The sequence below is a fragment of the Rhinoderma darwinii genome, chromosome 12 (genome assembly GCF_050947455.1).
Source record: "Rhinoderma darwinii isolate aRhiDar2 chromosome 12, aRhiDar2.hap1, whole genome shotgun sequence".
Classification (NCBI taxonomy): domain Eukaryota; kingdom Metazoa; phylum Chordata; class Amphibia; order Anura; family Rhinodermatidae; genus Rhinoderma; species Rhinoderma darwinii.
Window position 1 is genome coordinate 2213687 of NC_134698.1, and position 72089 is coordinate 2285775.

Sequence of the window (72089 nt, forward strand, 5' to 3'; positions counted from 1 at the left end):
AGTGTCAGCGTATCATTATCCTGTACCCCGAGTGTCAGCGTGTCGTTATCCTGTACCCCGAGTGTCAGCGTATCATTATCCTGTACCCCGAGTGTCAGCGTATCGTTATCCTGTACCCCGAGTGTCAGTGTGTTGTTATCCTGTACCCCAAGTGTGAGCGTATCATTATCCTGTACCCCAAGTGTCAGCGTATCATTATCCTGTACCCCGAGTGTCAGCGTATCATTATCCTGTACCCCGAGTGTCAGCGTATCATTATCCTGTACCCCGAGTGTCAGCGTATCATTATCCTGTACCCCAAGTGTCAGTGTCATTATCCTGTAACCCGAGTGTCAGCGTATCATCCTGTACCCCGAGTGTCAGTGTCATTATCCTGTACCCCGAGTGTCAGCATATCATTATCCCGTACCCCAAGTGTCAGCGTGTCGTTATCCCGTACCCCAAGTGTCAGCGTGTCGTTATCCCGTACCCCGAGTGTCAGCGTGTCATTATCCTGTACCCCGAGTGTCAGCGTGTCATTATCCTGTCCCCCGAGTGTCAGCGTGTCATTATCCTGTACCCCGAGTGTCAGCGTGTCATTATCCTGTACCCCGAGTGTCAGCGTATCGTTATCCTGTACCCCGAGTGTCAGCGTATCGTTATCCTGTACCCCGAGTGTCAGCGTGTCGTTATCCTGTACCCCGAGTGTCAGCGTATCATTATCCTGTACCCCGAGTGTCAGCGTATCGTTATCCTGTACCCCAAGTGTCAGCGCGTCATTATCCTGTACCCCAAGTGTCAGTGTATCATTATCCTGTACCCCAAGTGTCAGCGTATCATTATCCTGTACCCCAAGTGTCAATGTATCATTATCCTGTACCCCGAGTGTCAGCGTATCATTATCCTGTACCCCGAGTGTCAGCGTATCATTATCCTGTACCCCAAGTGTCAGTGTCATTATCCTGTACCCCAAGTGTCACGTATCATTATCCTGTACCCCAAGTGTCAGCGTCATTATCCTGTACCCCAAGTGTCAGCGTATCATTATCCTGTACCCCAAGTGTCAGCGTATCATTATCCTGTACCCCAAGTGTCAGCGTATCATTATCCTGTATCCCAAGTGTCAGCGCGTCATTATCCTGTACCCCAAGTGCCAGTGTCATTATCCTGTACCCCAAGTGCCAGTGTCATTCTCCTGTACCCCAAGTGTCAGTGTCATTATCCTGTACCCCAAGTGTCAGTGTCATTTTCCTGTACCCCAAGTGTCAGTGTCATTTTCCTGTACCCCAAGTGTCAGTGTCATTATCCTGTACCCCAAGTGTCAGTGTCATTATCCTGTACCCCAAGTGTCAGCGTATCATTATCCTGTACCCCGAGTGTCGGCGTATCATTATCCTGTACCCCAAGTGTCGGTGTATCATTATCCTGTACCCCAAGTGTCAGCGTCATTTTCCTGTACCCCAAGTGTCAGCGTATCATTATCCTGTACCCCAAGTGTCAGCGTCATTATCCTGTACCCCAAGTGTCAGCGTATCATTATCCTGTACCCCAAGTGTCAGCGTATCATTATCCTGTACCCCAAGTGTCAGCGTGTCATTATCCTGTACCCCAAGTGTCAGTATCCTGTACCCCAAGTGTCAGCGTCATTATCCTGTACCCCGAGTGTCAGCGTATCATTATCCTGTACCCCAAGTGTCAGTGTCATTATCCTGTACCCCAAGTGTGTGTCATTTTCCTGTACCCCAAGTGTCAGTGTCATTTTCCTGTACCCCAAGTGTCAGTGTCATTTTCCTGTACCCCAAGTGTCAGTGTCATTTTCCTGTACCCCAAGTGTCAGTGTCATTATCCTGTACCCCAAGTGTCAGTGTCATTATCCTGTACCCCAAGTGTCAGCGTATCATTATCCTGTACCCCGAGTGTCGGCGTATCATTATCCTGTACCCCAAGTGTCGGTGTATCATTATCCTGTACCCCAAGTGTCAGCGTCATTTTCCTGTACCCCAAGTGTCAGCGTATCATTATCCTGTACCCCAAGTGTCAGCGTCATTATCCTGTACCCCAAGTGTCAGCGTATCATTATCCTGTACCCCAAGTGTCAGCGTATCATTATCCTGTCCCCCAAGTGTCAGCGTATCATTATCCTGTACCCCAAGTGTCAGTATCCTGTACCCCAAGTGTCAGCGTCATTATCCTGTACCCCGAGTGTCAGCGTATCATTATCCTGTACCCCAAGTGTCAGTGTCATTATCCTGTACCCCGAGTGTCAGTGTATCATTATCCTGTACCCCAAGTTTCAGTGTATCATTATCCTGTCCCCCAAGTGTCAGCGTGTCATTATCCTGTACCCCGAGTGTCAGCGTGTCATTATCCTGTACCCCGAGTGTCAGTGTCATTATCCTGTACCCCGAGTGTCAGTGTATCATTATCCTGTACCCCAAGTGTCAGTGTATCATTATCCTGTACCCCAAGTGTCAGTGTATCATTATCCTGTACCCCGAGTGTCAGCGTATCATTATCCTGTACCCCGAGTGTCAGTGTGTCGTTATCCTGTACCCCAAGTGTCAGCGTATCATTATCCTGTACCCCGAGTGTCAGCGTATCGTTATCCTGTACCCCGAGTGTCAGTGTGTTGTTATCCTGTACCCCAAGTGTGAGCGTATCATTATCCTGTACCCCAAGTGTCAGCGTATCATTATCCTGTACCCCGAGTGTCAGCGTATCATTATCCTGTACCCCGAGTGTCAGCGTATCATTATCCTGTACCCCAAGTGTCAGTGTATCATTATCCTGTACCCCAAGTGTCAGCGTCATTATCCTGTAACCCGAGTGTCAGTGTATCATTATCCTGTACCCCAAGTGTCAGTGTCATTATCCTGTACCCCAAGTGTCAGTGTATCATTATCCTGTACCCCAAGTGTCAGCGTGTCGTTATCCCGTACCCCAAGTGTCAGCGTGTCGTTATCCCGTACCCCAAGTGTCAGCGTGTCATTATCCTGTACCCCGAGTGTCAGCGTGTCATTATCCTGTCCCCCGAGTGTCAGCGTGTCATTATCCTGTACCCCGAGTGTCAGCGTGTCATTATCCTGTACCCCGAGTGTCAGCGTATCATTATCCTGTACCCCGAGTGTCAGCGTATCGTTATCCTGTACCCCGAGTGTCAGCGTGTCGTTATCCTGTACCCCGAGTGTCAGCGTATCGTTATCCTGTACCCCGAGTGTCAGCGTATCGTTATCCTGTACCCCAAGTGTCAGCGCGTCATTATCCTGTACCCCAAGTGTCAGTGTATCATTATCCTGTACCCCAAGTGTCAGCGTATCATTATCCTGTACCCCAAGTGTCAATGTATCATTATCCTGTACCCCGAGTGTCAGCGTATCATTATCCTGTACCCCGAGTGTCAGCGTATCATTATCCTGTACCCCAAGTGTCAGTGTCATTATCCTGTACCCCAAGTGTCACGTATCATTATCCTGTACCCCAAGTGTCAGCGTCATTATCCTGTACCCCAAGTGTCAGCGTATCATTATCCTGTACCCCAAGTGTCAGCGTATCATTATCCTGTACCCCAAGTGTCAGCGTATCATTATCCTGTATCCCAAGTGTCAGCGTCATTATCCTGTACCCCAAGTGTCAGCGCGTCATTATCCTGTATCCCAAGTGCCAGTGTCATTATCCTGTACCCCAAGTGCCAGTGTCATTCTCCTGTACCCCAAGTGTCAGTGTCATTATCCTGTACCCCAAGTGTCAGTGTCATTTTCCTGTACCCCAAGTGTCAGTGTCATTTTCCTGTACCCCAAGTGTCAGTGTCATTATCCTGTACCCCAAGTGTCAGTGTCATTATCCTGTACCCCAAGTGTCAGCGTATCATTATCCTGTACCCCGAGTGTCGGCGTATCATTATCCTGTACCCCAAGTGTCGGTGTATCATTATCCTGTACCCCAAGTGTCAGCGTCATTTTCCTGTACCCCAAGTGTCAGCGTATCATTATCCTGTACCCCAAGTGTCAGCGTCATTATCCTGTACCCCAAGTGTCAGCGTATCATTATCCTGTACCCCAAGTGTCAGCGTATCATTATCCTGTATCCCAAGTGTCAGCGTCATTATCCTGTACCCCAAGTGTCAGCGCGTCATTATCCTGTATCCCAAGTGCCAGTGTCATTATCCTGTACCCCAAGTGCCAGTGTCATTCTCCTGTACCCCAAGTGTCAGTGTCATTATCCTGTACCCCAAGTGTCAGTGTCATTTTCCTGTACCCCAAGTGTCAGTGTCATTTTCCTGTACCCCAAGTGTCAGTGTCATTATCCTGTACCCCAAGTGTCAGTGTCATTATCCTGTACCCCAAGTGTCAGCGTATCATTATCCTGTACCCCGAGTGTCGGCGTATCATTATCCTGTACCCCAAGTGTCGGTGTATCATTATCCTGTACCCCAAGTGTCAGCGTCATTTTCCTGTACCCCAAGTGTCAGCGTATCATTATCCTGTACCCCAAGTGTCAGCGTCATTATCCTGTACCCCAAGTGTCAGCGTATCATTATCCTGTACCCCAAGTGTCAGCGTATCATTATCCTGTACCCCAAGTGTCAGCGTGTCATTATCCTGTACCCCAAGTGTCAGTATCCTGTACCCCAAGTGTCAGCGTCATTATCCTGTACCCCGAGTGTCAGCGTATCATTATCCTGTACCCCAAGTGTCAGCGTGTCATTATCCTGTACCCCAAGTGTCATTATCCTATACCCCAAGTGTCAGTGTCATTATCCTGTACCCCAAGTGTCAGTGTATCATTATCCTGTACCCCAAGTTTCAGTGTATCATTATCCTGTCCCCCAAGTGTCAGCGTGTCATTATCCTGTACCCCGAGTGTCAGCATCATTATCCTGTACCCCAAGTGTCAGTGTATCATTATCCTGTACCCCAAGTTTCAGTGTATCATTATCCTGTCCCCCAAGTGTCAGCGTGTCATTATCCTGTACCCCGAGTGTCAGCGTGTCATTATCCTGTACCCCGAGTGTCAGCGTATCATTATCCTGTACCCCAAGTGTCAGTGTCATTATCCTGTAACCCGAGTGTCAGCGTATCATTATCCTGTACCCCAAGTGTCAGTATCATTATCCCGTACCCCAAGTGTCAGTGTGTCGTTATCCTGTACCCCAAGTGTCAGCGTGTCGTTATCCTGTACCCCAAGTGTCAGCGTGTCATTATCCTGTACCCCGAGTGTCAGCGTGTCATTATCCTGTCCCCCGAGTGTCAGCGTGTCATTATCCTGTACCCCGAGTGTCAGCGTGTCATTATCCTGTACCCCGAGTGTCAGTGTATCATTATCCTGTACCCCGAGTGTCAGTGTGTCGTTATCCTGTACCCCAAGTGTCAGTGTATCATTATCCTGTACCCCGAGTGTCAGCGTATCATTATCCTGTACCCCGAGTGTCAGTGTGTCGTTATCCTGTACCCCAAGTGTCAGTGTATCATTATCCTGTACCCCAAGTGTCAGCGTATCATTATCCTGTACCCCAAGTGTCAATGTATCATTATCCTGTACCCCAAGTGTCAGCGTATCATTATCCTGTACCCCGAGTGTCAGCGTATCATTATCCTGTACCCCGAGTGTCAGCGTATCATTATCCTGTACCCCGAGTGTCAGCGTATCATTATCCTGTACCCCGAGTGTCAGCGTATCATTATCCTGTACCCCGAGTGTCAGTGTCATTATCCTGTACCCCGAGTGTCAGCGTATCATTATCCTGTACCCCGAGTGTCAGTGTCATTATCCTGTAACCCGAGTGTCAGCGTATCATTGTCCTGTACCCCAAGTGTCAGTGTGTCGTTATCCTGTACCCCAAGTGTCAGCGTGTCATTATCCTGTACCCCGAGTGTCAGCGTGTCATTATCCTGTCCCCCGAGTGTCAGCGTATCATTATCCTGTACCCCAAGTGTCAGCGTCATTATCCCATACCCCAAGTGTCAGTGTATCATTATCCTGTACCCCAAGTGTCAGCGTATCATTATCCTGTACCCCAAGTGTCAGTGTATCATTATCCTGTACCCCAAGTGTCAGCGTCATTATCCCGTACCCCAAGTGTCAGCGTCATTATCCTGTACCCCAAGTGTCAGCGTATCATTATCCTGTACCCCAAGTGTCAGTGTATCATTATCCTTTCCCCCAAGTGTCAGCGTATCATTATCCTGCACCCCGAGTGTCAGCGTGTCATTATCCTGTACCCCAAGTGTCAGTGTGTCATTATCCTGTACCCCAAGTGTCAGCGTATCATTATCCTGTAACCCAAGTGTCAGTGTATCATTATCCTGTACCCCAAGTGTCAGTGTGTCATTATCCTGTACCCCAAGTGTCAGCGTATCATTATCCTGTACCCCAAGTGTCAGCGTATCATTATCCTGTACCCCGAGTGTCAGCGTGTCGTTATCCTGTACCCCAAGTGTCAGTGTCATTATCCTGTACCCCAAGTGTCAGTGTATCATTATCCTGTACCCCAAGTGTCAGCGTATCATTATCCTGTACCCCAAGTGTCAGTGTCATTATCCTGTACCCCAAGTGTCAGTGTATCATTATCCTGTACCCCAAGTGTCAGTGTATCATTATCCTGTACCCCAAGTGTCAGCGGGTCCTTATCCTGTACCCCAAGTGTCAGCGTGTCATTATCCTGTACCCCGAGTGTCAGCGTGTCGTTATCCTGTACCCTGAGTGTCAGCTTATCATTATCCTGTACCCCAAGTGTCAGTGTGTCATTATCCTGTACCCCAAGTGTCAGTATCATTATCCTGTACCCCGAGTGTCAGCGTATCATTATCCTGTACCCCAAGTGTCAGTGTATCATTATCCTGTACCCCAAGTGTCAGTGTCATTATCCTGTACCCCGAGTGTCAGCGTATCATTATCCTGTACCCCAAGTGTCAGCGTGTCGTTATCCTGTACCCCAAGTGTCAGTGTATCATTATCCTGTACCCCAAGTGTCAGTGTATCATTATCCTGTACCCCAAGTGTCAGCGTATCATTATCCTGTACCCCAAGTGTCAGTGTATCATTATCCTGTACCCCAAGTGTCAGTGTATCATTATCCTGTACCCCAAGTGTCAGTGTCATTATCCTGTACCCCGAGTGTCAGCGTATCATTATCCTGTACCCCAAGTGTCAGCGTGTCGTTATCCTGTACCCCAAGTGTCATTATCCTGTCCCCCGAGTGTCAGCGTGTCGTTATCCTGTACCCCAAGTGTTCCCAGTTGTTTATAATCTGGGGTGTTCTCATATTATGGGGTACACTGCAGTGATATATGTTGGTATATAGATGTCGCTCCCTCCTCTCTGCACGCAGGTAATGACATCAGACAGGTAGGACCAGCAGGGGGCGCTCTTGTGGCAGTGATTCCAGTAGCTCGTCACTCCCATCACTAATTATACAGCAGGACTTTCCATTATTCTCTTCTCCAGCTCCTGACTGGCACTTTGGGGGCAGTTTTGTGGGTGCATTGTGACCCCGCTGTTATTAGGTCACCCGCCTGTTTCCTGCCTGAAGGAGAGATCCCTGATATAATGACCAGTCGGTGGTAAGCGGTGACTCCGCCCATACATTATATGATATATTTGTTCTCGTTCCTGCCTGGTAACCGCGTGTAATTCTCATTCACCGCAGATCCGGCCGAGTCCCCGAGATTTACCCGGCGGCTGCAGAGGGCGACACGTAGCGGCTGGAAGAGGTCAGTTTATAGAGCACTTCCCCTTTAAATAATCAAAAATGATCCCCCGATTATTAGCAGCCCTTTGGTTCATCCTCTTCCGACCTGTTGTTTAAATATCCGTTCCTGGGAAAGCTGGATGACAACAACATGGCCACCATTACCGCTCCCGCACGTGTTGACATCCAGCTTTTCAGACTCCTGCTCGTTTTGCCATTACAAGGCCAGCAAAGCTGAGTGAGTGCCCCTTTAAGGAGCTGTCACTCAGCTTTCCCAGAATGAAGATCTAGCTAATAGTTGCCATTCAGGAATCTGGGAAAGCTGGGATGTTCTGATTCTGGGAGGATGGGAGACTAAATAGCAGCTCAGCAAACAGGAAAATACTTCCTTATGGCAGAATTAGCCGTTCAGGAGCACGGGAAAGCTGGGTGGAACAATGTCTGTTGATCTCCGCTTTCCATCTTGAAGCTTCTGACTTATCAGAGGGATTTAGTGTCCAAACAAAACAGCGACTGTCGCCTGCGAGGCCTGTATGAAAATAATGTATGTAAATATGAGAGGAGAAGGATCCGGATGTGAGCGGCGCAGTCACCCACCGTACACAACCCCGAGCCAAGAGAGGCGGCAAACTAGCAACTCACTCATACAATGTTATCATCATGTCACCGCTCATCTCTAGTGAATGGACAGGCTGTATTCTCCGTGATGTCACCGCTGCTCTCTAGTGCATGGATAGGCTGTATTCTCAGTGATGTCACCGCTGCTCTCTAGTGAATGGATAGGCTGCATTCTCAGTGATGTCACCGCTGCTCTCTAGTGAATGGATAGGCTGTATTCTCAGTGATGTCACCGCTCATCTCTAGTGAGTGGATAGGCTGCATTCTCAGTGATGTCACCGCTGCTCTCTAGTGAATGGATAGGCTGCATTCTCAGTGATGTCACTGCTGCTCTCTAGTGAATGGACAGGCTGTATTCTCAGTGATGTCACCGCTGCTCTCTAGTGAATGGATAGGCTGCATTCTCAGTGATGTCACCGCTGCTCTCTAGTGAGTGGATAGGCTGTGTTCTCAGTGATGTCACCGCTGCTCTCTAGTGAGTGGATCGGCTGCATTCTCAGTGATGTCACCGCTGCTCTCTAGTGAATGGATAGGCTGCATTCTCAGTGATGTCACCGCTGCTCTCTAGTGAATGGATAGGCTGTATTCTCAGTGATGTCACCGCTGCTCTCTAGTGAGTGGATAGGCTGCATTCTCAGTGATGTCACCGCTGCTCTCTAGTGAATGGATAGGCTGTATTCTCAGTGATGTCACCGCTGCTCTCTAGTGAATGGACAGGCTGTATTCTCAGTGATGTCACCGCTCATCTCTAGTGAATGGATAGGCTGTATTCTCAGTGATGTCACCGCTGCTCTCTAGTGAGTGGATAGGCTGCATTCTCAGGGATGTCACCGCTGCTCTCTAGTGATTGGATCGGCTGCATTCTCAGTGATGTCACCGCTGTTCTCTAGTGAATGGATAGGCTGTATTCTCAGTGATGTCACCGCTGCTCTCTAGTGAATGGATAGGCTGCATTCTCAGTGATGTCACCGCTGCTCTCTAGTGAGTGGATAGGCTGCATTCTCAGTGATGTCACCGCTGCTCTCTAGTGAATGGATAGGCTGCATTCTCAGTGATGTCACCGCTGCTCTCTAGTGAGTGGATCGGGGCTGCATTCTCAGTGATGTCACCGCTGCTCTCTAGTGAGTGGATAGGCTGCACTCTGAGTGATGTCACCGCTGCTCTCTAGTGAGTGGATAGGCTGCATTCTCAGTGATGTCACCGCTGCTCTCTAGTGAATGGATAGGCTGTATTCTCAGTGATGTCACCGCTGCTCTCTAGTGAGTGGATAGGCTGTATTCTCAGTGATGTCACCGCTGCTCTCTAGTGAATGGATAGGCTGTATTCTCAGTGATGTCACCGCTGCTCTCTAGTGAATGGATAGGCTGCATTCTCAGTGATGTCACTGCTGCTCTCTAGTGAATGGACAGGCTGTATTCTCAGTGATGTCACCGCTGCTCTCTAGTGAATGGATAGGCTGCATTCTCAGTGATGTCACCGCTGCTCTCTAGTGAGTGGATAGGCTGTGTTCTCAGTGATGTCACCGCTGCTCTCTAGTGAGTGGATCGGCTGCATTCTCAGTGATGTCACCGCTGCTCTCTAGTGAATGGATAGGCTGCATTCTCAGTGATGTCACCGCTGCTCTCTAGTGAATGGATAGGCTGTATTCTCAGTGATGTCACCGCTGCTCTCTAGTGAGTGGATAGGCTGCATTCTCAGTGATGTCACCGCTGCTCTCTAGTGAATGGATAGGCTGTATGATCAGTGATGTCACCGCTGCTCTCTAGTGAATGGACAGGCTGTATTCTCAGTGATGTCACCGCTCATCTCTAGTGAATGGATAGGCTGTATTCTCAGTGATGTCACCGCTGCTCTCTAGTGAGTGGATAGGCTGCATTCTCAGGGATGTCACCACTGCTCTCTAGTGATTGGATCGGCTGCATTCTCAGTGATGTCACCGCTGTTCTCTAGTGAATGGATAGGCTGTATTCTCAGTGATGTCACCGCTGCTCTCTAGTGAGTGGATAGGCTGCATTCTCAGTGATGTCACCGCTGCTCTCTAGTGAATGGATAGGCTGTATTCTCAGTGATGTCACCGCTGCTCTCTAGTGAGTGGATAGGCTGCATTCTCAGTGATGTCACCGCTGCTCTCTAGTGAATGGATAGGCTGTATTCTCAGTGATGTCACCGCTGCTCTCTAGTGAGTGGATAGGCTGCACTCTCAGTGATGTCACCGCTGCTCTCTAGTGAATGGATAGGCTGCATTCTCAGTGATGTCACCGCTGCTCTCTAGTGAGTGGATAGGCTGCACTCTCAGTGATGTCACCGCTGCTCTCTAGTGAGTGGATAGGCTGCATTCTCAGTGATGTCACCGCTGCTCTCTAGTGAGTGGATAGGCTGCATTCTCAGTCAGGTCACTGCTGCTCTCTAGTGAGTGGATAGGCTGCATTCTCAGTGATGTCACCGCTGCTCTCTAGTGAATGGATAGGCTGCATTCTCGGTGATGTCACCGCTGCTCTCTAGTGAGTGGATCGGCTGCATTCTCAGTGATGTCACCGCTGCTCTCTAGTGAGTGGATAGGCTGCACTCTCAGTGATGTCACTGCTGCTCTCTAGTGACTGGATAGGCTGCATTCTCAGTGACGTCACCGCTGCTCTCTAGTGAGTGGATAGGCTGCACTCTCAGTGATGTCACCGCTGCTCTCTAGTGAGTGGATAGGCTGCATTCTCAGTGATGTCACCGCTGCTCTCTAGTGAATGGATAGGCTGCATTCTCGGTGATGTCACCGCTGCTCTCTAGTGAGTGGATCGGCTGCATTCTCAGTGATGTCACCGCTGCTCTCTAGTGAGTGGATAGGCTGCACTCTCAGTGATGTCACTGCTGCTCTCTAGTGACTGGATAGGCTGCATTCTCAGTGACGTCACCGCTGCTCTCTAGTGAGTGGATAGGCTGCATTCTCAGTGATGTCACCGCTGCTCTCTAGTGAATGGATAGGCTGTGTTCTCAGTGATGTCACCGCTGCTCTCTAGTGAGTGGATCGGCTGCATTCTCAGTGATGTCACCGCTGCTCTCTAGTGAGTGGATAGGCTGCATTCTCAGTGATGTCACCGCTGCTCTCTAGTGAATGGATAGGCTGCATTCTCAGTGATGTCACCGCTGCTCTCTAGTGAGTGGATCGGCTGCATTCTCAGTGATGTCACCGCTGCTCTCTAGTGAGTGGATAGGCTGCACTCTCAGTGATGTCACTGCTGCTCTCTAGTGAATGGATAGGCTGTATTCTCAGTGATGTCACCGCTGCTCTCTAGTGAGTGGATAGGCTGCATTCTCAGTGATGTCACCGCTGCTCTCTAGTGAATGGATAGGCTGTATTCTCAGTGATGTCACCGCTGCTCTCTAGTGAGTGGATAGGCTGCACTCTCAGTGATGTCACCGCTGCTCTCTAGTGAATGGATAGGCTGCATTCTCAGTGATGTCACCGCTGCTCTCTAGTGAGTGGATAGGCTGCACTCTCAGTGATGTCACCGCTGCTCTCTAGTGAATGGATAGGCTGCATTCTCGGTGATGTCACCACTGCTCTCTAGTGAGTGGATCGGCTGCATTCTCAGTGATGTCACCGCTGCTCTCTAGTGAGTGGATAGGCTGCACTCTCAGTGATGTCACTGCTGCTCTCTAGTGACTGGATAGGCTGCATTCTCAGTGACGTCACCGCTGCTCTCTAGTGAGTGGATAGGCTGCATTCTCAGTGATGTCACCGCTGCTCTCTAGTGAATGGATAGGCTGTGTTCTCAGTGATGTCACCGCTGCTCTCTAGTGAGTGGATCGGCTGCATTCTCAGTGATGTCACCGCTGCTCTCTAGTGAGTGGATAGGCTGCATTCTCAGTGATGTCACCGCTGCTCTCTAGTGAATGGATAGGCTGCATTCTCAGTGATGTCACCGCTGCTCTCTAGTGAGTGGATCGGCTGCATTCTCAGTGATGTCACCGCTGCTCTCTAGTGAGTGGATAGGCTGCACTCTCAGTGATGTCACTGCTGCTCTCTAGTGAATGGATAGGCTGTATTCTCAGTGATGTCACCGCTGCTCTCTAGTGAGTGGATAGGCTGCATTCTCAGTGATGTCACCGCTGCTCTCTAGTGAATGGATAGGCTGTATTCTCAGTGATGTCACCGCTGCTCTCTAGTGAGTGGATAGGCTGCATTCTCAGTGATGTCACCGCTGCTCTCTAGTGAGTGGATAGGCTGCACTCTCAGTGATGTCACTGCTGCTCTCTAGTGATTGGATAGGCTGCATTCTATGTGATGTCACCGCTGCTCTCTAGTGAATGGATAGGCTGCGTTCTCAGTGATGTCACCGCTGCTCTCTAGTGAATGGATAGGCTGCATTCTCAGTGATGTCACCGCTGCTCTCTAGTGAGTGGATAGGCTGCATTCTCAGTGATGTCACCGCTGCTCTCTAGTGAGTGGATAGGCTGCATTCTCAGTGACGTCACCGCTGCTCTCGAGTGAGTGGATAGGCTGCATTCTCAGTGATGTCACCGCTGCTCTCTAGTGAATGGATAGGCTGTGTTCTCAGTGATGGCACCGCTGCTCTCTAGTGAGTGGATCGGCTGCATTCTCAGTGATGTCACCGCTGCTCTCTAGTGAGTGGATAGGCTGCATTCTCAGTGATGTCACTGCTGCTCTCTAGTGATTGGATAGGCTGAATTCTATGTGATGTCACCGCTGCTCTCTAGTGAATGGATAGGCTGCGTTCTCAGTGATGTCACCGCTGCTCTCTAGTGAATGGATAGGCTGCATTCTCAGTGATGTCACCGCTGCTCTCTAGTGAGTGGATAGGCTGCATTCTCAGTGATGTCACCGCTGCTCTCTAGTGAGTGGATAGGCTGTATTCTCAGTGATGTCACCGCTGCTCTCTAGTGAGTGGATAGGCTGCATTCTCAGTGACGTCACCGCTGCTCTCTAGTGAATGGATAGGCTGCATTCTCAGTGCTGTCACCGCTGCTCTCTAGTGAATGGATAGGTTGTAGTCTCAGTGATGTCACCGCTGCTCTCTAGTGAATGGATAGGCTGCATTCTCAGTGATGTCACCGCTGCTCTCTAGTGAGTGGATAGGCTGCATTCTCAGTGATGTCACCGCTGCTCTCTAGTGAGTGGATAGGCTGTATTCTCAGTGATGTCACCGCTGCTCTCTAGTGAGTGGATAGGCTGCATTCTCAGTAATGTCACTGCTGCTCTCTAGTGAATGGATAAGCTGCATTCTCAGTGATGACACCGCTGCTCTCTAGTGAGTGGATAGGCTGCATTCTCAGTGACGTCACCGCTGCTCTCTAGTGAGTGGATCGGCTGTATTCTCCGTGATGTCACCGCTGCTCTCTAGTGAGTGGATAGGCTGCGTTCTCAGTGATGTCACTGCTGCTCTCTAGTGAATGGATAAGCTGCGTTCTCAGTGATGTCACTGCTATTCTCTAGTGAGTGGATAGGCTGCATTCTCAGTGATGTCACCGCTGCTCTCTAGTGAGTGGATCGGCTGTATTCTCCGTGATGTCACCGCTGCTCTCTAGTGAGTGGATAGGCTGTATTCTCAGGGATGTCACCGCTGCTCTCTAGTGAGTGGATAGGCTGTATTCTCAGTGATGTCACCGCTGCTCTCTAGTGAGTGGATAGGCTGCATTCTCAGTGATGTCACCGCTGCTCTCTAGTGAATGGATAGGCTGCATTCTCAGTGATGTCACCCACTGCTCTCTAGTGAGTGGATAGGCTGCATTCTCAGTGATGTCACTGCTGCTCTCTAGTGAATGGATAAGCTGCGTACTCAGTGATGTCACCGCTGCTCTCTAGTGAGTGGATAGGCTGCATTCTCAGTGACGTCACCGCTGCTCTCTAGTGAGTGGATCGGCTGTATTCTCCGTGATGTCACCGCTGCTCTCTAGTGAGTGGATCGGCTGTATTCTCAGTGATGTCACCGCTGCTCTCTAGTGAATGGATAGGCTGCGTTCTCAGTGATGTCACCGCTGCTCTCTAGTGACTGGATAGGCTGCATTCTCAGTGATGTCACCGCTGCTCTCTAGTGACTGGATAGGCTGTATTCTCCGTGATGTCACCGCTGCTCTCTAGTGAGTGGATCGGCTGTATTCTCCGTGATGTCACCGCTGCTCTCTAGTGAGTGGATCGGCTGCATTCTCAGTGATGTCACCGCTGCTCTCTAGTGAATGGATAGGCTGCATTCTCAGTGATGTCTCCGCTGCTCTCTAGTGCATGGATAGGCTGTATTCTCAGTGATGTCACCGCTGCTCTCTAGTGAGTGGATCGGCTGTGTTCTCAGTGATGTCACCGCTGCTCTCTAGTGAATGGATAGGCTGCATTCTCAGTGATGTCTCCGCTGCTCTCTAGTGCATGGATAGGCTGTATTCTCAGTGATGTCACCGCTGCTCTCTAGTGAGTGGATCGGCTGTGTTCTCAGTGATGTCACCGCTGCTCTCTAGTGAATGGATAGGCTGCATTCTCAGTGATGTCACAGCTGCTCTCTAGTGAGTGGATAGGCTGCATTCTCAGTGATGTCTCCGCTGCTCTCTAGTGAATGGATAGGCTGCATTCTCAGTGATGTCACCGCTGCTCTCTAGTGAGTGGATAGGCTGCATTCTCAGTGATGTCTCCGCTGCTCTCTAGTGAATGGATAGGCTGCATTCTCAGTGATGTCACCGCTGCTCTCTAGTGAGTGGATCGGCTGTATTCTCAGTGATGTCACCGCTGCTCACATTTCACCCACTGTATGGACTTTGGCGCCTGCACCTGATGATCTGCGGTTTGTTGTTATAGATCGGGACAGATATCAGTAACCGCCGTGTAATGAGATAATTTCCTGGCGACTCGTTCCTGTCCGGGAGTAAATAACTAATAATCTTCTGTTTCTTGAGGAGGAATGAAAGCTCAGACTTCAGGATCCGGGTGGCGCTCAGTGTCCCGCCATTGTATCTTATGTAACGTTCATGCCTCTGATTGCCGCCTATGTGGCGGCTTTCCCTGGTCAGGTGGGATAACGGCCTGGGAGTCCTAATCTCCCCGCTCCCCCTATGACGTACAGTTGGTATGTCCGGGTCATGTAAAGCCAATGGCGTATCTGCATTTGGCACCTGACATTATATAGCCCCTCCCCCACGGAGCTGGGAGACGGGGTTTATATGTGACCAATCAAAGCCACTGTCTCTGGACGGCTGCACTCAAGTGGCCAAACTGGGGACCCGTCTATAAAATCCAGCGCACATCCTGGCATTTTCCACACGACGGATAGTAAACAACCTATATCGATTTAGTCCATCACCTTGGCGCGGTAATGGTGGTCACCAGTGCCCACACCGACCCTATGTGACCACTAAGTTACATAAAGTAGATTTCTGTGTGGATTTATTTGCATACAGCAACCGAAAGGGTTAACCGTTTATTATAGTCTTATGGAGTAACAGTTGCCATGGAAACGTAGCAGCCGTCACATGCTCCTTCCTTCTCTTGACGATCCCTCATTTGCTCGCCGGGCTCATTCTCGCTTTATTTCCCTGCATTCTCCAAATTACGAACACAGAGACAGACGAGAGCCGCCATTTCTGCCTCACTGACCTACACTGATGCATCCTCCATTCACTCCAATGGAACAGCGCCACCTGCAGTCACTTTATCGTGAAGATGTGAAATTTTGATGTAAACTTTTTTCTGTTCTCTTTCTGCTGTTTTAGGAAAATGATGATGTATTGGTCATAGACGGGAAGACCAAGTCCTTGTAGAAAATGTGTTTTTCAACGCTGGTTCTTAAAGGGGCACACACACAAAAAAAAAATGTTGGTTAAGATTGAAATTAATTTCCATGTAGAAAGTTCATTCATTAATCTGCCCGAATTGCCTCCCTTCAGCCAACCACACATCTTCCTCCCCGAGCCTTCCTAGCGACTCAGCAGGACCAAGGGGCGGTCCCAGAAGGGCGGGGCTCTCTTATTCCGGCCTCCTTATTGGCACTTGAAGGCGTCATTTAGAGCAAGTTACAGCGCCCCCTAGTCCAGTTTTTATAGGATCTTGTATAGTTGACCTAAGAGAAGATTTCCCTCCAAAAATGTGAAATAACAGAAGGTTTATTCAATTACAAAATTTTTGTGAAAAATGGGCCCCGCCCCCCGTCCTCCACTAGGGCTTCTAAATTTTTGGGGTTGGACCGATGTACTCAAATTTCTGTCGTATTTATGGCTAAGAGCGTGGAGTTTACATATAGACAATGTTACAGGATCGGCGCTATTCTTTGTAGCAATAAGTGTTTGTCCGTAAACATATCATCGAAAATTTTAGCAATTTTTTTATTATTTTGGGCTAAGAATAGAATTCCGACCATCAGTTACTATGGAATTTACCGTTTATTTTTTTCTATATATATATATTTATACACACGTACTTGGCTCCGCCTACTTCCTTTCTTCGCCTCGGTAACGCCACGGTATTTGTAAATTGACCTGATAACTTAGAGTACGTTCACACCGAGTATTTTGGAGCGGAAACTGGTCGCAATAAGCTCCGAAAGTCGCCTTAAAAAACCGCCTGGAAACAGCTCGCCATCATTGGGCGTGCGAGGCAGAATTTTATGCCGCTGTTTCCAAAAATGAGGCACAGAATTACGCCTGGTAAATGGCGCACGACAATTTTCGAGGCAGATTTTGACAATTTCTCAGGTCTTGTTCACTGGACGTGTTTTTGCAGCGCCGAAAAACGCATGACATTGACATCAAAAACGTATTGTAGTGCACACGACGTAATTTTTTTTTACGGGCGCGTGTTTAAAAAACGCGTCGCGTAAAAAAAGAGGCATCGGGTCCATTCTTGGCGCATAAAACGCACCGAAAACACGCCGAATTCCCATAGTCAATGGGACTCCAAAAACGGCTGTCGTTTAAAAAGCGCTTTGCAAAAACGCTAGCGTTTTTTTCCGTGTTTACGCGTCGTTTTTTTTTTTTTGCGCCGTGTGAACAAGGCCTTATAGACCCTGCCGAAAACACTGGAAAAAAAAAGCCTCAAAAACATTTGCCAAATCCGCCTCCGAAACGCCCGTTTTTCAGAATCCGTTTCTCTCTTTTGATCCACCTCGTATTTCCTGCGTCTAACAGCTGCTGTGTGAACACGCCCGAAACAAGACGTCCAAAAACCTGACCGTCCAGGTGTAAACCAGTCAGGTAAGAGCTCCAGTGTTTGCCAAAAAACAGGGGCGCCTCGTCAGCAGCCTCCGGGGGTTATTGTGGCAACACGGGGATCGGTACATGTAAAAAATGTCTAAAATGTCATAAGAAATGAATGGAAATGTTGGGTTGTGCGGGCGATGCCAGGGCAGTGCAGGCTCTGCAGTTGGCTGGGGGTTTGGTGAAGCTGGGGGAGGTGGAGTAGAGATAGTGGAGGAGGAGGAGCGACTTGGGAATCGGAGAGGAAGGAAGGGAGGACCGTGGGGCCATGACACAGACATTCTGCTGCTTTTTCCAGCCTTATTATCCCACATCTTCCAGCTGAACACCCGCAGAGCGAGGTGAGTGGTTCTGCAGCGGAGCAGGGAGCTCGCCCTCATGTGCAATGCTCTGCTGCCCCCATCATCCTGCAACAATGCCAGCCTGGCTGCACTAGGGCATGGATTGCAAGCTCTTCTGGGCAGCGACGTTGCGGTCTGGATGACTGTGAACCTCGTTGCGGCGTACGTTGGCGGTTTATGGTTGGGATGCGGGAGAACGTTGTAAATTGGCCCCCCAAAAAAATGGAATGATGGTGGTGGTTTTTTACATTTGAAGCAGAATGTTGTGCAATGATGGGGGTTGTATTGCAGGATAATAGGTGGAGTGGTAGCAGCGACCTGACTCGTAGCGGGTGGGAACACATCGGGGTTGGTCGGTGTAAATGCGACGCTGTTTTCAGGTTTTTTTTTTTCCGTTTCTTCTTTGCAGCACAAAATTGACTTTCTGGTTTTTCGTGTTTTTGTTTTTTTTTTATTATCCATTTTTTCTTGATATATTTTCATTTATTTATTTTTTGAAACATATTTTTACAGATATTTTTTCTTTGATTTTTTTTGTACTGGTAAAAAAATTTGACATGTTTTTTTCCAAAATAATTTTTAGTTGTTTTTTTATTGTTTTTACTGATCTATTTTTGCATGTTTTTTTTATTATATTTGAATTTTCTCGGATTTGCTTTTTTTTAATTGGCTTTCATGTAAAATATGGAGTTGCTGGACAGCGAGTCGCGCGGGGGCTGGTCGGTATTTTTTACTATATATTTTTATGTTTTTTTATATTTGATCGTTTTTACGTGTTTCGTGTGCGATTTAATAGCGGCTACAGGTGTTTTTGGACACCGGGATAAATCTATGGCGGCTCCTTAATGTTGGCCATTTTTTTCCTGAATGACCGGTGTACGTTTATGCCGTGCGGTGCGGACATTATCAGATGTTACGCTGGTGCAGTGGACCCTGGTGCAGGACAAGGCCCGGCCTCACGTGACCCGGGTGTGTCGGCAGTTCATGGATGATGAAGTCGCGGATGCCAATGACTGTCCCTCAAGTTCCCCTGAACTGAACCTCTGGGACACTATGAATCGGCGTGTTGGATGCCCCCCACGTAGCGCCACCGACTGTCCAGGAGCGGAGATGCACCAGGAAACCAACCACCGTCTCATCAGGATCGCGCCCAGACGCGGTCGGGAGTTCACACAGGCGCGTGGCGGCCATACACACTACTGAGTCACGTTATGAGGGGTTGTGATGAAATTCACGCAAATTGGATCCGCCGGTGATTTCGTTTTTATTTACTTTTATTTTCCGGTGACTTGAAATTCAGCGATCAATTGGTTGATGATTTTGACAGGAAGTTGCTGCTGCTATGGTGATGGCGGCCATCTTAACCATGCGCCTGTATGTAATATCCGATTTATTATTAGTGTGGTGGTTGGACGGCTCACGAGGGATTGCGCTAAAGATGGAAGATTAACGATCAAAAGACGACAGAACAATCGGATATTAAAATTATTTTTATTAGAGTTCACAGCAGTGACTACATGTCCCACCATACGCAGAACTACTACTCTTAGCATTGCCTGACCACTGCAATATCGCAGAAAAGTACACGCTGGAAGTTGTCATTAGGGGGTGTCACAATCATTTCTGTCCCCTCATCTCCCCATGTATCAGTCATTACTGTCCTCTCATCTCCCCGTGTATCAGTCATTACTGTCCCCTCATCTCCCCGTGTATCAGTCATTACTGTCCTCTCATCTCCCCGTGTATCAGTCATTACTGTCCTCTCATCTCCCCGTGTATCAGTCATTACTGTCCCCTCATCTCCCCGTGTATCAATCATTACTGTCCCCTCATCTCCCCGTGTATCAGTCATTACTGTCCCCTCATCTCCCCGTGTATCAGTCAGTACTGTCCTCTCATCTCCCCGTGTATCAGTCATTACTGTCCCCTCATCTCCCCGTGTATCACAGTCATTACTGTCCCCTCATCTCCCCGTGTATCAGTCATTACTGTCCCCTCATCTCCCCGTGTATCAGTCATTACTGTCCCCTCATCTCCCCGTGTATCAGTCATTACTGTCCTCTCATCTCCCCGTGTATCAGTCGTTACTGTCCCCTCATCTCCCCGTGTATCAGTCATTACTGTCCACTCATCTCCCCGTGTATCAGTCATTACTGTCCCCTCATCTCCCCGTGTATCAGTCATTACTGTCCCCTCATCTCCCCGTGTATCAGTCATTACTGTCCTCTCATCTCCCCGTGTATCAGTCATTACTGTCCCCTCATCTCCCCGTGTATCACAGTCATTACTGTCCCCTCATCTCCCCGTGTATCAGTCATTACTGTCCCCTCATCTCCCCGTGTATCAGTCATTACTGTCCCCTCATCTCCCCGTGTATCAGTCATTACTGTCCTCTCATCTCCCCGTGTATCAGTCATTATTGTCCCCTCATCTCCCCGTGCATCAGTCATTACTGTCCTCTCATCTCCCCGTGTATCAGTCATTACTGTCCCCTCATCTCCCCGTGTATCAGTCATTACTGTCCCCTCATCTCCCCGTGTATCAGTCATTACTGTCCTCTCATCTCCCCGTGTATCAGTCATTATTGTCCCCTCATCTCCCCGTGCATCAGTCATTACTGTCCTCTCATCTCCCCGTGTATCAGTCATTACTGTCCCCTCATCTCCCCGTGTATCAGTCATTACTGTCCCCTCATCTCCCTGTGTATCAGTCATTACTGTCCCCTCATCTCCCCGTGTATCAGTCATTACTGTCCCCTCATCTCCCCGTGTATCAGTCATTACTGTCCTCTCATCTCCCCGTGTATCAGTCATTACTGTCCCCTCATCTCCCCGTGTGTCACAATCATTACTGTCCCCTCATCGCCCCGTGTATCAGTCATTACTGTCCCCTCATCTCCCCGTGTATCAGTCATTACTGTCCCCTCATCTCTCCGTGTATCAGTCATTACTGTCCCCTCATCTCCCCGTGTATCAGTCATTACTGTCCTCTCAACTCCCCGTGTATCAGTTATTACTGTCCTCTCATTTCCCCGTGTATCAGTTATTACTGTCCTCTCATCTCCCCGTGTATCAGTCATTACTGTCCCCTCATCTCCCCGTGTATCAGTCATTACCGTCCCCTCATCTCCCCGTGTATCAGTCATTACCGTCCACTCATCTCCCCGTGTATCAGTCATTACTGTCCCCTCATCTCCTCGTGTATCAGTCATTACCGTCCCCTCATCTCCCCGTGTGTCAGTCATTACCGTCCCCTCATCTCCCCGTGTGTCACAGTCATTACTGTCCCCTCATCTCTCCGTGTATCAGTCACTACTGTCCTCTCATCTCCCCGTGTATCAGTCATTACCGTCCCCTCATCTCCCCGTGTATCAGTCATTACCGTCCCCTCATCTCCCCGTGTGTCAGTCATTACTGTCCCCTCATCTCCCCGTGTATCAGTCATTACTGTCCTCTCATCTCCCCGTGTATCAGTCATTACTGTCCTCTCATCTCCCTGTGTATCAGTCATTACTGTCCCCTCATCTCCCCGTGTATCAGTCATTACTGTCCCCTCATCTCCCCGTGTATCAGTCATTACTGTCCTCTCATCTCCCCGTGTATCAGTCATTACTGTCCCCTCATCTCCCCGTGTATCAGTGATTAATGTCCCCTCATCTCCCCGTGTATCAGTCATTACTGTCCCCTCATCTCCCCGTGTATCAGTCATTACCGTCCCCTCATCTCCCCATGTATCAGTCATTACTGTCCCCTCATCTCCCCGTGTATCAGTCATTACTGTCCTCTCATCTCCCCGTGTATCAGTCATTACCGTCCCCTCATCTCCCTGTGTATCAGTCATTACCGTCTCCTCATCTCCCCGTGTATCAGTCATTACTGTCCCGTCATCTCCCCGTGTATCAGTCATTACTGTCCCCTCATCTCCCCGTGTATCAGTCATTACCGTCCCCTCATCTCCCCGTGTATCAGTCATTACTGTCCCCTCATCTCTCCGTGTATCAGTCATTACTGTCCCCTCATCTCCCCGTGTATCAGTCATTACTGTCCTCTTATCTCCCCGTGTATCAGTTATTACTGTCCTCTCATTTCCCCGTGTATCAGTTATTACTGTCCTCTCATCTCCCCGTGTATCAGTCATTACTGTCCCCTCATCTCCCCGTGTATCAGTCATTACCGTCCCCTCATCTCCCCGTGTATCAGTCATTACCGTCCCCTCATCTCCCCGTGTATCAGTCATTACCGTCCCCTCATCTCCCCGTGTATCAGTCATTACTGTCCCCTCATCTCCTCGTGTATCAGTCATTACCGTCCCCTCATCTCCCCGTGTGTCAGTCATTACCGTCCCCTCATCTCCCCGTGTGTCACAGTCATTACTGTCCCCTCATCTCTCCGTGTATCAGTCACTACTGTCCTCTCATCTCCCCGTGTATCAGTCATTACCGTCCCCTCATCTCCCCGTGTATCAGTCATTACCGTCCCCTCATCTCCCCGTGTATCAGTCATTACTGTCCCCTCATCTCCCCGTGTATCAATCATTACTGTCCTCTCATCTCCCCGTGTATCAGTCATTACTGTCCCCTCATCTCCCCGTGTATCAGTCATTACTGTCCTCTCATCTCCCCGTGTATCAGTCATTACTGTCCCCTCATCTCCCCGTGTATCAGTCATTACTGTCCCCTCATCTCCTCGTGTATCAGTCATTACCGTCCTCTCATCTCCCCGTGTGTCAGTCATTACCGTCCCCTCATCTCCCCGTGTATCAGTCATTACTGTCCCCTCATCTCCCCGTGTATCAGTCATTACTGTCCCCTCATCTCCCCGTGTATCAGTCATTACTGTCCCCTCATCTCCTCGTGTATCAGTCATTACTGTCCCCTCATCTCCCCGTGTATCAGTCATTACTGTCCTCTCATCTCCCCGTGTATCAGTCATTACTGTCCTCTCATCTCCCCGTGTATCAGTCATTACTGTCCCCTCATCTCCCCGTGTATCAGTCATTACTGTCCTCTCATCTCCCCGTGTATCAGTCATTACTGTCCCCTCATCTCCCCGTGTATCAGTCATTACTGTCCCCTCATCTCCTCGTGTATCAGTCATTACCGTCCTCTCATCTCCCCGTGTGTCAGTCATTACCGTCCCCTCATCTCCCCGTGTATCAGTCATTACTGTCCCCTCATCTCCCCGTGTATCAGTCATTACTGTCCCCTCATCTCCCCGTGTATCAGTCATTACTGTCCCCTCATCTCCTCGTGTATCAGTCATTACTGTCCCCTCATCTCCCCGTGTATCAGTCATTACTGTCCTCTCATCTCCCCGTGTATCAGTCATTACTGTCCTCTCATCTCCTCGTGTATCAGTCATTACTGTCCCCTCATCTCCTCGTGTATCAGTCATTACTGTCCCCTCATCTCCCCGTGTATCAGTCATTACTGTCCCCTCATCTCCCCGTGTATCAGTCATTACTGTCCCCTCATCTCCCCGTGTATCAGTCATTACCGTCCCCTCATCTCCCCGTGTATCAGTCATTACTGTCCTCTCATCTCCCCGTGTATCAGTCATTACTGTCCTCTCATCTCCCCGTGTATCAGTCATTACTGTCCCCTCATCTCCCCGTGTATCAGTCATTACTGTCCCCTCATCTCCCCGTGTATCAGTCATTATTGTCCCCTCATCTCCCCGTGTATCAGTCATTACTGTCCCCTCATCTCCCCGTGTATCAGTCATTACTGTCCTCTCATCTCCCCGTGTATCAGTCATTACCGTCCCCTCATCTCCCCGTGTATCAGTCATTACTGTCCTCTCATCTCCCCGTGTATCAGTCATTACTGTCCCCTCATCCCCCCGTGTATCAGTCATTACTGTCCCCTCATCTCCCCGTGTATCAGTCATTACTGTCCTGTCATCTCCCCGTGTATCAGTCATTACTGTCCCCTCATCTCCCCGTGTATCAGTCATTACTGTCCTCTCATCTCCCCGTGTATCAGTCATTACTGTCCTCTCATCTCCTCGTGTATCAGTCATTACTGTCCTCTCATCTCCCCGTGTATCAGTCATTACTGTCCTCTCATCTCCCCGTGTATCAGTCATTACCGTCCCCTCATCTCCCCGTGTATCAGTCATTACTGTCCTCTCATCTCCCCGTGTATCAGTCATTACTGTCCCCTCATCCCCCCGTGTATCAGTCATTACTGTCCCCTCATCTCCCCGTGTATCAGTCATTACTGTCCTGTCATCTCCCCGTGTATCAGTCATTACTGTCCCCTCATCTCCCCGTGTATCAGTCATTACTGTCCTCTCATCTCCTCGTGTATCAGTCATTACTGTCCCCTCATCTCCCCGTGTATCAGTCATTACTGTCCTCTCATCTCCTCGTGTATCAGTCATTACTGTCCCCTCATCTCCCCGTGTATCAGTCATTACTGTCCCTCATCTCCCAGTGTATCAGCCATTACTGTCCCCTCATCCCCCCGTGTATCAGTCATTACTGTCCTCTCATCTCCCCGTGTATCAGTCATTACTGTCCTCTCATCTCCCCGTGTATCAGTCATTACTGTCCCCTCATCCCCCCGTGTATCAGTCATTACTGTCCCCTCATCTCCCCGTGTATCAGTCATTACTGTCCTGTCATCTCCCCGTGTATCAGTCATTACTGTCCCCTCATCTCCCCGTGTATCAGTCATTACTGTCCTCTCATCTCCTCGTGTATCAGTCATTACTGTCCCCTCATCTCCCCGTGTATCAGTCATTACTGTCCTGTCATCTCCCCGTGTATCAGTCATTACTGTCCTCTCATCTCCTCGTGTATCAGTCATTACTGTCCCCTCATCTCCCCGTGTATCAGTCATTACTGTCCTCTCATCTCCCCGTGTATCAGTCATTACCGTCCCCTCATCTCCCCGTGTATCAGTCATTACTGTCCCCTCATCCCCCCGTGTATCAGTCATTACTGTCCCCTCATCTCCCCGTGTATCAGTCATTACTGTCCTGTCATCTCCCCGTGTATCAGTCATTACTGTCCCCTCATCTCCCCGTTTATCAGTCATTACTGTCCCCTCATCTCCCCGTGTATCAGTCATTACTGTCCCCTCATCTCCCCGTGTATCAGTCATTACTGTCCTGTCATCTCCCCGTGTATCAGTCATTACTGTCCCCTCATCTCCCCGTGTATCAGTCATTACTGTCCTCTCATCTCCCCGTGTATCAGTCATTACTGTCCCCTCATCTCCCCGTGTATCAGTCATTACTGTCCTCTCATCTCCCCGTGTATCAGTCATTACTGTCCCCTCATCTCCCCGTGTATCAGTCATTACTGTCCCCTCATCTCCCCGTGTATCAGTCATTACTGTCCCCTCATCTCCCCGTGTATCAGTCATTACTGTCCTCTCATCTCCCCGTGTATCAGTCAGTACTGTCCCCTCATCTCCCCGTGTATCAGTCATTACTGCCCCCTCATCTCCCCGTGTATCAGTCATTACTGTCCTCTCATCTCCCCGTGTATCAGTCATTACCGTCCTCTCATCTCCCCGTGTATCAGTCATTACTGTCCCCTCATCTCCCCGTGTATCAGTCATTACTGTCCTCTCATCTCCCCGTGTATCAGTCATTACTGTCCTCTCATCTCCCCGTGTATCAGTCATTACTGTCCCCTCATCTCCCCGTGTATCAGTCATTACTGTCCCCTCATCTCCCCGTGTATCAGTCATTACTGTCCTCTCATCTCCCCGTGTATCAGTCATTACTGTCCCCTCATCTCCCCGTGTATCAATCATTACTGTCCCCTCATCTCCTCGTGTATCAGTCATTACTGTCCTCTCATCTCCCCGTGTATCAGTCATTACTGTCCTCTCATCTCCCCGTGTATCAGTCATTACTGTCCTCTCATCTCCCCGTGTATCAGTCATTACTGTCCTCTCATCTCCCCGTGTATCAGTCATTACTGTCCTCTCATCTCCCCGTGTATCAGTCATTACTGTCCTCTCATCTCCCCGTGTATCAGTCATTACTGTCCTCTCATCTCCCCGTGTATCAGTCATTACTGTCCCCTCATCTCCCCGTGTATCAGTCATTACTGTCCCCTCATCTCCCCGTGTATCAGTCATTACTGCCCCCTCATCTCCCCGTGTATCAGTCATTACCGTCCCCTCATCTCCCCGTGTATCAGTCATTACTGTCCCCTCATCTCCCTCTTGTGAGGGTTGTAATGGCGGCCCTCCAGTCGTCTGTACCCCTGACCCGCGGTGACGTCTGTGAACACGCGCACGTTCCAGTCCTGTCTCCTTTTCTTCTTTTCTGTTGTGTGATAACAGCGGAGTCTTTGTTAGTGGAATAGAAGACAAATGACACTACCCCAGTATACAGCTTGTCATAGCAACGCATCCCAGCTCTGCTACATCCCAGAGCTACACAATGACTGGACCCCCCGAACGCTACAAGTGTCCAAGAGCACAGCATCCAAATCCAGGGCCTTCTTCCCATATTATAGACCCCAACGCAACACACTGGATATTATATGAAAAGAAAAACATCACAGTGTACACAACCTGCGCAAACCTGTACGAGGGGGGCCCAGCAGCAAACAGTGGCGTGGCTGAGATACACAGCTCTGCAGACAGTATCACACATGAGAGGATTAGATACACAGCTCTGCAGACAGTATCACACATGAGAGGATTAGATACACAGCTCTGCAGACAGTATCACACATGAGAGGATTAGATACACAGCTCAGCACAGTATCACACATGAGAGGATTAGATACAAAGCTCAGCAGACAGTATCACACATGATATGATTAGATACACAGCTCAGCAGACAGTATCACACATGATAGGATTAGATACACAGCAGACAGTATCACACATGATAGGATTAGATACACAGCTCTGCAGACAGTATCACACATGAGAGGATTAGATACACAGCTCTGCAGACAGTATCACACATGAGAGGATTAGATACACAGCTCAGCAGACAGTATCACACATGAGAGGATTAGATACAAAGCTCAGCAGACAGTATCACACATGATATGATTAGATACACAGCTCAGCAGACAGTATCACACATGATAGGATTAGATACACAGCAGACAGTATCACACATGATAGGATTAGATACACAGCTCAGCAGACAGTATCACACATGATAGGATTAGATACACAGCTCAGCAGACAGTATCACACATGAGAGGATTAGATACACAGCTCTGCAGACAGTATCACACATGAGAGGATTAGATACACAGCTCAGCAGACAGTATCACACATGAGAGGATTAGATACAAAGCTCAGCAGACAGTATCACACATGATATGATTAGATACACAGCTCAGCAGACAGTATCACACATGATAGGATTAGATACACAGCAGACAGTATCACACATGATAGGATTAGATACACAGCTCAGCAGACAGTATCACACATAATAGGATTAGATACACAGCTCAGCAGACAGTATCACACATGATAGGATTAGATACACAGCTCAGCAGACAGTATCACACATGACAGGATTAGATACAGCAGCTCAGTAGACAGTATCACACATGATAGGATCAGATACACAGCTCAGCAGACAGTATCACACATGACAGGATTAGATACAGCAGCTCAGTAGACAGTATCACACATGATAGGATTAGATACACGGCTCAGCAGACAGTATCACACATGATAGGATTAGATACACAGCTCAGCAGACAGTATCACACATAATAGGATTAGATACACAGCTCAGCAGACAGTATCACACATGATAGGATTAGATACACAGCTCAGCAGACAGTATCACACATGACAGGATTAGATACAGCAGCTCAGTAGACAGTATCACACATGATAGGATCAGATACACAGCTCAGCAGACAGTATCACACATGACAGGATTAGATACAGCAGCTCAGTAGACAGTATCACACATGATAGGATTAGATACACGGCTCAGCAGACAGTATCACACATGATAGGATTAGATACACAGCTCAGCAGACAGTATCACACATGATAGGATTAGATACACAGCTCAGCAGACAGTACCACACATGATAGGATTAGATACACAGCTCAGCAGACAGTATCACACATGATAGGATTAGATACACAGCTCAGCAGACAGTACCACACATGATAGGATTAGATACACAGCTCAGCAGACAGTATCACACATGATAGGATTAGATACACAGCTCAGCAGACTATCACACATGATAGGATTAGATACACGGCTCAGCAGACAGTATCACACATGGCAGGATTAGATACAGCGGCTCAGCAGACAGTATCACACATGATAGGATTAGATACACAGCTCAGCAGTCAGTATCACACATGACAGGTTTAGATACATAGCTTAGCGGACAGTCGTTTTATGATGTGCAATCTTTATACAGGGGCAACTTAAAATCTTGAATGTCTAAGCTAGTAAGATTGTCTGTAGCGCCTCATCATACATATCTCAGCTGCTGCAGAACCTCACCATTCACTTCATATACCATTCTCCCATCCCCCATATATTACCACACATTAAGATCAGCGGAAAACCTCCAACTCTTCTCTGCAGTTACACAATTCCCGCCCTGAACAATCACACATTACACACGGCCGCCACCTCGTAATGTTTTTACAATCCAGAAAATGTAAGTGTTTATGCAAGTAAAGTCATTAAAGTCAGACATAAAGTCAGCGCTGATACACAGTGACACTCCTGCAGCAGTAATGTTGTCTATGTCTTGCAGTAAAATGATCCGCCGTGTCCTGGAACGACCGTGCACGCTGGCCATGCTGATCGGCTTCCAGTTTGCTTTTATGGTGTATTTCTCATTCGGTGGTCTGCGCAGCCTGGCCTCCATCTTTGGTCGATCTTCAGAGCCAAGCTTTGACTATACCCGTACCCATGATATCTACACCAACCTCACCCGCCTGCAGGCCACGCTCAACCCCAAAACACTAATGGGAGGATTACTGCCATGGTGTCCGGAAAAATCACCATATTTGTGTGAGTAAAGTAATACTGCCCCCTATGTACAAGAATATAACTACTATAATACTGCCCCCTATATACAAGAATATAACTACTATAATACTGCTCCCTATATACAAGAATATAACTACTATAATACTGCCCCTATATACAAGAATATAACTACTATAATGCTTCCCCCTATGTACAAGAATATAACTACTATAATACTGCCCCCTATGTACAAGAATATAACTACTATAATACTGCTCCCTATATACAAGAATATAACTACTATAATACTGCCTCCTATATACAAGAATATAACTACTATAATACTGCCCCCTATATACAAGAATATAACTACTATAATACTGCCCCCTATATACAAGAATATAACTACTATAATACTGTCCCTATATACAAGAATATAACTACTATAATACTGCCCTCTATATACAAGAATATAACTACTATAATACTGCTCCTATATACAAGAATATAACTACTATAATACTGCCCCCTATGTACAAGAATATAACTACTATAATACTGCCCCCTATGTACAAGAATATAACTACTATAATACTGCTCCTATATACAAGAATATAACTACTATAATACTGCCCCTATATACAAGAATATAACTACTATAATACTGCCCCTATATACAAGACTATAACTACTATAATACTGCCCTTATGTACAAGAATATAACTACTATAATACTGCTCCTATATACAAGAATATAACTACTATAATACTGCCCCCTATATACAAGAATATATCTACTATAATACTGCCCCTATATACAAGAATATAACTACTATAATACTGCTCCTATATACAGGAATATAACTACCATAATACTGCTCCTATATACAAGAATATAACTACTATAATACTGCCCCCTATATACAAGAATATAACTACTATAATACTGCCCCCTATATACAAGAATATAACTACTATAATACTGCCCCCTATGTACAAGAATATAACTACTATAATACTGCCCCCTATGTACAAGAATATAACTACTATAATACTGCTCCCTATATACAAGAATATAACTACTATAATACTGCCTCCTATATACAAGAATATAACTACTATAATACTGCCCCCTATATACAAGAATATAACTACTATAATACTGCCCCCTATGTACAAGAATATAACTACTATAATACTGCTCCTATATACAAGAATATAACTACTATAATACTGCCCCTATATACAAGAATATAACTACTATAATACTGCCCCTATATACAAGACTATAACTACTATAATACTGCCCTTATGTACAAGAATATAACTACTATAATACTGCTCCTATATACAAGAATATAACTACTATAATACTGCCCCCTATATACAAGAATATATCTACTATAATACTGCCCCTATATACAAGAATATAACTACTATAATACTGCTCCTATATACAAGAATATAACTACTATAATACTGCTCCCTATATACAAGAATATAACTACTATAATACTGCCCCTATATACAAGACTATAACTACTATAATACTGCTCCTATATACAAGAATATAACTACTATAATACTGCCTCCTATATACAAGAATATAACAACTATAATACTGCCCTATATACAAGAATATAACTACTATAATACTGCCCTATATACAGGAATATAACTACTATAATACTGCTCCTATATACAAGAATATAACTACTATAATACTGCCCCTATATACAAGAATATAACTACTATAATACTGCCCCCTATATACAAGAATATAACTACTATAATACTGCTCCCTATATACAAGAATATAACTACTATAATACTGCCCCTATATACAAGAATATAACTACTATAATACTGCCCCCTATATACAAGAATATAACTACTATAATACTGCTCCCTATATACAAGAATATAACTACTATAATACTGCCCCCTATATACAAGAATATAACTACTATAATACCGCTCCCTATATACAAGAATATAACTACTATAATACTGCTCCTATATACAAGAATATAACTACTATAATACTGCCCCTATATACAGGAATATAACTACTATAATACTGCTCCTATATACAAGAATATAACTACTATAATACTGCTCCTATATACAAGAATATAACTACTATAATACTGCTCCTATATACAAGAATATAACTACTATAATACTACCCTCTATATACAAGAATATAACTACTATAATACTGCCCACTATATACAAGAATATAACTACTATAATACTGCTCCTATATACAAGAATATAACTACTATAATACTGCTCCTATATACAAGAATATAACTATTATAATACTACCCTCTATATACAAGAATATAACTACTATAATACTGCCCACTATATACAAGAATATAACTACTATAATACTGCCCCCTATATACAAGAATATAACTACTATAATACTGCCCCTATATACAAGAATACAACTACTATAATACTGCCCCCTATATACAAGAATATAACTACTATAATACTGCCCCTATATACAAGAATATAACTACTATAATACTGCCCCCTATATACAAGAATATAACTACTATAATACTGCCCCCTATATACAAGAATATAACTATTATAATACTGCCCCCTATATACAAGGATATAACTACTATAATACTGCTCCCTATATACAAGAATATAACTACTATAATACTGCCCCCTATATACAAGAATATAACTACTATAATACTTCCCCTATATACAAGAATATAACTACTATAATACTGCCCCCTATATACAAGAATATAACTACTATAATACTTCCCCTATATACAAGAATATAACTACTATAATACTGCCCCTATATACAAGAATATAACTATTATAATACTGCCCCCTATATACAAGAATATAACTACTATAATACTTCCCCTATATACAAGAATATAACTATTATAATACTGCCCCCTATATACAAGAATATAACTACTATAATACTTCCCCTATATACAAGAATATAACTACTATAATACTGCCCCCTATATACAAGAATATAACTACTATAATACTGCTCCCTATATACAAGAATATAACTACTATAATACTGCCCCTATATACAAGAATATAACTACTATAATACTGCCCCCTATATACAAGAATATAACTACTATAATACTGCTCCTATATACAAGACTATAACTACTATAATACTGCTCCTATATACAAGAATATAACTACTATAATACTGCCCCTATATACAAGAATATAACTACTATAATACTGCTCCTATATACAAGACTATAACTACTATAATACTGCTCCTATATACAAGAATATAACTACTATAATACTGCTCCTATATACAAGAATATAACTACTATAATACGGCCCCCTATATACAAGAATATAACTACTATAATACTGCCCCCTATATACAAGAATATAACTACTATAATACTGCCCCTATATACAAGAATATAACTACTATAATACTGCCCCTATATACAAGAATATATCTACTATAATACTGCTCCTATATACAAGAATATAACTACTATAATACGGCCCCCTATATACAAGAATATAACTACTATAATACTGCCCCCTATATACAAGAATATAACTACTATAATACTGCTTCTATATACAAGAATATAACTACTATAATACTGCCCCTATATACAAGAATATATCTACTATAATACTGCCCCTATATACAAGAATATATCTACTATAATGCTGCCTCCTATATACAAGAATATAACTACTATAATACTGCCCTCTATATACAAGAATATAACTACTATAATACTGCTCCTATATACAAGAATATAACTACTATAATACTGCCCCTATATACAAGAATATATCTACTATAATACTGCCCCCTATATACAAGAATATAATTACTATAATACTGCCCCCTATATGCAAGAATATAACTACTATATACTGCACCCTATATACAAGAATATATCTACTATAATACTGCCCCCTATATACAAGAATATAATTACTATAATACTGCCCCCTATATACAAGAATATAACTACTATAATACTGCTCCTATATACAAGAATATAACTACTATAATACTGCCCTCTATATACAAGAATATAACTACTATAATACTGCTCCTATATATAAGAATATAACTACTATATACTGCCCCCTATATACAAGAATATATCTACTATAATACTGCCCCCTATATACAAGAATATAATTACTATAATACTGCCCCCTATATACAAGAATATAACTACTATAATACTGCCCCCTATATACAAGAATATAACTACTATAATACTGCCCCTATATACAAGAATATAACTACTATAATACTGCCCTCTATATACAAGAATATAACTACTATAATACTGCTCCTATATATAAGAATATAACTACTATATACTGCCCCCTATATACAAGAATATATCTACTATAATACTGCCCCCTATATACAAGAATATAATTACTATAATACTGCCCCCTATATACAAGAATATAACTACTATAATACTGCCCCCTATATACAAGAATATAACTACTATAATACTGCCCCTATATACAAGAATATAACTACTATAATACTGCTCCTATATACAAGAATATAACTGCTATAATACTGCCCCCTATATACAAGAATATAACTACTATAATACTGCCCCCTATATACAAGAATATACTATAATACTGCTCCTATATACAAGAATATAACTACTATAATACTGCCCCTATATACAAGAATATAACTACTATAATACTGCCCCTATATACAAGAATATAACTACTATAATACTGCCCCCTATATACAAGAATATAACTACTATAATACTGCTCCTATATACAAGAATATAACTACTATAATACTGCCCCCTATATACAAGAATATAACTACTATAATACTTCTCCTATATACAAGAATATAACTACTATAATACTGCCCCCTATATACAAGAATATAACTACTATAATACTGCTTCTATATACAAGAATATAACTACTATAATACTGCCCCTATATACAAGAATATATCTACTATAATACTGCCCCTATATACAAGAATATATCTACTATAATACTGCCTCCTATATACAAGAATATAACTACTATAATACTGCCCTCTATATACAAGAATATAACTACTATAATACTGCTCCTATATACAAGAATGTAACTACTATAATACTGCCTCCTATATACAAGAATATAACTACTATAATACTGCTCCTATATACAAGAATACAACTACTATAATACTGCCCCTATATACAAGAATATAACTACTATAATACTGCTCCTATATACAAGAATATAACTACTATAATACTGCTCCTATATACAAGAATATAACTACTATAATACTGCTCCTATATACAAGAATATATCTACTATAATACTGCCCCCTATATACAAGAATATAATTACTATAATACTGCCCCCTATATACAAGAATATAACTACTATAATACTTCCCCCTATATACAAGAATATAACTATTATAATACTGCCCCCTATATACAAGAATATAACTACTATAATACTGCTCCTATATACAAGAATATAACCACTGTAATACTGCCCCTATATACAAGAATATAACTACTATAATACTGCCTCCTACATACAAGAGTATAACTACTATAATACTGCCCCCTATATACAAGAATATAACTACTATAATACTGCTCCCTATATACAAGAATATAACTACTATAATACTGCTCCTATATACAAGAATATAACTACTATAATACTGCCTCCTATATACAAGAATATAACTACTATAATACTGCCCCCTATATACAAGATTATAACTACTATAATACTGCCCCCTATATACAAGATTATAACTACTATAATACTGCCCCCCTGTGGAGAAGAATATAACTACTATAATACTGTCCCTATATACAAGAATATAACTACTATAATACTGTCCCTATATACCAGAATATAACTACTATAATACTGCCCCTATATACAAGAATATAACTACTATAATACTGCCCCTATATACAAGAATATAACTACTATAATACTGCCCCCTATATACAAGAATATAACTACTATAATACTGCCCCTATATACAAGAATATAACTACTATAATACTGCCCCCTATATACAAGATTATAACTAGTATAATACTGCCCCCTATATACCAGAATATAACTACTATAATACTGCCCCCTATATACAAGAATATAACGACTATAATACTGCCCCTATATACAAGAATATAACTACTATAATACTGCCCCTATATACAAGAATATAACTACTATAATACTGCCCCTATATACAAGATTATAACTACTATAATACTGCCCCCTATATACAAGATTATAACTACTATAGTACTGCCCCCCTGTGGAGAATAATATAACTATTATAATACTGTCCCTATATACAAGAATATAACTACTATAATACTGTCCCTATATACCAGAATATAACTACTATAATACTGCCCCCTATATACAAGTATATAACTACTATAATACTGCCCCTATATACAAGAATATAACTACTATAATACTGCCCCCTATATACAAGAATATACTATAATACTGCTCCTATATACAAGAATATAACTACTATAATACTGCCCCTATATACAAGAATATAACTACTATAATACTGCTCCTATATACAAGAATATAACTACTATAATACTGCCCCCTATATACAAGAATATAACTACTATAATACTGCCCCCTATATACCAGAATATAACTACTATAATACTGCCCCCTATATACAAGAATATAACGACTATAATACTGCCCCTATATACAAGAATATAACTACTATAATACTGCCCCTATATACAAGAATATAACTACTATAATACTGCCCCTATATACAAGATTATAACTACTATAATACTGCCCCCTATATACAAGATTATAACTACTATAGTACTGCCCCCCTGTGGAGAATAATATAACTACTATAATACTGTCCCTATATACAAGAATATAACTACTATAATACTGTCCCTATATACCAGAATATAACTACTATAATACTGCCCCCTATATACAAGTATATAACTACTATAATACTGCCCCTATATACAAGAATATAACTACTATAATACTGCCCCCTATATACAAGAATATACTATAATACTGCTCCTATATACAAGAATATAACTACTATAATACTGCCCCTATATACAAGAATATAACTACTATAATACTGCTCCTATATACAAGAATATAACTACTATGATACTGCTCCTATATAGAAGAATATAACTACTATAATACTGCTCCTATATACAAGAATATAACTACTATAATACTGCTCCTATATACAAGAATATAACTACTATGATACTGCTCCTATATACAAGAATATAACTACTATAATACTGCTCCTATATACAAGAATATAACTACTCTAAGGGTATGTGCACACACACTAATTACGTCCGTAATTGACGGACGTATTTCGGCCGCAAGTCCCGGACCGAACACAGTGCAGGGAGCCGGGCTCCTAGCATCATAGTTTTGTACGATGCTAGGAGTCCCTGCCTCTCTGCAGGACAACTGTCCCGTACTGTAATCATGTTTTCAGTACGGGACAGCAGTTCCACGGAGTAGCAGGGACTCCTAGCATCGTACATAAGTATGATGCTAGGAGCCCGGCTCCCTGCACTGTGGTCGGTCCGGTACTTGAGGCCGAAATACGTCCGTCAATTACGGACAAAATTAGTGTGTGTGCACATACCCTCATACTGCTCCTATATACAAGAATATAACTACTATAATACTGCTCCTATATACAAGAATATAACTACTATAATACTGCTCCTATATACAAGACTATAACTACTATAATACTGCTCCTATATACAAGACTATAACTACTATAATACTGCTCCTATATACAAGAATATAACTACTATAATACTGCCCCTATATACAAGAATATAACTACTATAATACTGCTCCTATATACAAGACTATAACTACTATAATACTGCTCCTATATACAAGAATATAACTACTATAATACTGCTCCTATATACAAGAATATAACTACTATAATACGGCCCCCTATATACAAGAATATAACTACTATAATACTGCCCCCTATATACAAGAATATAACTACTATAATACTGCCCCTATATACAAGAATATAACTACTATAATACTGCCCCTATATACAAGAATATATCTACTATAATACTGCTCCTATATACAAGAATATAACTACTATAATACGGCCCCCTATATACAAGAATATAACTACTATAATACTGCCCCCTATATACAAGAATATAACTACTATAATACTGCTTCTATATACAAGAATATAACTACTATAATACTGCCCCTATATACAAGAATATATCTACTATAATACTGCCCCTATATACAAGAATATATCTACTATAATGCTGCCTCCTATATACAAGAATATAACTACTATAATACTGCCCTCTATATACAAGAATATAACTACTATAATACTGCTCCTATATACAAGAATATAACTACTATAATACTGCCCCTATATACAAGAATATATCTACTATAATACTGCCCCCTATATACAAGAATATAATTACTATAATACTGCCCCCTATATGCAAGAATATAACTACTATATACTGCACCCTATATACAAGAATATATCTACTATAATACTGCCCCCTATATACAAGAATATAATTACTATAATACTGCCCCCTATATACAAGAATATAACTACTATAATACTGCTCCTATATACAAGCATGTAACTACTATAATACTGCTCCTATATACAAGAATATAACTACTATAATACTGCCCTCTATATACAAGAATATAACTACTATAATACTGCTCCTATATATAAGAATATAACTACTATATACTGCCCCCTATATACAAGAATATATCTACTATAATACTGCCCCCTATATACAAGAATATAATTACTATAATACTGCCCCCTATATACAAGAATATAACTACTATAATACTGCCCCCTATATACAAGAATATAACTACTATAATACTGCCCCTATATACAAGAATATAACTACTATAATACTGCCCCCTATATACAGGAATATAACTACTATAATACTGCTCCTATATACAAGAATATAACTGCTATAATACTGCCCCCTATATACAAGAATATAACTACTATAATACTGCCCCCTATATACAAGAATATACTATAATACTGCTCCTATATACAAGAATATAACTACTATAATACTGCCCCTATATACAAGAATATAACTACTATAATACTGCCCCTATATACAAGAATATAACTACTATAATACTGCCCCCTATATACAAGAATATAACTACTATAATATTGCCCCTATATACAAGACTATAACTACTATAATGCTGCCCCTATATACAAGAATATAACTACTATAATACTGCCCCCTATATACAAGAATATAACTACTATAATACTGCCTCCTATATACAAGAATATAACTACTATAATACTGCTCCTATATACAAGACTATAACTACTATAATACTGCTCCTATATACAAGAATATAACTACTATAATACTGCCCCTATATACAAGAATATAACTACTATAATACTGCTCCTATATACAAGACTATAACTACTATAATACTGCTCCTATATACAAGAATATAACTACTATAATACTGCCCCTATATACAAGAATATAACTACTATAATACTGCCCCCTATATACAAGAATATAACTACTATAATACTGCCCCTATATACAAGAATATAACTACTATAATACTACCCCCTCTATACAAGAATATAACTACTATAATACTGCCCCTTTATACAAGAATATAACTACTATAATACTGCCTCCTATATACAAGAATATAACTACTATAATACTGCCCCCTATATACAAGAATATAACTACTATAATACTGCCCCTATATACAAGAATATAACTACTATAATACTGCTCCTCTATACAAGAATATAACTACTATAATACTGCTCCTCTATACAAGAATATAACTACTATAATACTGCCCCTATATACAAGAATATAACTACTATAATACTGCCCCCTATATACAAGAATATAACTACTATAATACTGCCCCTATATACAAGAATATAACTACTATAATACTGCCCCCTATATACAAGGATATAACTACTATAATACTGCCCCTCTATACAAGAATATAACTACTATAATACTGCCCCTATATACAAGAATATATCTACTATAATACTGCTCCTATATACAAGAATATAACTACTATAATACGGCCCCCTATATACAAGAATATAACTACTATAATACTGCCCCCTATATACAAGAATATAACTACTATAATACTGCTTCTATATACAAGAATATAACTACTATAATACTGCCCCTATATACAAGAATATATCTACTATAATACTGCTCCTATATACAAGAATATATCTACTATAATACTGCCTCCTATATACAAGAATATAACTACTATAATACTGCCCTCTATATACAAGAATATAACTACTATAATACTGCTCCTATATACAAGAATGTAACTACTATAATACTGCCTCCTATATACAAGAATATAACTACTATAATACTGCCCCCTATATACAAGAATATAACTACTATAATACTGCTCCTATATACAGGAATATAACTACTATAATACTGCCCCCTATATACAAGAATATGACTACTATAATACTGCCCCTATATACAAGAATATAACTACTATAATACTGCCTCCTATATACAAGAATATAACTACTATAATACTGCCCCTATATACAAGAATATATCTACTATAATAACACTGCCCTCTATATACAAGAATATAACTACTATAATACTGCTCCTATATACAAGAATGTAACTACTATAATACTGCCTCCTATATACAAGAATATAACTACTATAATACTGCTCCTATATACAAGAATAGAACTACTATAATACTGCTCCTATATACAAGAATAGAACTACTATAATACTGCCCCCTATATACAAGAATATATCTACTATAATACTGCCCCCTATATACAAGAATATAATTACTATAATACTGCCCCCTATATACAAGAATCTAACTACTATATACTGCCCCCTATATACAAGAATATATCTACTATAATACTGCCCCCTATATACAAGAATATAATTACTATAATACTGCCCCCTATATACAAGAATATAACTACTATAATACTGCTCCTATATACAAGCATGTAACTACTATAATACTGCTCCTATATACAAGAATATAACTACTATAATACTGCCCTCTATATACAAGAATATAACTACTATAATACTGCTCCTATATACAAGAATATAACTACTATATACGGCCCCCTATATACAAGAATATATCTACTATAATACTGCCCCCTATATACAAGAATATAATTACTATAATACTGCCCCCTATATGCAAGAATATAACTACTATAATACTGCTCCTATATACAAGAATATAACTGCTATAATACTGCCCCCTATATACAAGAATATAACTACTATAATACTGCCCCCTATATACAAGAATATAATTACTATAATACTGCCCCCTATATGCAAGAATATAACTACTATAATACTGCTCCTATATACAAGAATATAACTACTATAATACTGCCCCTATATACAAGAATATAACTACTATAATACTGCCCCCTATATACAAGAATATAACTACTATAATACTACCCCCTATATACAAGAATATAACTACTATAATACTGCTCCTATATACAAGAATATAACTGCTATAATACTGCCCCCTATATACAAGAATATAACTACTATAATACTGCCCCCTATATACAAGAATATAACTACTATAATACTGCTCCTATATACAAGAATATAACTACTATAATACTGCTCCTATATACAAGAATATAACTACTATAATACTGTCCATATATACAAGAATATATCTACTATAATACTGCCCCTATATACAAGATTATAACTACTATAATACTGCCCCTATATACAAGAATATAACTACTATAATACTGCTCCTATATACTAGAATATAACTACTATAATACTGCTCCCTATATACAAGAATATAACTACTATAATACTGTCCCATGTACAAGAATATAACTACTATAATACTGCTCCTATATACAAGAATATAACTACTATAATACTGCTCCTATATACAAGAATATAACTACTATAATACTGCCACTATATACAAGAATATAACTACTATAATACTGCCTCTATATACAAGAATATAACTACTATAATACTGCCCCCTATATACAAGAATATAACTACTATAATACTGCCCCTATATACAAGAATATAACTACTATAATACTGCCCCTATATACAAGAATATAACTACTATAATACTGCCCCCTATGTACAAGAATATAACTACTATAATACTGCCCCTATATACAAGAATATAACTACTATAATACTGCTCCTATATACAAGAATATAACTACTATAATACTGCCCCTATATACAAGAATATAACTACTATAATACTGCCCCCTATATACAAGAATATAACTACTATAATACTGCCTCTATATACAAGAATATAACTACTACAATACTGCTCCTATATACAAGAATATAACTACTATAATACTGCCCCCTATATACAAGAATATAACTACTATAATACTGCCTCTATATACAAGAATATAACTACTATAATACTGCTCCTATATACAAGAATATAACTACTATAATACTGCCCCTATATACAAGAAATAACTACTATAATACTGCTCCTATATACAAGAATATAACTACTATAATACTGCCCCTATATACAAGAATATAACTACTATAATACTGCTCCCTATATACAAGAATATAACTACTATAATACTGCCTCCTATATACAAGAATATAACTACTATAATACTGCCCCTATATACAAGAATATAACTACTATAATACTGCCCCCTATATACAAGAATATAACTACTATAATACTGCTCCCTATATACAAGAATATAACTACTATAATACTGCCTCCTATATACAAGAATATAACTACTATAATACTGCCTCCTATATACAAGAATATAACTACTATAATACTGCCCCTATATACAAGAATATAACTACTATAATACTGCCCCTATATACAAGAATATAACTACTATAATACTGCCTCCTATATACAAGAATATAACTACTATAATACTGCTCCCTATATACAAGAATATAACTACTATAATACTGCCCCTATATACAAGAATATAACTACTATAATACTGCTCCCTATATACAAGAATATAACTACTATAATACTGCCCCCTATATACAAGAATATAACTACTATAATACTGCTCCCTATATACAAGAATATAACTACTATAATACTGCTCCTATATACAAGAATATAACTACTATAATACTGCTCCCATATACAAGAATATAACTACTATAATACTGCTCCTATATACAAGAATATAACTACTATAATGTTATGGATGACTTTATAACGCAGTACATGTTTGGGTTGTAGTTCCTGATCTTCCTCCGCTCCGTGTTTCTTTTATATTTCACTTCTCTTTTCTTCTAGAATAAATTCTGTATTCGAGTTTTGAACTTTCTATGGACTTTGTGCTTTTTGGGTGGAGTTCTGATTTTTAGATGATTATTTCACTTTATATGAGGATCTTACTCCTTCCCCTCCCCCACTTCTTCTTCTCCAGTGGGTCCTATAACCGTCACATTTAGCCGGGTCCCCTCTCTGTGCGGGATACAGGAGAAGAATCGGCTGGTGAGATCGGGAGGGATATACCAACCACCGAACTGTGAAGCGCGGCACAAAACGGCTGTGATCATCCCTCACCGGAACCGGGAGACGCACCTGAGGTTCCTGCTCTACTACCTGCACCCGTTTCTTCAGCGCCAGCAGCTCCACTACGGCATCTACATTATACACCAGGTAAGCCCCCCCCCCCTGTATACACTGCCGGGGCTCGCACTCCTGCTCACAGCTGGGGGTTTTATATCCGTCTCCTTGTTTCATAGTCGGGGAACTCTACATTTAATCGGGCCAAGCTCCTAAATGTTGGGGTGAAGGAGGCCATGAAGGATGAGGACTGGGACTGTCTCTTCCTTCACGATGTGGATCTCATCCCGGAGAACGACCACAACCTGTATGTATGTGACCCCTGGAGCCCGAAACACGCATCCATCGCCATGAACAAGTTCACCTACAGGTGAGGTCTATAGGAGAAATCTCCCGGCACTAGGGGGAGCTAGAGCATAGGTTTTTCTAATGTTCCCCATTACATAAATCTGTATGCAGTGATCTCCCCCCAGTGGCGGCTGCAGGTAGTCAGAAGAGCTCCCCCTAGAGGCGGCTGCAGGTAGACAGATGAGCTCCCCCTAGTGGCGGCTGCAGGTAGACGGATGAGCTCCCCCTAGTGGCGGCTTCAGGGAGACAGAATGTTATCATGTGACTGTCTGGCTGTGATGTGGAGCCCTGCCCCTGATACTTATATTATGGAATCAATCAGTACAGTAAATATTATGCCCCCTACTGGTGGTTTATGGGGGGCACTTTGGCTGTTATGGGGCGTGACCTTTACTTGTGGGCGGGGTCTACATAGAAAAACCAAATTGTCCCCGTGGAAAGTGTTGAACATGTGGGGTGTCCTTGTCTGTGAATAGTCGGGTTGTGTGGGTTCCGTGCGCTAATCTGCTGCCGTCTCCCCTCCCCGGCTCCTTCTCTCCATCTGTCTCTTTCTTCCAGTCGTCTTCTCAGCTCCTTCACACCATCTGCTCCACCATCCCGGATATCTGCCCCCTCTCTACATCATCTCTCTGTTTCACCCCACAGTCTCCCGTATCCGCAGTATTTCGGGGGGGTGTCCGCCGTGACCCCTGAACAATACATGAAGATGAACGGCTTCCCCAACGAGTACTGGGGCTGGGGCGGCGAAGACGATGACATAGCGACCAGGTAACGCAAAACACTGAGCGCCCCATGTTTTATCCAGTACCTTCACTGCTGTATCTAATCCTGTCACGTGTGATACTGGCTGCTGAGCTGTGTATCTAATCCTATCCTGTGTGATACTGTCTGCTGAGCTGTATCTAATCCTATCATGTGTGATACTGTCTGCTGAGCTGTGTATCTAATCCTCTCATGCGTGATACTGTCTGCTGAGCCGTGTATCTAATCCTATCATGTGTGATACTGTCTGCTGAGCTGTGTATCTAATCCTCTCATGTGTGATACTGTCTGCTGAGCTGTGTATCTAATCCTTTCATGTGTGATACTGTCTGCTGAGCTGTGTATCTAATCCTATCCTGTGTGATACTGTCTGCTGAGCTGTGTATCTAATCCTCTCATGTGTGATACTGTCTGCTGAGCCGTGTATCTAATCCTATCATGTGTGATACTATCTGCTGAGCCGTGTATCTAATCCTCTCATGTGTGATACTATCTGCTGAGCTGTGTATCTAATCCTATCATGTGTGATACTGCCTGCTGTGTAACTAATCCTATTGTGTGATACTGTCTGCTGAGCTGTGTATCTAATCCTATCATGTGTGATACTGTCTGCTGAGCTGTGTATCTAATCCTATCATGTGTGATTTCTTTGGGGCCCATGAGAGCTGCAGTACCTCACCCCTCCTCCAGGGGTCACTGCTTGTAAATGGGCTGATCCATGTCTGGTCTGTGCAGGGTTCGTCTGGCTGGACTGAAGATCGCCCGGCCTCCCGTGTCCGTGGGTCATTATAAGATGGTGAAGCACAAGGGCGACAGGGGAAATGAGGAGAACCCTCACAGGTAAGTACAACCACACCCATCATCCGCTGTAAAACATAGAGCCAGTTCTACTCATTACATATTACCAACAAGGGCTGATAGTTTTGGGGACATCCCTCTTGGAAACAGTCAGTAAGGTGGAGTAGTCTGTCATTGTAACAATCTGCAGCTGTGTGAGCATGACGAGGTCAGAGCTGGATGTAAACATGTCTATTCAGAAAGCAAGCACAGATCTTAAAAATGGTGACAAATGGAAACACTAAGGTCTTCATTTCTCAAAACGGCCCTATATTAAAATTGTCCTCGTCACCCATAGCAACCAATCAGAGCACAGCTTTCATTTTTCAAACTGCTCAGGTAAAATGAAAGCTGTGCTGTGATTGGATGCTATGGGCAACAAGGAAAGTTTTGATAGGTCCTGGACTGTTCCTTGCACAAAGATGAAGCTTTCTTTACATAGGACTGCAGGTTCCGGCCTGCGCTGTGCAGGAGGCTGAGCGGCAGCTGTAGGGATCGTCCTGGAGAAATGAGGATTATGTGAAAGTCCCTAATGAGATCAGAGAGTGAAATGGAAGATGCAGAAAGCTGAAGAGGATGAAAGATTACAGGGTGACATGATCGCCACCTGGAGGCCAGGAGCAGGCATTACAGCATAATCAGGGAGGATTGACAGATATAGATCTCTATGTAAACACTACCATATATCTACACCCTAGACGCTTCCCTCCCATAATGCAATGCATGTGTAAACACTACATCTCCCATAATGCAATGCATGTGTAGACACTACATCTCCCATAATGAAATGCATGTGTCAACACTACATCTCCCATAACTCACTACAGCAGAGGGTGTTCTGCACTGACATTGAAGCAGCAGTGAGATGTGAGGTCCTGAGAGCTAACAGAAAAGCAGCTGAATGGAAATGGTGGAGTCTGAACTAATATGTTAGGGCTTCTCCGCTCATGGATTTCAAAACTGTAAGGCCAGATTGACACGAACGTGGGGAAACCCTGACATGATAAACGTGACTGGAGAATAAGAATGGTGACTGCAGCTCTGGACATGACTGGAGGATAAGAATGGTGACTGCAGCTCTGGATATGACTGGAGGATAAGAATGGTAAATGCAGCTCTGAATATGACTAGAGGATAAGGATGGTGAATGCAGCTCTGGATATGACTGGAGTATAAGAATGGTAAATGCAGCTCTGAATATGACTAGAGGATAAGGATGGTGAATGCAGCTCTGGATATGACTGGAGGATAAGAATGGTGAATGCAGCTCTGGATATGACTGGAGTATAAGAATGGTAAATGCAGCTCTGAATATGACTAGAGGATAAGGATGGTGAATGCAGCTTTGGATATGACTGGAGGATAAGAATGGTGAATGCAGCTCTGGATATGACTGGAGTATAAGAATGGTGAATGCAGCTCTGAATATGACTAGAGGATAAGGATGGTGAATGCAGCTTTGGATATGACTGGAGGATAAGAATGGTGACTGCAGCTCTGGATATGACTGGAGGATAAGAATGGTGACTGCAGCTCTGGATATGACTAGAGAATAAGAATGGTGACTGCAGCTCTGGATATGACTAGAGAATAAGAATGGTGAATGCAGCTCTGGATATGACTAGAGAATAAGAATGGTGAATGCAGCTCTGGATATGACTGGAGAATAAGAATGGTGAATGCAGCTCTGGATATGACTAGAGGATAAGAATGGTGAATGCAGCTCTGGATATGACTAGAGAATAAGAATGGTGAATGCAGCTCTGGATATGACTGGAGAATAAGAATGGTGAATGCAGCTCTGGATATGACTGGAGAATAAGAATGGTGAATGCAGCTCTGGATATGACTGGAGAATAAGAATGATGAATGCAGCTCTGGATATGACTAGAGGATAAGAATGGTGAATGCAGCTCTGGATATGACTAGAGGATAAGAATGGTGAATGCAGCTCTGGATATGACTAGAGAATAAGAATGGTGAATGCAGCTCTGGATATGACTGGAGAATAAGAATGATGAATGCAGCTCTGGATATGACTAGAGGATAAGAATGGTGAATGCAGCTCTGGATATGACTAGAGGATAAGAATGGTGAATGCAGCTCTGGATATGACTAGAGAATAAGAATGGTGAATGCAGCTCTGGATATGACTGGAGAATAAGAATGGTGAATGCAGCTCTGGATATGACTAGAGAATAAGAATGGTGAATGCAGCTCTGGATATGACTGGAGAATAAGAATGATGAATGCAGCTCTGGATATGACTAGAGGATAAGAATGGTGAATGCAGCTCTGGATATGACTAGAGGATAAGAATGGTGAATGCAGCTCTGGATATGACTAGAGAATAAGAATGGTGAATGCAGCTCTGGATATGACTGGAGAATAAGAATGGTGAATGCAGCTCTGGATATGACTGGAGAATAAGAATGGTGAATGCAGCTCTGGATATGACTAGAGGATAAGAATGGTGAATGCAGCTCTGGATATGACTGGAGAATAAGAATGGTGAATGCAGCTCTGGATATGACTGGAGAATAAGAATGGTGAATGCAGCTCTGGATATGACTGGAGAATAAGAATGGTGAATGCAGCTCTGGATATGACTGGAGGATAAGAATGGTGAATGCAGCTCTGGATATGACTAGAGAATAAGAATGGTGAATGCAGCTCTGGATATGACTGGAGAATAAGAATGGTGAATGCAGCTCTGGATATGACTGGAGAATAAGAATGGTGAATGCAGCTCTGGATATGACTAGAGGATAAGAATGGTGAATGCAGCTCTGGATATGACTAGAGAATAAGAATGGTGAATGCAGCTCTGGATATGACTGGAGAATAAGAATGATGAATGCAGCTCTGGATTTGACTAGAGGATAAGAATGGTGAATGCAGCTCTGGATATGACTAGAGAATAAGAATGGTGAATGCAGCTCTGGATATGACTGGAGGATAAGAATGGTGAATGCAGCTCTGGATATGACTGGAGTATAAGGATGGTGAATGCAGCTCTGGATATGACTGGAGAATAAGAATGGTGAATGCAGCTCTGGATATGACTGGAGAATAAGAATGGTGAATGCAGCTCTGGATATGACTGGAGAATAAGAATGGTGAATGCAGCTCTGGATAAGACTGGAGGATAAGAATGGTGAATGCAGCTCTGGATATGACTGGAGTATAAGGCCGGGTTCCCATGGGTCGTATACGCTGTGTAAAAATCATGCAGCGTATCTGACCTGTAACCTGCGGTACATTCTGTCTGAAAAATCGAGCCACATAGTGATGTGGTTAAATTTCCGCAGCGGAAAAAAGCGCTGGGAAGAAAAAGCAGAACAAGCTCCCAAACTTCCCCCTCCCCCGCGCGCAGTCCGGCCTTCTACGATGACGGTTCAGGACATGTGACGCTGCAGCCTGTGATTGGCTGTAGCAGTCACATGGGATGCAACATCATCCCAGGAGTCCGGAGTGCAGGTAAAAGCAGGGAGTTCTGGGTAATTTTTTTTTTTTTTTTCTGGAGTTGCAATTTTTGCGGCGTAATCCCTCGATTCCGCCGTAAAAGTCGCAGCAAGAAAACCCACAACAGAAAAACAACAAGAACGCAGCAGAGGTTGACATGGATTTAAATTTCGCACCGCAGGTCAATGTATTAACGTTTACGCTGCGTGGAAACGCGGCCTAAGTATTGTAAGTGCAGCTCTGGGTGTGACTAGAGGATAAGAATGGTGAATGCAGCTCTGGATGTAGGTGGTGTATAAGACCAGATGTGACTGTACACGATAAAGTAAAACTTTTGTTAAATACGGTGAGTAGAGTTGAACCGGCGCCATGTGCTTCCCATTTAAAGGGCCAGCGCGTCATTTCCCGTGTAATCAGCGGCTCCTCTTTTCCCGGCAGGTTTGATCTGCTGATCCGCACTCAGAGGATGTGGACGCAGGACGGTATGAACTCCTTGATGTACAACCTCCTGTCCAAAGAGCTGGAACCGCTGTACACCAACATCACTGTGGACATCGGCGTGGACCCCAGATCCCAGAAGCCCCAGAGAACGCGGGGCCCCACCCCTCCCCCGGTGAAACATCAGAGCGACAACAGCAGCAGCAATGGCTCCACCAGGGGGAAACTAACCGTGTCCGTCCAGTCGTCCTTCAACCACACGGAGGCCGAGAAGAGCGGAACGATGACGCTCCCTGCCCGGTCCAGCGTCTCCTCCGCGAGGCAGCGGCGGGAGGACAAGGAGAATAAAGCCCCCACCCCCACCCGCCGGGGACCCATCCCCCAAGCTACAGACTCCCCGAAGAAGAGGCGGCTGAGGAACCGCAAAACTGTAACCAAGACGACGCTCAGCGACCAGGACAATGTGAGAGACGTCCAGAGGAGGCCGCACAACCTGACGGCCCGGAGCGGACCCCCGGCGGCCATGACAGGGGCCACACATCACTGAGCCGCTCCTCGCCGGCAGATTAGATCAAGGACGGTTCACTCCATAGACGCTCTATAGGACCGCCGCCACCATCTGTAGGGGGCACATGGGGTGCCACCGCCTCCGTCTTGGCGCACAACGTGTCCAGGGATTTCAGGTCGTCGTGGGCGCCATGAGACGGACACCGATGTGTTTATAAGCTACCCCTCCCCCGGCTGATATAAGAATGTTGGCTTCTATCCCGGCCAGGGATCGGCAGCCTCACACTTCCCCCTCCCCCACCCATCGAGTGCCTCATTGCACAAGGAAAATCAGGATTCACTGTGACGGCTACGGCCCTGCCAGGAGGAGTTATCCTGTACGTAGCCGCGGCGGGAGAGACGTATAGATCTATATAGGGATATTTAACGCTCCGTGCTGTGCGCTGGGTCGTCCTATCAGAGACACGAACCTTCGCGCCATTGTTTGGTGTGAGTGAGACAGTATTTCTTCCACGTGTTTGCGGCGGCCGCTGCTGCTTCTGTTGCCTCGTGTGCGATCGTTCACCGCAAATACGTTATTATTATTATTATTGTATTTATGAACGTGGAGACGCTGGATGAGTCCCGGGCACCGGCGCGTGCCGCCCCTCCCCCTCAGGGTAGCCAGACACTGGTTTTGTTGTGGGTGCAGTTTCATTAAATTATTACGTGAACGTTATTGGCGGTTTACGTCTTCGTCGTTCTGTTGCAGCGGATTTTATGGAGCCTTTCTTGCCGACGGATAAGAATCCCGAGTCGAGGGGGTCTCAAATAGGGGAGGGGGGTGTTACGTTATATAGTAGATAACCCCCCCCCCCCATCCTTTATAATGCTCTAGTCAGTATAATATTCTTATTAAAGGGGGTTTCCAGGACTAATATTGATGCTTTTTTTCTGAGGGGAGGTCATCAATATGAGAAGCCCCCACCGATCAGCCGATTGAAGGTTCCGTGGCGCTCCGGTGAGAGCTGCGGCGTCTCTATTACTCAGCAGGAACAGCGCCGCATGTTCTGTAGTGGCTGTGACTGGTACTGCAGCGTGGTCCCATTTAAATAAGACTCACCAGAGCGTTGCGGCTCCTTCAATCAGCTGATCGATTGGACCCCCACGATCTGATATTGATTACCTATTTTAACCCCTTCCCGTCGCAGCCATTGTTCAGATTCTCATGGGACTTTTTATTCAATTTTTTGGAAACAACGATTCTGCCCTTTTTTATATATATATAATTTTTATGGCGTTCACCGTGCGGGTTAAACGTGGTATTGTAATAGTTCAAACTTTTATGGATGTGGAGATACCAGTTATACTTTTTTGGGACTCAATAGGAGTACAACAATGGCAGACGTAGGAGCCTTTATTATGCCCCCGGTTGCCATAACAACCCTCGATCTTGCGGGGGATGGAGGGAGTGATGAAATGTCAGAGGGCTCTAACGGCTTATATGCCGCGGTAACTATTGACTGCGGCATCTAAGGGGTTAAACGAGCACAATCCCACTCGTTACGTTGAAGTGTCAGCTGTATCATACAGCCGACACCTGCGTAATAGGGAGCGCTAAGCCCGCGCCATATCCCCCCCTTCCCGGCTAGGACGTAAGTATAGGACAAATGTCGGGAAGGGGTTAAGGATAGGTTATCAATGTCAGTCCCGGAAAACCCTATTTAATATCTACATCACCCCCAGACTCCTGCCGCTATAGTAGATATACCACCCTCCCCTCTATCCGGGTAATATCCCGTGTGGTCTAGTAGGGCCGTACACAGAAACCCTCTAAGAACTCGCTGATATACTGCCACTATGTACATTTACCACATCTCTATAGGGGTCGGAGCTCCAAGTCCGCTGCTTCCCTGCACAAAGCCATAATGAAATTGCTGACAGCCACCAGTAGAGGGAGCTCACTACATACAGATATATACAGCTCCCATACAGTTACATAACATTCTCACTACCTGCAGCCACCAGTAGATGGAGCTCACTACATACAGATATATACAGCTCCCATACAGTTACATAACATTCTCACTACCTGCAGCCACCACTAGAGGGAGCTCACTACATACAGATATATACAGCTCCCATACAGTTACATAACATTCTCACTACCTGCAGCCACCACTAGAGGGAGCTCACTACATACTGATATATACAGCTTCCATACAGTTACATAACATTCTCACTACCTGCAGTCACCACTAGAGGGAGCTCACTACATACAGATATATACAGCTCCCATACAGTTACATAACATTCTGCTGCCTGCAGTCATCACTAGGGGGAGCTCATACATTACATTCTCACTACCTGCAGCCACCACTAGAGGAAGCACACTTTGGGTACGGGATAATGACACTCTGGGTACAGGACAATGACACTGACACTTGGGGTGCAGGATAATGATACACTGACACTTGGGGTGGAGGATAATGATACGCTGACACTTGGGGTACAGGATAATGACAGTGACACTTGGGGTATAGGATAATGATACGCTGACACTTGGGGTACAGGATAATGAAAGTGACACTTGGGGTATAGGATAATGATACGCTGATACTTGGGGTACAGGATAATGACAGTGACACTTGGGGTATAGGATAATGATACGCTGACACTTGGGGTACAGGATAATGACACGCTGACACTTGGGGTATAGGATAATGATACGCTGATACTTGGGGTACAGGATAATGATACACTGACACTTGGGGTACAGGATAATGACACGCTGACACTTGGGGTACAGGATAATGATACGCTGACGCTTGGGGTACAGGATAATGATACGCTGACACTTGGGGTACAGGATAATAACACTCGGGGGGTGGGATAATGATACACTGACTCTTGGGGTACAGCATAATAACACTCGGGGGGCGGGATAAAGACACTTGGGGTATAGGATAATGACACGGGGGGGGGGGGCGGGACATCACATTCTTGTATTTGGGGGTCATTGACACAGGCAGCACTTCTCCGTCATACTCCAGGTTCACCACAGCCACGGTGGCGGCGCTCATCTCACGCAGAGTATTCGCCATGGGCTCAGAGATGGGGGTCAGCAGTGGCGGGCGCTGTGCCCTCTGCGGGACCTCCTACCTCCACCGGTCACCATCCCCAGCACCACCGATCTCTTCTCACGTTCAGCCGCATACAAGAAAGGGAAGCAGGAGCGCAGGCTGAGCGTCCGGCAGTCACCAGCAAACACCCCCCGGCACAGGCTGTCAATGACTATGTCTGCCAGCTGCGGAGAGGAAGACCGGATGTTACCTCGAGAGAAGCGGCAACACAAAATCACACACTGCTTATCCCGGGCCAGAGATTTATGTAGAGCATGAGCAGCTCCCTTCACTGCCACCTCCTGGTTACCCCCGATACTGCTGCTATGTATCACAGGGAGAAACATAGTGAAAGGAGCAGGGAACACAGCAGTACAGAGTATTTAAGGATAGGAGTGTCTGATCTTGTGGGAGGTCACAAAGAGTTACATAGTGGAAGGAGCAGAGTTATCAGCAGTACAGAGTTTTTCAGGAAAGGAATTTGCTGATCTTGTCGCAGGCCAAAGACGACATTATTGCAGCTACCGCCCGTTATACGATATGAAGACGTTATCTGGGTGGCCGGGCGACGTCCTCACACCCTGCACAAATATCAGTCCGGCCCCACACGCTGCCGACTGACAGATAAGAAGCTGCCGCCCGCAGCACATCGCACACAGGAGGACCGATCGCTGCCTCAGCGCCGATCCACCATATTAGCGAGTGTCGTTACATTTACACCAACTAATACCAGCTGAAAAGTGACGACTCCTGACACGCTGCCCCCTGTGGACAGGAATACACATTTCTCTGTATACATTGACCACGTCCTGTTCCGGTCTGGATAGAATATGATGATTTGGTTTCGGTTTTTCTTACGATTTATGATCAAAATCGGAAACTTGTCCTTAGACCCAATAAAATTCCTGATCCTTAACCCTTGAGGTGCCACAGAAGTGACGGCCGGGGGTCCTGAGCTTTCATTGGCAGTTTCAGCACCTGCGACTCTCTAGCTGGTGCGCACTGACAGGTTGGGAGTTGTAGTTCTATATTATATGTAGTAAGCACCTGGCTGAGCTGCATGAGGAGCTTTCTTATGCAGCAACCTTCTCATCACGCTGCCTCCAGCAAGCACAATCCACAGCAGGATTAGTACCGGGGTCTGCACAGAGGGCGCTCATAGTTTAGACTCTGCTTAAGCTCCAGACCACCAGCTCAGGACAATCTCTGAGGTTTCATATTATCCCCATAAGACCAAATGCAGACGTCACTTCCAGCAGGAATAAGAACATGTCATCAGTGGAAGAAGTTGCAGCAGGCAGCAGAGGTAGTACACTGGTAAAGATCTCTGCTGGTGAATCAGAGGAGTCAGGAACATGCAGGTTCTATCCCTGGCTCTCCTCCTGCCTAAAGCTGCTGCAGCGCTGTCCTGCCCCAACGTGATGTAAAGTTTTTCTTGTTGAAAGTCTGATTTCCCGTTTTCTATAAGAGGTGATAAATGTGTTGTTGTGTAGCTGCCGTGTAGCTGCCGGGCAGCTGCCGGGCAGCTGCCGGGCAGCTGCCGGGCAGCTGCCGGGCAGCTGCCGGGCAGCTGCCGGGCAGCTGCCGGGCAGCTGCCGGGCAGCTGCCGGGCAGCTGGCTCACAGCTTGTGTGATCTGAGTTGAGTGCAGGGATCACTTCTGTTCAATGTGGGTTCTAATCCCCATGTTGTCCTCCTGGTGACCTTGGGCTGCTTCCCCCTTTCCCAAAGTGCCACCTATGGAGGGACAGATTCTGATACCTGTTTGAGTGATGAGTATATTGTAGAATTCTGCAATATATAATAGCGGCTGTCTAGAAAGAGACAGCTGCGAAAGGCAAAATTTTGGCTAAGTACAAATCTACTTATAAGTAACTTTCTTCTTATGCAGCAACAATCTCACTGCGCTGCCTCCACACCACTATAAACACCAATGTTCTGGACAAGGCCACACATCAGGATTTGAACCAGGTCTACACAGAGGTCACTCACTGTTTAGACTCTGCTTAAGCTCTAGACCACCAGCTCAGGACAATCTCTGAGGTTTCTAATTATCCCCATAAGACCAAATGCAGACGTCACTTCCAGCAGGAATAAGAACATGTCATCAGTGGAAGAAATTGCAGCCAACTCTCCACAGCAGAGGTAGCGCACTGGTAAAGATCTCTGCTGATAAATTAGTCAGTGAACGTGTAGGTTCTATCCCCCGGCTCTCCTCCTGCTGTCACCAGTGCAGATTCACAAGGCGACGTGTTCTTTTAGCATGGTCTTGTTGGGTGGCAGCCGCTCGTCAAAATTGTTGGAATAACGTGGTCAGGCAGCAAACTAACTAAAGAGAACGGCGTCTACCATAGAAGCGGCACGCGACACACCCGGGGTGTGTGGGAAAACTCTGTATGTTCCTGAACTCGGCACTTACAGGGGTTGTCCAGCCCCTAAAAAATTTGATCGCTCATCCTCAGAATAGGTCATCAATGGCTGATGGGTCGGGGTCCGACTCCCAGGACCTCCACCAATGAACTGTTTTGAAGGGGGAGCAGCGCACCTACGAGCGCTGCTTCCCTTTCATTTCTTCTTGCTCACTGTAAATCGTCGACACGATAGTGGCGATTCACAGGTACCGCAGCCTTCGGTCTGTATTAGTGTACGGGGTCAGGTCTGGGTTCTGTATTTAGGGCTCTGGTCTGTATTGATTTATTTAGGGTGCTTGTTCTGGGGTCTATTTGTTTAGGGGGGTCTGGTCTGGGGTCCGAATTTATTAGTCTGAGTAAAAAGAGTTGTCCAGGCACGTGGATAGGTTATTACTATGAAAAACCAGTCCGTGCCCAGACAACCCCTTTAATGTGTGGTCCTGAGTGTCTGAATTCTTTTACGTTTCTATAGAGGCTGGAAAGGGCTGCAGAAGCGCGGAGCAAAGATGTCTCATCAGGAAATTGCAGTCATCAGGAGAAGTCACCATAACGGTCTGTGTCAGATGGAGAAGAAAAGACAAAGAACGACTCCCATCAGAGAAGACGTCACCTGTGAGTCACTGGATTTATAGAGGCACTGTCCCCTCTCTTGACATGTCTGCTGCAGGAAATCCTTGTATTCTACATAAAGTCTTCGTGTACCCAGGACTAATAGACAAATGCGTGTTTCTATTCCCATTGTCAGGAGAATGTGTCCCTACAGTGTGATACTGTCAGCGATGGTTGGTGACTGTCAGTATGTAGGGACACAGCCCTGTGACAAGGGGAGTCGTAACACGCATTTGTCAATGCTGGCACAGAAAGGTGTTCACTATTGACACGGCAGAGCGGCGGTGGGGAAGTGGGGCCCACGTTTGGAAAACAACCCAGGGCCTATGGTCTACTTAATCCGCCACTGCTGTAGACAGTAATAAAGAGAGTGGCACTGCTGAGCGGCTGCTGTATTACAGGTCCAGTGGCTGCATACAGCTCTTATCAAAGATGGCAGTGAAATCTACCGATGCGACTCCACCCCGTAGATCAAACCGTGGAGTAACCAATGCCGGCCCGATGCGCAGACTCTTCCCTTCCGGACGCTGCTTTCTCTTTGCCACTTGATTGCTGCAGGATTATATAGGGGCAGCAAACTTCATTATATTCTGATCGCTGGCGACCTCACCACTGGGACCTCCACCCATCTAGAGAACAAGTGTTCTGAACCCCCAGATCCACCTCACTCCACCCCTGGACAATGGATGGAGTGGCAGCGCGCAAGCTCGACCACCACTTGATTCAATGTCCTCCTCACAGCGGTCGAGCAGTGAGGACCTGGGAGTTCAGGACCCTCAGTCTCGCGATCAGTGGGGGTCCCTAGCGATAAGAAAATTGGTGATTATGATTTTTGGAAAAACCTCTTTTTAAAAAAAATAAAAAAAAATGTGGGTGACAGCGAACCAGCCCACTGCACACCTGCCCATCAGATGGACGGTCCGACCCAGATTGTGAGGGATTGATTGGCTGGGAGAGCCCCCAGCGAGGAGGTACCTATAGAACAAGCTGCTTTCCAGCCCCAGACTGACACTATGGGAGGCCATTTAGTGTGACCTGTGCCACCCCTAGGGCAGATATTGGGGCAGCTGTGAGAAGAGATAAAATGACTGTCATGGCGGAGGGTCCCCTTTAATTCATGGGGTAATTCCCTCACTTCCCGACGTCTTCTCTGCCTTCTTATTCTGGAATTACGTTCTTGAGAATTTTCATCAATCGTCTGCAGCGAAGGTCAAGACATCTCGTGGCGGCAGTAAAGATGGACATAGGAAGAAGAGACACATGGGTGACGCGGTGACACCATAGCCACGACCACTGCTTCCCAACATGGCGGCATCTAACGTCCATACATTTTTAAGGATCGTGACGCTTCACGAAAATAAACGCAAAACCACAACGATGAAGGAATCCAAAGACGTCAAGGTGGGCACGAGTTTAGTTGCGTCATCATGTCACCTATATTATTTTACGTTTATCTTGTGGTAAAGGGTGTCAGTATTTATGCAACGGGGTTGTCTGGGCCTCGTGGGCAGCAGATTACAAATCTAGTTTACATTAAATTGTGTTTTACAAATCCCCTGGCACTACAAGCTCCGTACCAATGCTATATAGGCACACCCTGGCACCATTACTAAGATGGCATTGTGGCTTTATCACAGAGAGACCCCTGAGAGCTTGACCAGGGGTCTCCACCGATCTAGGGACCAGCCCCACAAATTCACAACAGGCGTACTGTCCCTTTAAGAAAATGGAGTCGTCACACTGTGGACCCGGCCATCAAACCTCAGGCAGGAAGGAGTTTCCTGGATGTGAATGCGCATATATGGATGCGACACCCGGCAGCTACGTGCGGACCTACTTCCAATATACATGGAGAGCGCTGTGATACTACAACTCCCAGCATGTCCAAACAGCCTGTCATTTCACAACCACTGAACAGCTAAAGGAGGCAGGCTGCTGCTGGAGCATGCTGGGAGTAGTAGTCCTACTGCTGCTAGTCTAGAGCCAATCACTGCACAAAGGGCTTGGCCTCTCTAGTTTAATAGCACAGAATAAAAGCTACAAAACGTCCGCACAGCGAGAAAATGGCGAAACAGCACAAACTCTTATCTTACTAACATCGTAATCCGTAATAATTCTCCTCATAATACAGACGCTGACGCTTTATACAAAAGGGTCGTCCCGTTATTCACTATAAATAAAGTTTATTGAAAATAACGCGATATAAATTCCTGCTCTGTAATGAACATGGGGATTACAGCTACAGGGACTGCGCCATTTTATCACAGAGACGAAAATAGTGCAGCAGGCGGTTAATGGAGCCAATGCCCTCAGGAGAAACAGAGGCCTTGTTGTCCATGGCAACCAATCAGAACTCAGCTTTCCTTCTTCCATTGTAGGATAGAACATGAAAGCTGAATTCCGATTGGTTGCTTTGACCAAGAAGCCCATTCTTTCTCTAATAAACTTTATTCACAAGGACATGAACAATCTCTACTATGATTTATAGGGTTCATGTGAATGTGGGATCTGCAGATCAACAGAAATGAAGATGGGAAATCAGAAACGGTGGAATCGGAAAAGTGTTTAAAACATGGAGCCAGTTTTACTCATTACATATTACCAACAAGGGCTGATAGTTTTGGGGACATCCCTCTTGGAAACAGTCAGTAAGGTGGAGTAGTCTGTCATTGTAACAATCTGCAGCTGTGTGAGCATGACGAGGTCAGAGCTGGATGTAAACATGTCTATTCAGAAAGCAAGCACACAGATCTTAAAAATGGTGACAAATGGAAACACTAAGGTCTTCATTTCTCAAAACTGCCTAATGTTAAAACTGTCCTTGTTACCCATAGCAACCAATCAGAGTGCAGCTTTTATTTTTCAAACTGCTTAGGTAAAATGAAAGCTGTGCTGTGATTGGATGCTATGGGCAACAAGGAGAGTTTTGATAGGTCCTGGACTCTTCCTTTCACAAAGATGAAGCTTTCTTTACATAGGACTGCAGGTTCCGGCCTGCGCTGTGCAGGAGGCTGAGCGGCAGCTGTAGGGATCGTCCTGGAGAAATGAGGATTATGTGAAAGTCCCTAATGAGATCAGAGAGTGAAATGGAAGATGGAGAAAGCTGAAGAGGATGAAAGATTACAGGGAGACTAAGTTAATTTACCCAGAACTCCCTGCTTCTTCCTCCAGTCCGGCCTCCCGGGATGACCTTTCATCCCATGTGACCGCTGCAGCCAATCACAGGCCAATCACAGGCTGCAGCGGTCACATGGACTGCCGCGTCTTCCAGGGAGGTCGGACTGGATGTCAAAAGAGGGACGCGTCACCAAGACAACGGTACGTATGAACTTCTTTTACTTACAATCGCTGCGGAAACTCTGCCCGAAAGGGCTGCCCCTTCTCTCTATCCAGCACTGATAGAGAGAAGGGGCTGCCGATTAGTGCAGAGAAAACGGGTCCGTATTTACACCAGTATTTACGGCAGGAAAAAAATACGTTCCTGTGCATGAGGCCTTAACTTGTAATACGGAGTCATTATTATTTTAGGATATATTCAGGAACATACACACAGGTACAGAGCACCCAGTAAACCTGCAGCGGTCAGGACATGGTGGGAGTTGTAGGTGGCAGATCGCTGATCGCGGCTGTAGAGCAATAGTCACTATGGAGCAGGGATCTTACAGTGGGGGAGGGGCGGCCCGTACTTTGTTAGCATCCCATCAACCGCTGGACGGATTTCTTGGCGTTGTAGATGCAGTCGTTGACCGATACGCCCTCGTAGGAGGCCCCGATGAGGCTGAGGGGGAGCGCGTGCTGGCGAATGTACGAGGAGAGGAGGTCTGGGGAGCAGAGAAAGCAAAAATGAATCCACCAATATTATAAGATCAGTAACTTAGCTCCTCCCTCTCATTTGCATATAATGCCGCCGGCACAGGTCGTCTCCTTACCGATCCGCTTCCAGTGTCCCAGCGTGTACTGCGGTATGCAGCTCTGTGAAGAAACCACAGACGACAACTAGTCAGCGACTAAACGACCATCATTAACCCCCAGAAGTGACCATAGACGTTAGCGGAGCACTGCCCCCTAGTGGTCACATCAGGGGCAGCGATGGTTCGGATACACATTTACCTTGTTCAGGTTGACGATGGCTCGGCTCGGCTTCTCCATCACCCCCAGCTGGGTGGCAGCGGCTTCACATGCCAGGCTCAATAGTCTTTCCTTCGATACGGAGTCCGGGTCACCCAGGCTGCTCTCAAACCAGGCGCCTCCGAGCATCACCTGCAGGGAAGGGAAGACAGCGGCTGTGACACTGTGACGAACTCTACTGCTCTGCAGAGAAGCTGCAGCAGTGTCTCCCCCAGTCAGTGATATTTTGGTGGGGTTGTCTCTTCCCTTCCCCCACTCCGCAGGAAGATGACACGCCCCGAGGTGAATGCGACTCCCCGCAAATCGCAGCAAGATCCGACACGACTACAATCCCTGCACAAGCTGCAGAGGCTTCATCATCTAGGTCCGTAATTAGATTGTCAGCTGTGTGGTTCAGTCAGGAGAACCCCCGACCTCAGCAGGTATTACCGTCAGTCTAGTGGAGCTGGAGCCGCGTCTGTTGTGTTCTGGGAAGGCCAAAGAATCGTAAACAACACCCAACATAGCGCGGTCCTCAAAGGAAGGGATGAGGTGTCCGAAACCCTGGGGAAAGAAAGTGAACCCCAAAAATGACCAACATGTCCAGGAGATGGACAACGACACTCTGACACTCGGGGGGCGGGATATCACGTTCTTGTATTTGGGGGTCACTCACTGACACAGGCAGAACTTCCCCGTCATACTCCAGGTTCACCACAGCCACGGTGGCGGCGCTCATCTCACGCAGAGTATTCGCCATGGGCTCAGAGATGGGGGTCAGCAGTTTGCTCATGACTAGAGACATAATGGAGGGCGTTAGTCAGGTGATCGGGGAGACATCCGGTTACATCTGCGGTGACGTCTGGTACCTGTTGCCGGGACCGCGCTGATCATGTGATCCGCTGATACGCTGCCGCCGGGAAGCTTGATCTACCAGGAGGAGATATTACAGGTGATGCAGGGAGCGGAGGCCTCAGAGACGGAACAATATGTGACCCCCCCAAACCTTCCAGCTGTCGCCCGCTCCCCCCTACCCCATCCAGCTGTCGCCCGCTCTCCCCGTACCCCATCCAACTGTCGCCGGCTCCCCCCGGACCGTCCAGTTGTCGCCCGCTCCCCCCCAGACCTTCCAGTTGTCGCCCGCTCCCCCCCAGACCTTCCAGCTGTCGCCCACTCCCCCCGGACCCGACAGCTGTTGCCCGCTCCCCCCCGGACCTTCCAGCTGTCGCCTGCTCCCCCCCGGACCTTCCAGCTGTCGCCCGCTCCCCCCCGGACCTTCCAGCTGTCGCCCGCTCCCCCCCAGACCTTCCAGCTGTCGCCCGCTCCCCCCCCGGACCCGACAGCTGTTGCCCGCTCCCCCCCGGACCTTCCAGCTGTCGCCCGCTCCCCCCGGACCTTCCAGCTGTCGCCCGCTCCCTCCCCACGCGTACCTTCCAGCTGTCGCCCGCTCCCTCCGTACCTTCCAGCTGTCGCCCGCTCCCCTCTCCAGCGCCTCCACTGGGGTGTCCTTGTGTATCTCCACCCCTCTCTCCTTGATGTAGTCCTCCAGGGTGTCGGAGAGGGTCTGCATCCCCCGGCGCAGCGACCACTGACTCCACTTCTCCTTCTTAGACCTCTGGATCAGCGGCGAGTCCGGCGGAGGAGTCTTATCTGTCACATGAGAAATCATCACCTGACATTAAACAGCTGAGGGCGGTCGGGTGATAAGTGGCGGGCGCTGTGCCCTCTGCGGGACCTCCTACCTCCACCGGTCACCATCCCCAGCACCACCGATCTCTTCTCACGTTCAGCCGCATACAAGAAAGGGAAGCAGGAGCGCAGGCTGAGCGTCCGGCAGTCACCGGCAAACACCCCCCGGCACAGGCTGTCAATGACTATGTCTGCCAGCTGCGGAGAGGAAGACCGGACGTTACCTCCAGAGAGAAGCGGCAACACAAAATCACACACTGCTTATCCCGGGCCAGAAGTTTATGTAAAGCATGAGCAGCTCCCTTCACTGCCACCTGCTGGTCACCCCCGATACTGCTGCTATGTATCACAGAGAGAAACATAGTGAAAGGAGCAGAGACCACAGCAGTACAGAGTATTTCAGGATAGGAGTGTCTGATCTTGTGGGAGGTCACAAAGAGTTACATAGTGAAAGGAGCAGGGACAACAGCAGCACAGAGTATGTCAAGAGAGGGGTGTGCTGCTCTTGTAGGTCAGATAAAGTGTTACATAGTGGAAGGAGCAGAGTTATCAGCAGTACAGAGTTTTTCAGGAAAGAAATTTGCTGATCTTGTCGCAGGCCAAAGACGACATTATTGCAGCTACCGCCCGTTATACGATATGAAGACGTTATCTGGGTGGCCGGGCGACGTCCTCACACCCTGCACAAATATCAGTCCGGCCCCACACGCTGCCGACTGACAGATAAGAAGCTGCCGCCCGCAGCACATCGCACACAGGAGGACCGATCGCTGCCTCAGCGCCGATCCACCATATTAGCGAGTGTCGTTACATTTACACCAACTAATACCAGCTGAAAAGTGACGACTCCTGACACGCTGCCCCCTGTGGACAGGAATACACATTACATCCCCCTCACGGTCACCTCTTTCCCAAACCGGCGTGAGAAGAAGTCGTGGACGCTCTCGTCTTCTTTATTTCCTCGTGGCGCCGTCAGGTCCCGGAGACCACAAAGGAACAGGGGTCTTGTGAATGGGGGGATGGTGCGCAGGACCCCCCTGAAAAAAAACACAACATGGTGAGTACAATGAGACTTGAGGGTGTAGACTCAGCACTGCCAGCGGGGGGCGCTCACCCTAGACTAGACGGCAGCTTGTGCAGCGATTGGTTGACGTAGAGGTAGCGGTTTTTGGCGGCTGGATGATTCCTCGGCACCGGAAGAAGATCGTCTTCTAATCCCAAATCCGAGATCTGCGGGAGAAAAACGGAAGACGCACTCAGTCCCTGAACCCCCACATCGTAATAATGACGCTCCTGCAACTGGGGTCTCAAATCCTCATCATCTTCAAGATCTCTGCCTGCTGTCAGTGAATGAAAACATTTCCGAGGCTTCACACCCCGTTCTGATCAGGACACAGGTGCAGGGCTCGTTGCAGTGTATCAGCGCTTGCTCTAGTAACGAGACCCCTTTATACTCATTGATAGGATAGTTCAACTCATAGAGCCACCATTACAGCTCCCCCGAGGGTGGTCACCCAAGGCAGGAATGTATCTGTATAATTAGGCAGCTTTGCCGTTCAGGATACAAGGAAAGCTGGGTGATAAGTCACGAGGAACCGGAATGGCCGACAGCAAAGTGATAACTCACCATACACAGCGTGTTCTTCCCCACCAGTCCTGCCGGCCGCATCCCGCGGGGACCGTGCTCAAACACAGCGCCATCTTCAGTCCGCGTGGAGCGCATCCACCCGCCGAGCCTGTCGCTGCCCTCCAGTAATATCACCTGCAGCGCAAAACACAGAGTCAGCGACGGACGCAGCGCGGCGACACTTCTAACCGCAGACACTCACCCGAGACACCGCGCCATTCTTCACCAGGTGATAACAGGCCGTCAGCCCGCTGATCCCGCCCCCTGCGACCACCACCGTCCTCTGCATCCGGAAATCTGCCGCTCCTGCAGGAATAACAGTAATAATCTGGAGGATATATCACTATGTATCTGTCAGGGGGTAGAGGAGCAATGTTCTGCAGATCTGTAGAGAGGTCAGTGGTGTAATAGTCTGCAGGATATATCACTATGTATCTGTCAGGAGGTGGAGGAGCAATGTTCTGCAGATCTGTAGAGGGGTCAGTGGTGTAATAATCTGCAGGATATATCACTATGTATCTGTCAGGAGGTGGAGGAGCGATGTTCTGCAGATCTGTAGAGAGGTCAGTGGTGTAATAATCTGCAGGATATATCACTATGTATCTGTCAGGAGGTAGAGGAGCGATGTTCTGCAGATCTGTAGAGAGGTCAGTGGTGTAATAATCTGCAGGATATATCACTATGTATCTGTCAGGAGGTGGAGGAGCGATGTTCTGCAGATCTGTAGAGGGGTCAGTGGTGTAATAATCTGCAGGATATATCACTATGTATCTGTCAGGAGGTAGAGGAGCAATGTTCTGCAGATCTGTAGAGAGGTCAGTGGTGTAATAATCTGCAGGATATATCACTATGTATCTGTCAGGAGGTGGAGGAGCGATGTTCTGCAGATCTGTAGAGAGGTGAGTGGTGTAATAATCTGCAGGATATATCACTATGTATCTGTCAGGAGGTAGAGGAGCGATGTTCTGCAGATCTGTAGAGAGGTCAGTGGTGTAATAATCTGCAGGATATATCACTATGTATCTGTCAGGAGGTAGAGGAGCGATGTTCTGCAGATCTGTAGAGAGGACAGTGGTGTAATAATCTGCAGGATATATCACTATGTATCTGTCAGGAGGTAGAGGAGCGATGTTCTGCAGATCTGTAGAGAGGTCAGTGGTGTAATAATCTGCAGGATATATCACTATGTATCTGTCAGGAGGTAGAGGAGCAATGTTCTGCAGATCTGTAGAGAGGTCAGTGGTGTAATAATCTGCAGGATATATCACTATGTATCTGTCAGGAGGTGGAGGAGCGATGTTCTGCAGATCTGTAGAGAGGTCAGTGGTGTAATAATCTGCAGGATATATCACTATGTATCTGTCAGGAGGTGGAGGAGCGATGTTCTGCAGATCTGTAGAGAGGTCAGTGGTGTAATAATCTGCAGGATATATCACTATGTATCTGTCAGGAGGTAGAGGAGCGATGTTCTGCAGATCTGTAGAGAGGTCAGTGGTGTAATAATCTGCAGGATATATCACTATGTATCTGTCAGGAGGTGGAGGAGCGATGTTCTGCAGATCTGTAGAGGTCAGCGGTGTAATAATCTGCAGGATATATCACTATGTATCTGTCAGGAGGTAGAGGAGCAATGTTCTGCAGATCTGTAGAGAGGTCAGTGGTGTAATAATCTGCAGGATATATCACTATGTATCTGTCAGGAGGTGGAGGAGCGATGTTCTGCAGATCTGTAGAGAGGTCAGTGGTGTAATAATCTGCAGGATATATCACTATGTATCTGTCAGGAGGTGGAGGAGCGATGTTCTGCAGATGTGTAGAGAGGTCAGTGGTGTAATAATCTGCAGGATATATCACTATGTATCTGTCAGGAGGTAGAGGAGCGATGTTCTGCAGATCTGTAGAGAGGTCAGTGGTGTTATAATCTGCAGGATATATCACTATGTATCGGTCAGGAGGTAGAGGAGCAATGTTCTGCAGATCTGTAGAGAGGTCAGCGGTGTAATAATCTGCAGGATATATCACTATGTATGTCAGGAGGTAGAGGAGCGATGTTCTGCAGATCTGTAGAGAGGTCAGTGGTGTAATAATCTGCAGGATATATCACTATGTATCTGTCAGGAGGTAGAGGAGCAATGTTCTGCAGATCTGTATAGAGGTCAGTGGTGTAATAATCTGCAGGATATATCACTATGTATCTGTCAGGAGGTAGAGGAGCAATGTTCTGCAGATCTGTAGAGGTCAGTGGTGTAATAATCTGCAGGATATATCACTATGTATCTGTCAGGAGGTAGAGGAGCGATGTTCTGCAGATCTGTAGAGAGGTCAGCGGTGTAATAATCTGCAGGATATATCACTATGTATCTGTCAGGAGGTAGAGGAGCGATGTTCTGCAGATCTGTAGAGAGGTCAGTGGTGTAATAATCTGCAGGATATATCACTATGTATCTGTCAGGAGGTGGAGGAGCGATGTTCTGCAGATCTGTAGAGGTCAGTGGTGTAATAATCTGCAGAATATATCACTATGTATCTGTCAGGAGGTAGAGGAGCGATGTTCTGCAGATCTGTAGAGAGGACAGTGGTGTAATAATCTGCAGGATATATCACTATGTATCTGTCAGGAGGTGGAGGAGCGATGTTCTGCAGATCTGTAGAGGTCAGTGGTGTAATAATCTGCAGGATATATCACTATGTATCTGTCAGGAGGTGGAGGAGCGATGTTCTGCAGATCTGTAGAGAGGTCAGTGGTGTAATAATCTGCAGGATATATCACTATGTATCTGTCAGGAGGTGGAGGAGCGATGTTCTGCAGATCTGTAGAGAGGTCAGTGGTGTAATAATCTGCAGGATATATCACTATGTATCTGTCAGGAGGTAGAGGAGCGATGTTCTGCAGATCTGTAGAGAGGTCAGTGGTGTAATAATCTGCAGGATATATCACTATGTATCTGTCAGGAGGTAGAGGAGCAATGTTCTGCAGATCTGTAGAGAGGTCAGTGGTGTAATAATCTGCAGGATATATCACTATGTATCTGTCAGGAGGTAGAGGAGCAATGTTCTGCAGATCTGTATAGAGGTCAGTGGTGTAATAATCTGCAGGATATATCACTATGTATCTGTCAGGAGGTAGAGGAGCAATGTTCTGCAGATCTGTAGAGGTCAGTGGTGTAATAATCTGCAGGATATATCACTATGTATCTGTCAGGAGGTAGAGGAGCGATGTTCTGCAGATCTCTAGAGAGGTCAGCGGTGTAATAATCTGCAGGATATATCACTATGTATCTGTCAGGAGGTAGAGGAGCGATGTTCTGCAGATCTGTAGAGAGGTCAGTGGTGTAATAATCTGCAGGATATATCACTATGTATCTGTCAGGAGGTGGAGGAGCGATGTTCTGCAGATCTGTAGAGGTCAGTGGTGTAATAATCTGCAGGATATATCACTATGTATCTGTCAGGAGGTAGAGGAGCGATGTTCTGCAGATCTGTAGAGAGGACAGTGGTGTAATAATCTGCAGGATATATCACTATGTATCTGTCAGGAGGTGGAGGAGCGATGTTCTGCAGATCTGTAGAGGTCAGTGGTGTAATAATCTGCAGGATATATCACTATGTATCTGTCAGGAGGTGGAGGAGCGATGTTCTGCAGATCTGTAGAGAGGTCAGTGGTGTAATAATCTGCAGGATATATCACTATGTATCTGTCAGGAGGTGGAGGAGCGATGTTCTGCAGATCTGTAGAGAGGTCAGTGGTGTAATAATCTGCAGGATATATCACTATGTATCTGTCAGGAGGTAGAGGAGCGATGTTCTGCAGATCTGTAGAGAGGTCAGTGGTGTAATAATCTGCAGGATATATCACTATGTATCTGTCAGGAGGTAGAGGAGCAATGTTCTGCAGATCTGTAGAGAGGTCAGTGGTGTAATAATCTGCACCACACACATACTCGGGTGTTGGGGGTCGGGTCTGGGGTAATAGTCTGCAACACACACTCGGGTGTTGGGGGTCGGGTCTGGGGTAATAGTCTGCAGCACACACATACTCGGGTGTTTGGGCTCGGGTCTGGGGTAATAGTCTGCAGCACACACATACTCGGGTGTTGGGGGTCAGGTCTGGGATAATAGTCTGCAGCACACACATACTCGGGTGTTGGGGGTCGGGTCTGGGGTAATAGTCTGCAGCAGACACATACTCGGGTGTTTGGGGTCGGGTCTGGGGTAATAGTCTGCAGCAGACACATACTCGGGTGTTTGGGGTCGGGTCTGGGGTAATAGTCTGCAGCAGACACATACTCGGGTGTTTGGGGTCGGGTCTGGGGTAATAGTCTGCAGCAGACACATACTCGGGTGTTTCGGGTCGGGTCTGGGGTAATAGTCTGCAGCACACACGTACTCGGGTGTTTCGGGTCGGGTCTGGGGTAATAGTCTGCAGCAGACACATACTCGGGTGTTTCGGGTCGGGTCTGGGGTAATAGTCTGCAGCACACACGTACTCGGGTGTTTCGGGTCGGGGGTAATAGTCTGCAGCACACACATACTCGGGTGTTTCGGGTCGGGTCTGGGGTAATAGTCTGCAGCACACACATACTCGGGTGTTTCGGGTCGGGTCTGGGGTAATAGTCTGCAGCACACACGTACTCGGGTGTTTCGGGTCGGGGGTAATAGTCTGCAGCACACAAATACTCGGGTGTTTCGGGTCGGGGGTAATAGTCTGCAGCACACATATACTCGGGTGTTTCGGGTCGGGGGTAATAGTCTGCAGCACACACATACTCGGGTGTTTCGGGTCACTCACCCGCTTGTCAGGTCTCGGTTCCTCCGGTCGCACATTGGATCCTCCCTGCACATGGTGAAGGGGCGGGGACAGTGGTGGGCGGGTTTTAGTGGTTTCAGCCAATCGCAGAGCTAGAACTGACAGGAGGAAGCAGGAAGTGGCCGAGATCTTATCATGTGATATATAATATAATAATATACCGCCTGTCCTGTAATATCATATACTGCCTGTCCTGTAATATAATATAATATACCGCCTGTCCTGTAATATAATATAATATACTGCCTGTCCTGTAATATAATATAATATACTGCCTGTCCTGTAATATAATATAATATACCGCCTGTCCTGTAATATAATATAATATACTGCCTGTCCTGTAATATAATATAATATACCGCCTGTCCTGTAATATAATATACTGCCTGTCCTGTAATATAATATAATATACCGCCTGTCCTGTAATATAATATACTGCCTGTCCTGTAATATAATATAATATACTGCCTGACCTGTAATATAATATACTGCCTGTCCTGTAATATAATATACTGCCTGTCCTGTAATATAATATAATATACCGCCTGTCCTGTAATATAATATAATATACTGCCTGACCTGTAATATAATATACTGCCTGTCCTGTAATATAATATACTGCCTGTCCTGTAATATAATATAATATACTGCCTGTCCTGTAATATAATATACTGCCTGTCCTGTAATATAATATACTGCCTGTCCTGTAATATAATAATATACTGTCTGTCCTGTAATATAATATACTGCCTGTCCTGTAATATAATATAATATACTGCCTGTCCTGTAATATAATATAATATACTGCCTGTCCTGTAATATAATATAATATACTGCCTGTCCTGTAATATAATATAATATACTGCCTGTCCTGTAATATAATATACTGCCTGTCCTGTAATATCATATACTGCCTGTCCTGTAATACAATATAATATACTGCCTGTCCTGTAATATAATATACTGCCTGTCCTGTAATATAATATACTGCCTGTCCTGTAATATAATATACTGCCTGTCCTGTAATATAATATACTGCCTGTCCTGTTATGTAATATAATATACTGCATGTCCTGTTATGTAATATAATATACTGCCTGTCCTGTAATATAATATACTGCCTGTCCTGTAATATAATATAATATACTGCCTGTCCTGTAATATAATATACTGCCTGTCCTGTAATATAATATACTGCCTGTCCTGTAATATAATATACTGCCTGTCCTGTAATATAATATACTGCCTGTCCTGTTATGTAATATAATATACTGCATGTCCTGTAATATAATATACTGCCTGTCCTGTAATATAATATAATATACTGCCTGTCCTGTAATATAATATACCGCCTGTCCTGTAATATAATATACTGCCTGTCCTGTAATATAATATAATATACTGCCTGTCCTGTAATATAATATAATATACTGCCTGTCCTGTAATGTAATATACTGCCTGTCCTGTAATATAATATACTGCCTGTCCTGTAATATAATATACCGCCTGTCCTGTAATATAATATACCGCCTGTCCTGTTATATAATATAATGCCTGTCCTGTAATATAATATACTGCCTGTCCTGTAATATAATATAATATACTGCCTGTCCTGTAATATAATAATATACTGCCTGTCCTGTAATATAATATACTGCCTGTCCTGTAATATAATATACCGCCTGTCCTGTTATATAATATAATGCCTGTCCTGTAATATAATATACTGCCTGTCCTGTAATATAATATAATATACTGCCTGTCCTGTAATATAATATACTGCCTGTCCTGTAATATAATATACTGCCTGCCCTGTAATATAATATAATATACTGCCTGTCCTGTAATATAATATACTGCCTGTCCTGTAATACAATATACTGCCTGTCCTGTAATATAATATACTGCCTGTCCTGTAATATAATATAATATACCGCCTGTCCTGTAATATAATATACTGCCTGTCCTGTAATATAATATAATATACCGCCTGTCCTGTAATATAATATACTGCCTGTCCTGTAATATAATATAATATACCGCCTGTCCTGTAATATAATATACCGCCTGTCCTGTAATATAATGTAATATACTGCCTGTCCTGTAATATAATATACTGCCTGCCCTGTAATATAATATAATATACTGCCTGTCCTGTAATATAATATACTGCCTGTCCTGTAATACAATATACTGCCTGTCCTGTAATATAATATACTGCCTGTCCTGTAATATAATATAATATACTGCCTGTCCTGTAATATAATGTAATATACTGCCTGTCCTGTAATATAATATACTGCCTGTCCTGTAATATAATATACCGCCTGTCCTGTAATATAATATACCGCCTGTCCTGTTATATAATATAATGCCTGTCCTGTAATATAACATACTGCCTGTCCTGTAATATAATATAATATACTGCCTGTCCTGTAATATAATAATATACTGCCTGTCCTGTAATATAATATACTGCCTGTCCTGTAATATAATATACTGCCTGTCCTGTAATATAATATACTGCCTGTCCTGTAATATAATATACTGCCTGTCCTGTAATATAATATACTGCCTGTCCTGTAATATAATATAATATACTGCCTGTCCTGTAATATAATATACTGCCTGTCCTGTAATATAATATAATATACTGCCTGTCCTGTAATATAATATAATATACTGCCTGTCCTGTAATATAATATACTGCCTGTCCTGTAATATAATATAATATACTGCCTGTCCTGTAATATAATATACTGCCTGTCCTGTAATATAATATACTGCCTGTCCTGTAATATAATATACTGCCTGTCCTGTAATATAATATACTGCCTGTCCTGTAATATAATATAATATACTGCCTGTCCTGTAATATAATATACTGCCTGTCCTGTAATATAATATAATATACTGCCTGTCCTGTAATATAATATACTGCCTGTCCTGTAATATAATATGCTGCCTGTCCTGTAATATAATAATATACTGCCTGTCCTGTAATATAATATACTGCCTGTCCTGTTATGTAATATATAATATACTGCCTGTCCTGTAATATAATATACTGCCTGTCCTGTAATATAATATACTGCCTGTCCTGTAATATAATATACTGCCTGTCCTGTAATATAATATACTGCCTGCCCTGTAATATAATATAATATACTGCCTGTCCTGTAATATAATATACTGCCTGTCCTGTAATACAATATACTGCCTGTCCTGTAATATAATATAATATACTGCCTGTCCTGTAATATAATATACTGCCTGTCCTGTAATACAATATACTGCCTGTCCTGTAATATAATATACTGCCTGTCCTGTAATATAATATAATATACTGCCTGTCCTGTAATATAATGTAATATACTGCCTGTCCTGTAATATAATATACTGCCTGTCCTGTAATATAATATACTGCCTGCCCTGTAATATAATATACTGCCTGTCCTGTAATATAATATACTGCCTGTCCTGTAATATAATATAATATACTGCCTGTCCTGTAATATAATATACTGCCTGTCCTGTAATATAATATACTGCCTGTCCTGTAATATAATATACTGCCTGTCCTGTTATATAATATAATATACTGCCTGTCCTGTAATATAATATACTGCCTGTCCTGTAATATAATATACTGCCTGTCCTATAATATAATATACTGCCTGTCCTGTTATATAATATAATATACTGCCTGTCCTGTAATATAATATATTGCCTGTCCTGTAATATAATATACTGCCTGTCCTGTAATATAATATACTGCCTGTCCTGTTATATAATATAATATACTGCCTGCCCTGTAATATAATATACTGCCTGTCCTGTAATATAATATACTGCCTGTCCTGTAATATAATATAATATACTGCCTGTCCTGTAATATAATATACTGCCTGTCCTGTAATATAATATACCGCCTGTCCTGTAATATAATATACTGCCTGTCCTGTAATATAATATACTGCCTGTCCTGTAATATAATATACTGCCTGTCCTGTAATATAATATACTGCCTGTCCTGTAATATAATATACTGCCTGTCCTGTTATGTAATATATAATATACTGCCTGTCCTGTAATATAATATACTGCCTGTCCTGTAATATAATATACTGCCTGTCCTGTAATATAATATACCGCCTGCCCTGTAATATAATATAATATACTGCCTGTCCTGTTATGTAATATATAATATACTGCCTGTCCTGTAATATAATATACTGCCTGTCCTGTAATATAATATACTGCTTGTCCTGTAATATAATATACTGCCTGTCCTGTTATGTAATATATAATATACTGCCTGTCCTGTAATATAATATACTGCCTGTCCTGTAATATAATATACCGCCTGCCCTGTAATATAATATAATATACTGCCTGTCCTGTTATGTAATATATAATATACTGCCTGTCCTGTAATATAATATACTGCCTGTCCTGTAATATAATATACTGCCTGTCCTGTAATATAATATAATATAATATAATATACTGCCTGTCCTGTTATGTAATATATAATATACTGCTTGTCCTGTAATATAATATAATATAATATACTGCCTGTCCTGTTATGTAATATATAATATACTTCTTGTCCTGTAATATAATATAATATAATATACTGCCTGTCCTGTTATGTAATATATAATATACTGCTTGTCCTGTAATATAATATAATATAATATACTGCCTGTCCTGTTATGTAATATATAATATACTGCTTGTCCTGTAATATAATATAATATACTGCCTGTCCTGTTATGTAATATATAATATACTGCCTGTCCTGTAATATAATATACTGCCTGTC

General features: G+C 44.3%; 2 protein-coding genes across 3 annotated transcripts; one reads left to right on the forward strand and one right to left on the reverse strand.

Moving 5' to 3' along the window:
- The first annotated feature begins 7433 nt into the window (after positions 1-7433).
- On the forward strand, positions 7434-49629 carry B4GALT3 (beta-1,4-galactosyltransferase 3). Of its 2 annotated transcripts, XM_075844735.1 has the most exons (8): positions 7434-7538; positions 7625-7688; positions 28543-28802; positions 42412-42647; positions 42734-42924; positions 43548-43670; positions 44400-44504; positions 48405-49629. In XM_075844735.1, the coding sequence occupies exons 3-8, from the start codon at positions 28547-28549 to the stop codon at positions 48949-48951; spliced, it is 1458 nt and encodes a 485-aa protein (XP_075700850.1). In that variant the 5' UTR covers positions 7434-7538; positions 7625-7688; positions 28543-28546; the 3' UTR covers positions 48952-49629. The 2 variants fall into 2 exon arrangements, with proteins under 2 accessions (XP_075700850.1, XP_075700849.1); XM_075844734.1 differs by lacking the exons at positions 7434-7538; positions 7625-7688 and adding an exon at positions 17689-17808.
- Positions 49630-57593: 7964 nt separating this feature from the next.
- PPOX (protoporphyrinogen oxidase) lies at positions 57594-67326 on the reverse strand. Its single transcript, XM_075843376.1, has 13 exons — positions 67244-67326; positions 62657-62760; positions 62455-62589; positions 61942-62057; positions 61732-61864; positions 60881-61025; positions 60598-60788; positions 60008-60068; positions 59815-59933; positions 59589-59702; positions 59142-59291; positions 58961-59003; positions 57594-58852 (listed from the first exon to the last, which is right to left on the reverse strand). Exons 2-13 carry the CDS (start codon positions 62741-62743, stop codon positions 58722-58724), a joined length of 1425 nt encoding a protein of 474 aa, XP_075699491.1. The 5' UTR covers positions 62744-62760; positions 67244-67326; the 3' UTR covers positions 57594-58721.
- Between the last annotated feature and the right edge of the window lie 4763 nt (positions 67327-72089).

Coding starts and splice junctions, on each gene's coding strand:
- B4GALT3 (XM_075844735.1), top strand. CDS start 28,547: ATGATCCGCCGTGTCCTGGAACGACCGTGCACGCTGGCCATGCTGATC. Junction 42,925..43,547: donor ATGAACAAGTTCACCTACAG/GTGAGGTCTATA, acceptor TTCACCCCACAG/TCTCCCGTATCCGCAGTATT. Junction 44,505..48,404: donor AATGAGGAGAACCCTCACAG/GTAAGTACAACC, acceptor TTTTCCCGGCAG/GTTTGATCTGCTGATCCGCA.
- PPOX (XM_075843376.1), bottom strand. CDS start 62,743: ATGCAGAGGACGGTGGTGGTCGCAGGGGGCGGGATCAGCGGGCTGACG. Junction 60,789..60,880: donor GGGGATGGTGACCGGTGGAG/GTAGGAGGTCCC, acceptor CTCATGTGACAG/ATAAGACTCCTCCGCCGGAC. Junction 60,069..60,597: donor GAGCGGGCGACAGCTGGAAG/GTACGGAGGGAG, acceptor TCCTCCTGGTAG/ATCAAGCTTCCCGGCGGCAG.